The 72,089-nt window shown below is 43.4% G+C and overlaps 1 protein-coding gene across 1 annotated transcript; it reads left to right on the top strand.

Moving 5' to 3' along the window:
* Positions 1–13,272: 13,272 nt before the first annotated feature.
* On the top strand, positions 13,273–64,349 carry LOC142184493 (BTB/POZ domain-containing protein KCTD12-like). The gene is made up of 4 exons (XM_075259384.1): positions 13,273–13,388; positions 24,465–25,333; positions 58,211–58,270; positions 63,846–64,349. The coding sequence occupies exons 2-4, from the start codon at positions 24,481–24,483 to the stop codon at positions 64,304–64,306; spliced, it is 1,374 nt and encodes a 457-aa protein (XP_075115485.1). The 5' UTR covers positions 13,273–13,388; positions 24,465–24,480; the 3' UTR covers positions 64,307–64,349.
* The last annotated feature ends 7,740 nt before the right edge of the window (positions 64,350–72,089 follow it).

The raw sequence follows: 72,089 nt of genomic DNA, 5'->3' as shown, positions 1-72,089 counted from the left end.
GGCGCTCCATCAATGGAAATCTTCAAGCGGAATCTGGATAAACATATAGCTGGGATGATTTAGGAAAACCTGCACTCGCAGGGGGTTGGACCCGATGGCCCTTGAGGTCCCTTCCAACTCTACCAAAAAGTAAAAGTAAAAGTAAAAGTAAAGATATACTAGGAGTCCAAGCATCTTAGGAACAGAAGAAAGAAAGAAGGAAGACTTCATATCATACTCATTTAGTTTTTTGTGCGGAGTGATCTTCGCTTGGTCTGATGTAGATTATGTACAGGGCCGCCGATAGGCCAGTACTACTGGTACTGGCGTCAGGGGCCCGGCCAAATTGAAAAATGGGGGGACCCGGTTTTGGCCCGCTACCATGTGCCGGCCCCCTGGCACCCGTAGCAGTCATTGTGTATGTCCTATTTCAACTCAGATCTGCATCCAGAGGACGCAGATCTGAGTTGAAGACATACGCGGCTGAAGCAAGGAGCTGACACAGGTCAGCTCCTCGCTTCGCCGCCGCCACTGCTACTGGCTTCTAGACGCGATGTGATCACATCGCGTCTAAAAACCAGTAGCCGGCGGCAGCAGCAGGTCAGCTCCTCGCTTCAGCCATCGCGTCTACAAGCCAGTAGCCGGCGGCGAAGCGAGGAGATGACACAGGTGAGCTCCTCGCTTCGCCGCTGTGCGCCTCTCTCGCTGTCACATATGCGGCTGAAGCGAGGAGCTGACCTGTGTCAGCTCCTCGCTTCGCCACCTCCGCTACTGGCTTGTAGACGCGATGTGATGAAGTCACATCGCGTCTATAACTGTGCGCCAGTGAGAGAGAGGCGCGCAGAGAGCTGCGAGGGAACGAAGGAGAAGGTAAGTCAGTCAGTGTAATGTGGAACGTGAAACTGGGGGAAGAGAGAGGACGGCATGACACTGGGGGCAGAGATGGAGAGGACGGCATGACAATGGGGGCAGAGATGGAGGGACATGAATATGGGAGCAGAGATGGAGAGGACGGCATGACAATGGGGGCAGAGATGGAGGGACATGAATATGGGGGCCGAGATGGAGGGGACATGAATATGGGGGCAGAGATGGAGAGGACGGCATGACAATGGGGGCAGAGATGGAGGGACATGAATATGGGAGCAGAGATGGAGGGGACATGAATATGGGGGCAGAGATGGAGGGGACATGAATCTGGGGGCAGAGATGGAGGGGACATGAATCTGGGGGCAGAGATGGAGGGGATATGAATATGGGGGCAGAGATGGAGGGGACATGAATCTGGGGTCACAGATGGGGGGACATGAATCTGGGGGCAGAGATGGAGGGACATGAACCTGGGGCAGAGATGGGGGACATGAATCTGGGGGCAGAGATAGAGGGGACATGAATATGGGGGCAGAGATGGAGGGGACATGAATATGGGGGCAGAGATGGAGGGGACATGAATATGGGGGCAGAGATGGAGGGGACATGAATATGGGGCAGAGATGGAGGGGACATGAATATGGGGGCAGAGATGGAGGGGACATGAATATGGGGGCAGAGATGGAGGGGACATGAATATGGGGGCAGAGATGGAGGGGACATGAATCTGGGGTCAGAGATGGGGGGACATGAATCTGGGGGCAGAGATGGGGGGCATGAATCTGGAGGCAGAGATGGAGGGACATGAACCTGGGGCAGAGATGGGGGACATGAATCTGGGGGCAGAGATAGAGGGGACATGAATCTGGGGGCAGAGATGGAGGGGACATGAATATGGGGGCAGAGATGGAGGGGACATGAATATGGGGGCAGAGATGGAGGGGACATGAATATGGGGGCAGAGATGGAGGGGACATGAATATGGGGCAGAGATGGAGGGGACATGAATATGGGGGCAGAGATGGAGGGGACATGAATATGGGGGAAGAGATGGAGGGGACATGAATATGGGGGCAAAGATGGAGGGGACATGAATATGGGGGCAGAGATAGAGGGGACATGAATCTGGGGGGCAGAGATGGAGGGCATGAATCTGGGGGCAGAGATGGGGGACATGAAACAGGACAGAGATGGAGGGGACATGAAACTGGGGGCAGAGATGGAGGGGGGGACATGAAACTGGTGGCAGAAATGGATGGGCGGACATGAATCTGGGGGCAGAGATTGCGTGGGAGACATGAAACTGGGGGCAGATGAAGGGTGTATATGAAGCTGGGGGAGAGATAGAGGGGGGGACATATAATGTGCGGGTGACTGTAGGAGGATTATACTGTGTGCGGGCACATGAAAAATTAATGAGAATGGGTGGAGTCAACATAACAGTGGGTGGGGCTCACTGTCCCTCTTTTGGTTCTTCAAAAGTTGGGAGGTATAGGTACAGGGGGCAGTGGAAAGATGTTAGAAGGTGGACGAGGGGGAAAGGGGATTGTTGGGGCATCGGGTGTGCGGCACTGCGGAGAGGGAACGTCTGGGGCAATAATATATAGTATATAAGTTTTTAGCTGGAGAACTACAAAGCACACAATAGCTCCAAAGGTATGTGTGCTTTGTATTAATAATGATGTAGGCTGCTATGTTACTAGCATAGCAGCCTGTTTGGGGGTGGGACTTTCACTTTAAAGGAGTGTTCACATTGTGTTTTTGGCCTCCCTTGCCGGGATACGTTGGTAACCAGTCACAATCAGCTCCCCACTTATCCCTGCACAGAGAACTGCAGGCCCCCCTTTTTTTTAATGGCCAGTTCTTCGTGAAGGGATAAGTTGACAGCTGATTCTGACTGGTTACCAACGTATACCGGCAAGGGAGGCCAAAAACGCAATGTGAATAAGCCCTGAGGATTTATTAAGAGAGCTCTTATAGATGGTGTTGGCTCTCTATAGGCGCTGTCACACGTAGCAGATTGTACCTGCAAATAGAATCTGATTAAGCCTTGTAATGCTGCTAAATAAAGGGAAATGTAATACATAATGGGTATGTCGCAAATTAAAGTAGTTTTAAAATGGGGGGGGGGGGGGCCCAGACACTTAGGCTGTATGGGGCCCCAAAATTCCTGATGGCGGCCCTGATTATGTAGCCTGATCGCAGTTGGAAGAGAGGACTTGCGATAGCGCTGCTTCTCACACTTGGGGTGAAGCAGACGGTCACTTACAGTGCTGCCAAGTCCCATCAGGGTCCCATACATGGGGTGGGATTTGTTCTCCTGCATGGAGCTCACCACGGACAGTATCCTTCTGTCACCCACCCAGGAAAGAGCTGGCCCTTCTGATCAACCCGTCAAGTCTATTTCTCTCCCTGGTTGATATACTGCTCCCCCAGCAGGTCACACCGAAAAAGATGGCTGAAATAACCACAGAGTTAAAAAAGTCCCTAAGAAGTGGCCCCTGGACTCCGAAGGCCCTTCTGAGTAGGTAGAGTCTGCCGTGACCCTTTCTGTGCAGTGCCTCCAGGTGATCAGCCCAGTCCAGTTAATTATTGAGGAGCACACCCAGGTTTTTATAGGTACTTATACATTATATATATATATATATATATATATATATATATATATATATATATATATATACATATACAGGGTGCCCCAAAAAAATGTATACACATTTTAGCAGCTGATAACTGAATTATTTATTCTTTCTTTACAGACTGAACCCATTAAACCGAGTGATGGCATACAGACTTGACTTTGAAGAAAGGAAATTTATTCTAAAATTCTACAGGAAGTATGAAAACGCAGTAGAAGTGCAAAGACAATTTAGGAGGGAGTTTAACAAAGAACCACCTACACGAGTTACCATCACTCGAAATAGAGATAAGTTTGAAGCTGATGGAACTGTTCAGGACGTCCATAAGAAGCGTTCCGGAAGACCACGTACACTCGACAAGCCCCATAAAAAAAGAAAGATTACTGGAAGCGTTTCAACGAAGTCCAAGAAAGACTTTGCAGCAAGCTAGTCGTGAGGTAGGGATTTCAAAATCATCAGTCCATCGCATCATGAAACGTTGTCAGTGGAGAAGTTACATTCCAAGATTAGTCCATGCACTTAATGACAATGATCCAGACTGAAGAGTACAGTATTGCGAGTGGTACTTGGAACGATGTAACGAAGATGCACACTTTCCCACAAAGATTGTGTGGAGTGATGAGGCCACATTGAAATTAAATGGTTTGATTAACAGACACAATTGCACCTACTGGGGACCTGAGAATAACACATGGTAGTGTGGAGGTGCCCCATCTTTCTTCTTTTATGGGGCTTGTCGAGGTACGTGGTCTTCCGGAATGCTTCTTCTGGATGTCCTGAACAGTTCCATCAGCTTCAAACTTGTCTCTAATTCAAGTGATGGTAACTCGTGTAGGTGGTTCTTTGTTAAACTCCCCCCTAAATTGTCTTTGCACTTCTACTGCGTTTTCATACTTCCAGTAGCCTTTTAGAATAAATTTCCTTTCTTCAAAGTCAAGTCTGTATGCCATCACTCGGTTTAATGGGTTCATTCTGTAAAGAAAGAATAAATAATTGAGTTATCAGCTGCTAAAATGTGTATACATTTTTTTGGGACACCCTGTATATATACACTCACTGGCCACTTTATTAGGTAAACCTGTCCAACTGCTCGTTAACACTTAATTTCTAATCAGCCAATCACATGGCGGCAACTCAGTGCATTTAGGCATGTAGACATGGTCAAGACAATCTCCTACAGTTCAAACCGAGCATCAGTATGGGGAAGAAAGGTGATTTGAGTGCCTTTGAACGTGGCATGGTTGTTGGTGCCAGAAGGGCTGGTCTGAGTATTTCAGAAACTGCTGATCTACTGGGATTTTCACGCACAACCATCTCTAGGGTTTACAGAGAATGGTCCGAAAAAGAAAAAACATCCAGTGAGCGGCAGTTCTGTGGGCGGAAATGCGTTGTTGATGCCAGAGGTCAGAGGAGAATGGCCAGACTGGTTCGAGCTGATAGAAAGGCAACAGTGACTCAAATAGCCACCCGTTACAACCAAGGTAGCCAGAAGAGCATCTCTGAACGCACAGTACGTCGAACTTTGAGGCAGATGGGCTACAGCAGCAGAAGACCACACCGGGTGCCACTCCTTTCAGCTAAGAACAGGAAACTGAGGCTACAATTTGCACAAGCTCATCGAAATTGGACAATTGAAGATTGGAAAAACGTTGCCTGGTCTGATGAGTCTCGATTTCTGCTGCGACATTCGGATGGTAGGGTCAGAATTTGGCGTCAACAACATGAAAGCATGGATCCATCCTGCCTTGTATCAACGGTTCAGGCTGGTGGTGGTGGTGTCATGGTGTGGGGAATATTTTCTTGGCACTCTTTGGGCCCCTTGGTACCAATTGAGCATCGTTGCAACGCCAAAGCCTACCTGAGTATTGTTGCTGACCATGTCCATCCCTTTATGACCACAATGTACCCAACATCTGATGGCTACTTTCAGCAGGATAATGCGCCATGTCATAAAGCTGGAATCATCTCAGACTGGTTTCTTGAACATGACAATGAGTTCACTGTACTCCAATGGCCTCCACAGTCACCAGATCTCAATCCAATAGAGCATCTTTGGGATGTGGTGGAACGGGAGATTTCGCATCATGGATGTGCAGCCAACAAATCTGCGGCAACTGTGTGATGCCATCATGTCAATATGGACCAAAATCTCTGAGGAATGCTTCCAGCACCTTGTTGAATCTATGCCACGAAGAATTGAGGCAGTTCTGAAGGCAAAAGGGGGTCCAACCCGTTACTAGCATGGTGTACCTAATAAAGTGGCCGGTGAGTATATATATATATATATATATATATATATATATATATATATATATATATATATATATATGTGTGCAGGTGAAGCTACAGAAAATCGATGAGACATTTTGTAACAACATCGATTTCTTTATAATGCCAGTGGTGTATTATAGCCCTTCTCAATCCAGGACTCGTTCATTTTTATAAAACTCAGGCGATCGACATTGACAGCAGAGAGTCTTGTCCAAAGCTCTGTGACAACATCACCTGCAGTGCTGAACAGTCGTTCAGAAAAGACACTAGCTGCTGGACAGGAATGTAACCCCAGGGCATACTGGGTAAGTTCAGGCCACAGTTCCATCTTTGACACCCAGTAGTCTAGCAGGAAAGACTCTTGTGGTAAGATGTCTTGGTATAGTCTTGCACCTGCAACAAAAAATGCTGTCTCCGGTCTGATACCTCTACATTTAATGTTGCTGTAGTAGGCCTCAACAAAGACAGCCAAAAATTGTTTATACTTTCCCAGATATAAATTTAAAAAAAAAAAAAAAAAAACATGTAAAAAGAAAAACAAGTCCTATGTATCACCGAAAAACTGTAGAAAGTAGTTGAATAACCCAAATGACAAAATTGTTATAGGCCTTAAAACAGCAGATACAAAAAACCCGAAAATGTGCCCACATTATGCCCACACTTCCCTTGCAACAGGCTGTGCTTCTGTCTCTGGGACCACCACGGCGTTGTGAAAGATGTGCAGGAGTTGGAGATGATCTTGACTCACTGTTTTCTTTAGGAAATGTGTCCATTAAGTCGTCCAACAGTTTTTGATGGTACATATCGATGTCGCTATAAGCCTGTGGTGTGATGGAAATGAAGCCAGGAACTATATCCCTGAAGCGAGGATCAAGTAGGGTTGCCACCCAGTATTCAGGATCTGCCAGGATGTTTTTCACACGCTTATCTTCCAGAAAACAATTAAGCATGAAATGACACATGTACCTGGTGGCGATTCATGACTGTCCAACTCATCTAAGCTGACTGTAGTCTATTCTGCATCCCCCCATCCACGCACAATGCCTGTTGACTGGGACTGCTGGAATTGACAGTGACATCAATCTCCTCATCCAAATCATCTTCATCATCCTCCTCCTCCTCCTCCTCTGAATATGTACCCACAGAGGCTATTCGAGTCTGTGACCCAGTCTCCAACCAATGCCTGATCCGTCCAGCCCCGGAGTCATGGTGGCCATGTTGGTCTTCCAAGTCCTGGCTGTCATCCAAGAAAATCTCCTCTTCCTCCTCTGTTGGACATACCTGATCCCTCAAAGTTATGAAGCTGTCCTTTAATGTGCACAAAAGTGGCACAGTCATGCTGACGCTGGTGTTGTTTGCGCTGACCACTTTTGTGCAGTATTCCAGACACTGAAGAACCAAACAGACGTCATGCAGCTGTGCCCACTCCACAGCCATAAGATGGAGGTTTACTGTGGCATCAAAAGATCAATTACTGCTAGGGGGCCACACGGTGGCTCAGTGGTTAGCACTGCAGCCTTGCAGCTGCTGGGGTCCTGGTGTTCAAATCCCGCCAAGGACATAAAACCATCTGCAAGGAGTTTGTATGTTCTCCCTGTGTTTGCATGGATTTCTATCCCATATTCCAAAAAAGATAGGGAAAAATGTACATTGCGAGCTCCATGTGGGGCTCACAATCTACATTTAAAAAAAAAAAAAAAAAAAAAAAAGATCAATTACTGCTGGCTTCTGTTCGACAAACCTCTGCAACATATGCAATGTCGAATTCTACCTGGTGAGCAAATCACATATGAGCCTGTGAACGGGCAAGCGGTGTTTGCGCTGAAACTGAGCCATGAGAGATGAAGCTACCTTGGACCGCAGTATATGGGCACACAATGTTCATACTTTGTCAATCAGGGGTGCAAGATCGGGATAGTGTTTCAAGAACGCTTGCACCACCAAATTGAATACATGCGCAAGGCAAGGTATATGTATCCTAGGAAACAATTTCAGGGCCGCCACCAAATTTCTACCATTGTCGCAGACCACGTTGCCTATTTTGAGGTCTAGCGGACCAAACCATAACTCAGATTCAGCAAGTATAGCATCTTTGATGTTTTCGGCAGTGTGACTCAGTTCCCCCAAGCTAATTAATTTCAGTACTGCTTGCTGCCTTCGCCCGCTAGCATGCCGATACAAATGAGGTACATTTCCAGCCCCATGATGTGGTGGAGGTTCTGGTGTGGAAGTCATTCTGTCCCCGGAACTCTCAGGAAATGAAGTTTCTGAATTAGTTGAAGGGGAAGTTGGAACCCCCAATGAATTCGGAAGGACCCTCCTTCGGGTTGGAAGAACAGATGACAAACTGCCGTCAACATTTTGACAAGGGTCAAACATGTTGACCCAATGTGCAGTCAGAGATAGGTAGTGGCCCTGCCCATGCTGGCTAGACCATGTGTCTGTTGTCAAATGCACACATGCCCTTAACAGATTGCTTTAGGGCACGCTTTATCTGTTGCTTGACATGCTCCTGCAAGTCAGGGACCGCCTTTTGTGAAAAGTAATGACGGCTGGGTACAACATATTGGGGCACAGCATGGACCATCAGGGAGCGAAAAGCCTTTGATTCCACAAAGCGGAAAGGGACCATTTCCAAGGCCGGTAGTTTTGAAATTCTGGAGGTAAGCAGCTTAGCACGCTCACGTGTGGCTGGATAATTTTTTTTCCCTTTCCATTACTTGTTGGAGGGTGGGTAAAAAATATGCAAATCTATTCTCCTGGATGAAATTAGGAGAACAGAGTGCACTCTGTACACCACCCTATAGAGGGCAGCATCCCTAACATCATGAACGAGTCAGTTATAAAGTCTTTTAATCATGATGTGGATTTAATTGCCAAATCAGTATTTCTGTCCCAAAAGGAACAGATTCCCAGCTACGGACAGCGCTGTTTTGGCCTATTGGGCAATCCTCAGCATAGCGTAGGGATACTGATTTGGCAGTATGAGAGACTATAGACCAAGGTCGGGGGACACTCGTCCACATCAGGGAGAGTGTGTGCCTACATAGGCAGTACGGAGACTTACAAGTCATTCCTGCTCCGCTAGGGATTATGGGTAAAAAAATATGCAAATCTATTCTCCTGGATGGAATTAGGAGAACAGAGTGCACTCTGTACACCACCCTATAGAAGGCAGCATCCTTAACATCATGAACGACTCAGTTATAAAGTCTTTTAATCATGATGTGGATTTAATTGCCAAATCAGTATTTCTGTCCCAAAAGGAACAGATTCCCAGCTATGGACAGCGCTGTTTCGGCCTATTGGGCCATCCTCAGCATAGTGTAGGGATACTGATTTGGCAGAGTGAGAGACTATAGACCAGGGTCGGGGGACACTTGTCCACATCAGGGAGAGTGTGTGCCTACATAGGCAGTACGGAGACTTACAAGTGTTGGAGGGTGGGCTGAATATTAGAGCCAGAAAGAGAGGAAAATGTTGGAGCAATTGGCATACGAAATTCAGAGGTGGCTCTTTGGCCAGTGGTTCCTGTAATTCTTTTATGCAAAATCCTCAACTGTTGTCTATCACTGCTGCCTGGCACACATGAAGTTGGTGTGTATGTGGCACTGGCATTGGACAAGTATGTGGTAAAACTAGCCAAAGCTTGTGGTGGGCCAACGTTCACAGGCACATCCCTCTCTTCACTTTCTTGTTGATTAAATATTTTAAAAAGTGATGGGTGCACAGACTTCAAATGTTTAGGCATAGCATTTGTAGTGAGGTGCCTAGCCTTTCCTCGGCTAAGTGACTGCTTGCAAGTCTTGCACATCACCCTGGTTGGGTCATTTTCATCTTTGGGGAAATATAACCACACAGTTTGTTTGGAGCCTTTCTTTTTCAGGTTAGCACGTTTAGGCACTTTGGGTCGCACAATGCCAGCAGGACTAGCATTTACTGGTGTGCGTGTTATAACTGGGATTTGTGCATTAATTGGAGGACATTTTGGTGGCACTGGCAAACGAACTTGAACCTCATCATCAGAAGTAGTTCCCTGATCCTCTTCACGTGGAGACCAAGTTTTGTCAACATAGTCATCATCCACTGGTTCTTCTGAACAATCTTCCACACTAAAGCATGGACTGGCCTTGATGATGATGAAGGCAGCTGCATCTGGAATTTGTGTATCATCATCGTCAGATGACAGCAGTATGTCTGTGAACTTGGACATTGAATGATCAAATAATGCAGCAGATCCCTCAGCTTCTTCCAAATTAGTTGGACAGGTTAATTTAGAAGGGGGTGAACTGGATCCCCATTGAACATTTGGCACAGCAGATGACCCAAAGCTTCGTTCAGTGGAATATGTGGAGGAAGTCCTTCCAGAAGAAGATGCTTCAATATATGAAGTACTAAGTTCTCTGTGGACTAGCTTATCAGCATTCAGAATACCAGATTCACCACAAACACGCTATGCTGACGTCTGTTTTTTTCCCTTTCACGGCAGGTGGTTGAGCACTGGCCAGAGTACCACTGTTGGGTCCTTTTAGTTTTTGGGGGCATGTTTTTGAAAAAAAAAAAGTATACTTTTTTGGCAAAGGTATGTATATCTCTGAGGACAGAACTGCCTATTGGATTATAACAGCCACTGGTTGTCAGGAATAAACGTATACCTTCTTGTCTAAGGTCCGTGGCGTAACTACTGCCATAGCAGCGGAGGCAGCTGCCACAGGGCCCGGGACATTAGGGGCCTGGTGACAGCCGCTACCGCTGCTATCATTATACTCGGGGGTCTTTTCGGACCCCCGAGTATAATGATTGGCAGACCGGGAGAGGTAAGGGAACATAAAAAACATGTTACTTACCGCTCTACAATCCTGCCAGGCCTCCTTCCTGACGTCCTTTCTGACGTCTCTAACGTCACATGAACCCGACCTGAGTCCCGGGTCATGTGACATCCGACGTCATAGCAGAAGGACGGCAGCAGAGAAGGCAGCGGACCGCGTAGGAGCCGGGGGACAGGTAAGTAACAGTGTTTTTTTATGTTTTTTATTCCCCCAGGACTCCGATTATTATACTCTGGGGTCTGAAAAGACCCCAGAGTATAATAATTGTTTATGGGTGTCCACTATGGGGGATAATACTGTGTGCAGGGGCCACTATGGGGTACAATACTGTGTGCAGGGGCCATTATTGGGGTACAATACTGTGTGCAGGGGCCACTATTGGGGCATAATACTGTGTGCAGGGGCCACTATGGGGGATAATACTATGTGCAGGGGCCACTATGGGGGATAATACTGTGTGCAGGGGCCACTATGGGGCATAATAGAACGCGCAGGAATGCGTAGGAGGGGGTCGGTCGAGGTCGTCGGTGTCGGTCGGGGGATGGGGGGGCATGTCAAAAGTTCACCACGGGGCCCCGCCGTTCCTACGCCACTGGCTAAGGTGTATATATATATATATATATATATATATATATATATATATATATATCTGAGGACAGGAGTGCCTATTGGATTATAGACAGCCACTGGTTGTCAGGAATAAACGTATACCTTTATGGCTAAGGTATATATATCTCTCTCTGAGCACCGGACTGCCTATTGGATTATAGACAGCCACTAGTTGTCAGGAATAGACGTATACCTCTTTGGCTAAGGTATATATACCGTATTTTTCGGACTATAAGACGCACTTTTTTCCCCCAAATTTCAGAGGAAAATGAGGGTGTGTCTTATAGTCTGAATGTGGGGAGCCGCGCTCCTGCCACCGCTGGTTTTCTGCAGCGGCAGGAGTGTGACAATACTGCAGGCCCTGTGCCAGTGGATCGCAGGCCCGAGCTCCGACAACTCCGCTGTAAAAATTACAGTGGAGATTCCCACTGGAGTTGTCCTCTCCACCCCCCAAAAAAGTTTAAAGTTAGCCTTGGGGTCGGTGGCGATGCAGCAGGCCCGGCACCCGCCCCGGTGTCTGTATGCCAGCTCCAGATGCCGGGTCTGTAAGTGTAATGGCACCGCTCTGCAGAGTGGTCGCCATAGCAATGGCACCTTTGCTGTAACACTTACAGCAGTAATACCGAAGCACGAGCTTCAGCATCTCCGTTGTTAGAGTTAACAGCAGAGATGCCCTCAGGAGATGTGGGCCCCCCCCCCCCAAAAAAAAAAAAGTTTAAATTTAGCCCCAGGGCCGGTCCCCACCAGCCCCATACCTTTAAAGTTGAAGGCCAGCTCCTGCGCAGCAAGCTTGCAGGAGCCAACCTGTTCCGGTGACAGCCGGGAGCCTACTGAAGGCTCCCAGGCCTGTCATCGCTATATTACTATTGCGGCTTGTCTATGAACCTCTGCAATAGTAATGTATAGAATCTCCCATAGACGGCAATACACTTGCAATCAAATGATTGCAGGTTCAAGCCCCCTATGGGGCATTAATAAAAAAGTAAAAAAAACTTTAAAAAAATAAAATAAAACATAAAATAAAAAAAAGTGCACCTCCTTTCCCTAGAATACATATAAAAGTATAACATTACTGTGAAACACATACACATTAGGTATCCCTGTGTCTGAAAATGCCCGGTCTACTAATATTTTTCTTGTACAGTGAACGTCAAAATCAAAAGTGCTAAACCGCCGGGTTTTTCTCACCGTATTGCCTCTGATTTAAATAAAAGGTGATCTAAGCAATAGACATTTCCCAAAATGGTATAACTAAAAAGTACATCTGGCCCCACAAAAAAAATGCCTGTCAAGTGGCCTTGCAGCCGTTGCAAAACTACAACTGCCATACATTAAATATTTTACCATTTTTTGCTTGAAACATTTTTCCCCTATTTTTCTCCTCTATAACCTAGGTGCGTCTTATAGCCCGAAAAATACGGTATCTCTCTGAGGACAGGACTGCCTATTGGATTATAGACAGTCACTGGTTGTCAGGAATAAACGGATGCCTTTTGTGAAAGGTATTTACAGTCTGAGCACTATAACACCCTCACTAGCACAGCTAAATACCTGCCTACACTGACCCTAGCTACCACTGAGATCCTCTCCCTAGCTAGTATGTGCAGCAAAATGGTGGTGTCTGCATCATCACTGCCCTTATATAGAGGGGTGTGATGCTGCTGCCGACAACCAATGAGCTTTCTTCCCACAGCTAACATGGTGCCTGAGTTTCAGGCATCATGTTAGCTGTTCCCACAATGATTGGCCAGTAGCCAAGCATTGTGGGAACATAACCTCCGACCTCAATCCCGCCGGAAAAGATCGTGTTCGGAATTCCGATCCCGATCGTGAATTTTTCTCGATCGCCAATCGGAATCCGATCTTTTCCGATCCCGATCGCTCAACCCTACTGACTGCCCTTTGCATAAACCAATTGTGAAAATCAGAGAAAAATATAATTTGCATAATGTCTTGGAAAATAGTGTATTTCACTAATAAAAGATTTCTGTAATAAGGCAGCCATGCATTTACAATGATATCCTCAGAGGGGCACCAAACACAGACACACATAAGGGGGAGTGACACACTGCTCAGCAACATCAAAGCTCCATTACTACTGACAGCAGAAGAAAGAAAAGACAGAGGAAAAGAGATTAAAATATTAAGCACAAAATCGTGTGTTTTTGGCTTCAAAACAAAGCTAATACAGGTATATCTGCTTATATGATCTTTTAGAAATGACAAAGGTTTTATATATATTATATCTTTGTTACTTATTCATGTTTTAAAGCATCATAACAATAATAGCAATGCAGGTTTCATGTAAATAGATTGTATTTTATGTTTGAGTCTTTTGTTACACAATGTTTGATGGATAAAGTGATTCTGTTGAAAGTTCATGATGATAGACAATGTTTAGCTTATGTATTTTGCCCTATATGATGGTGAGAAGTTTTGTTAAAATAAGAGATACTTTCTGTAGTCACAATGTTTTTGGGCCATAAATGATAAGATTTATAAGGAATAATAACTATGTGAAAACTGAAAATATGGCAATATGAATGAGATAAAAGTTCTCACTAGAATATCTGTAGTCTGTTGTTATTGTCTTTAAAACACAAGGTTTGGTATTATGAATAGCTCCCTGGATTACTGGATTATGAGATGAAGATTGTGTTTTCTCTTTTTCTACATGCTATTTAATGTATTTACATACACACATATAGATAGATAGATAGATAGATAGATAGATAGATAGATAGATAGATAGATAGATAGATATCTTCACATACAATAGTCACCACATTTTTATATGCCAGCAATTTTTTATATTCTTGTTAGAATTAAATCGTGTCGGCATAATGTGTAATTTATAGGATACATTTTCTAAAGTGTACAGTATTTTAGTTGTATTTGTTCCCTGAACCTCCATTGTGTTCCTGATCCTCTTCTATGTCTTTAACTATTTATAGTGTTTGTAGAAGAGATTAAAAGAGAAGCAATTCTGCTAATCTCTGCACTTGACAGTTTAAGCCACAGCTACTAATTCCCTCCCTTATATTCCTGTGTGGTATAAAATATTACAAAACATTTCTGAAGCTGATAAAATAATGAAAATTTAACTCACCGAAATTTTTATTTCCTGTAGTCCGAGGCAGGGTTATGGTTCCTTAGGTATAACCACACAGAGACAGGTTAATTAAGCAGTAGTCAAACAATTAACCAATCAGACACCAGGCATAAATGGGACATAAAGAGTAAGACACAAGACATAACAATAGTAAGACAAAAAAAATATTAAAGGGAGGTATACTTGTAATAAAAATAAACATTTTGGGAGTTAAATTTTCATTTTCCTGGTTGTCCTCGGCAGTACAATACATATGGGACTTGTGAAGCCGTACTTTTTTAAGTGGGAGGGTTAGAAGACACCATCTCTTGAGACCCTTATTGAGACCCTCTTGAAGAATTTGAAGCACCGGGAGCACCAAATTGATCATATCCTGTTATAGACTTTCACCATGGATGGCCTTCTGGCAAGCAGGAACGTGTTAACAACCTCCAATGAGAGTCCAATGTACGTCAGATTTTCCCGGTCAGCCTCCTGACAGTACTGTATCTAGCTCTATACTGTCAGAAGGGGCGTTCCTTACCGCCCAGTCATGACAACATGACTGGGCGGTAAGGAACGCCCTCTCTGACAGCATAGAGCTACGGACAGTATTGTCAGTATAGGCATTCCCAGCTAGACTGTCAGGAACGCCCTTCTGATGGTGAAGCGCTATCGGTAATTGCACTGGTAGCTCTAGCCCCATGGGCACATAAAAGGAAAGCTGACAGTGTGCTGAATTCAGCGCACTGTTGGCTTTCTACCAGTATATAAAACCACATGTACCCAAGGACATGAAAGGTTCTCTTTAAAGGTGGCTCAGTCTTTTTGTGTGTCCCTGATTCCACTAGAAAATCGGAAATAGACTTACCGGTAACTTTGTTTCCATGTAGTCCACCATGATGGCTACACAAGGAGGTTGACCTCTGACCCTCTTTAGGGACAGGAACTGAGAGACTCATTAAATACACCACTCGCGTCACCATTCACCAGTGTTTACCAAATTACAAAGGAAAGGTGCGAAATATAAACTACAGTATGCTGTCTTACATATACATATTTAACTAGGGAGGGTAATTAGACGCCGTCATGGTGGACTACAAAGTTACCGGTAAGTCTAACTCCAGTTTCCCATTACGTCCACCATGACGTCTACACAAGGAGATATACCAGATTACAAACTCTACAGCGGGATTACTGCCGAAAGGACCTTATGTCCAAAGGCTAAAACACTTACCAAACCCAAATCTAACCTCTAGCGTTTAGCACAGGTCCGTGAACCAACCCAAGTGGCAGCCTCTGGGAAGCTTGCCATCTCTCAGCCCAAGAGGAGGAAGTTACCCTAGTTGAGTGAGCTTTGATGTTCTCTGGCTCTGGTGGATTCCTTAAAAGGAAAGACTGTGAGATTGTCACCTTAATCCACCTTGCAATGGTGACCCTTATTTTCTGCCTCCAAATTTTAATTAATAAATTGACGTTCAAGTAGGCCCTTCTGACGTCCATAGCCTGCACCTCACTCTCTTTTGGAGAAGAGGGATTTGAGCGAAAGGAGGGAGGACTATAACCTGCACTCTGAGGAACTCTGACACTGCTTTTGGCATAAAATTTGGATCAAGCCTTAAAGAATCCTGTCACTCTTGATTCTAAGATAAGGTTCCCTAATAGAGGGGCCTGAATCTCCCCTAAGTGCCTAGCAGTGGAGAAAGCGATCCAAAAAAGCTACTTCTTCAATGCTCTCTTTGAACTGATAACCCTTTGCTCAGAATCCAGGAAGGACAGAATGAGAACCTTCTCTCCCTAGAAAAGATCTGGACACTGTCCCAGCTGCAGAGTAGGCAGAATGTGTATATACTTTTATCAGAACAGGCAAAATGGGTGATAACACTATTATCAGAACAGGTAGACTGAATAATAACATACCCCTTTATCAGAACAGGCATAAAGTGTAATAACATACACTATTGTCAGAACAGGCCATCTGTGTAATAACTTACACCTTTATCAGAACAGGTGGAATGTGTAATAACATACACCCTTATCAGAACGGGCCGCCTGTGTAATAACTTACACGGTTATCGGAACAGGCAGATCTATTATAAACCGCAGAAGACTGTGGCCGTTGCACTGTTGTCAGAAAAGGGTTTTATTTTTCAACCACTAGATATCTGACCCGATATAAGTATAATCATGTAATGAATATTAAGTCTTTAAGATGTCATTCCAAAATGGCACACCTTATATACCACCTTCAGTATATATTGTTCCAAAAGGAGCCCTATCGAACAGTGATGGTGTTATGCATGCTATCAGTATATATAACCCCACAATGGGGTTAACCCACACAGCAAAAACGTTATGCATGCTATATATATATTCATCAGTATATATACATCAATAAGCAATGGCATTATCCATATATATCATAAAGCAATGGTATTATCAGTATATACCATAAACAATGGTGTTCTGCCTGCTATGTATCTCTTAGTCTATATCATTCTGCACTGATATAATGCATCCATTATATATCATTCGCCCATGGCATTATGCATGCTATATACATATATCTATAGCCATCACTATACACCATTCAATAAAGGCATTATGCATTCTATATCTATACGTATATACCATTCAGTATTGGGGCAATACATCCCCCATATACCATTCAGCAATGGTGTTATGCCTATTATATATATTCACACGCATCGATCAATATCTACCATTCCACAATGGCATTATGCATGCCATATACACACTAATTACATACATATACATACACATCCATCATTATATACTCTATTATTCCGTACTGGCGTACTGTATCCATTATACCATTCAACAATGGTGTTATGATTGCTATATACATCTATCTATATCCAACATTATATAGCGTTATATAACGGCATTATACATGCTATATCATTATTTACAATTCAACCACAGTGTTAAGCATGCTATACCTCTATGCGCATATACGATTAAGTACTGGCACAATGCGTACATTATATACCATTCAACAATGGTGTTATGCAAGCTATATACACACACACACACACACACACACACACACACACACACACACATATATATATATATATATATATATATATATATATATATATATTATCATTATTAGAGATGAGCGAACAGTGAAATGTTCGAAGTTCGATTCGAGTAGTCGCTTAATACTCGACTGTTCGATCAAACATCGAACCCCATTATAGTCTATGGGGAATAAATACTCGTTTAGGGGGAAACCACTATTCGACTCAGGAGGGTCACCAAGTCCAATAGGACACCCCAGGAGATGATGCCAGCACACTGGAATGCAACTGGGACAGCAGGGGAAGCATGTCTGGGGGCATCTAACATGCCCAAGTCACTGTATTACATCAGGATCCCTGTCAGCTTGCAATATGCGTGAGCTGACTTTTTCCCATAAAAATGCATTGACCAGCGTTGATTGGCCGAATGCCATACAGAGTACAGCATTCGGCCAATCAACGCTGGTTCTGCCGGAGGTTCGTCTGTGAGGAGGCGGAGTCTAATATCAGACCAGAATGGAGACTGCTGTGGACCGATCTTAGACTCCGTCTCCTCCGGCAGAACCAGCGTTGATTGGACGAATGCTGTACTCTGTATGGCATTCGGCCAATCAACGCTGGTCAATGCATTCCTATGCTGAGATGTAGCAGTGCTGGCCGTGTGCTCAGCTCGGCTACTCCGGAGATGAGCCGATCTGAGCGCACGGCCAGCACTGCTACACCGGAGATGTAGCAGTGCTGGCCGTGTGCTAAGCTCAGCTACTCTGGCGATGAGCCGATCTGAGCGCACGGCCAGCACAGCTACACCGGAGATGTAAAAGGTTTAATCCCAGACAGGTCAGTTGGGTGTTGTTTTTTACTAGATTAAACTTTATTGTTACCTGTAGGCCAGGGTCCAAAAACGTTAGAGCAGATGTTTTATCCAGAAGCTTTTGTCCCCTGCAATCTGATTGTTCTCAGCCCGACTGTATTCTCCCTGAAGGTATTGTAGTCTCTGCCTTCTCTGTGGGTTTAGCTTCCGAGATCAGGGAAACCAGCAGTTGGCCCCTCCTGACAAACCTAAGGGTTTTGCAGGAACTTCATGCATGAGACCGAGACAGCACTGGGCAGTATTATCAGTGACTGACTGCTTCACCCCAAGTGTGAGAAGGAGCGTTATCGACGATCCTTCCTCCCAACCACAGTTAGGCTGTATAATCGACATCAGGCTAAGTGAAGATCACTCTGCACAGAGAACTAATTTATGCTGAGTCTTTTTCTTTTTAGGTGTTGTGACTCCTGGTATCTTTTTCTATCTGCTATGAGCTTGTATGTGTTCTTTCTTGTAATATATTACTGTATTATCCATGCTGCTGTAACACACTGAATTTCCCCATGGTGGGACTATTAAAGGATTATCTTATCTTCTTCGGTTTTGTGTGGCCATCCAAGTATCTCGCCACTACTGGTGGCCTTCTAAGTCTTGGGATATTGCGGCCTACGTCTCTGCTTTGTACGGTGTTTTCTAGAGCCAAGGTTCCGAGAACTATACCCTCAGGGGAATTACTCCCATTACCAGTGCCCGAGAGACCATTGTCTCATGTGTCTAAGTATTTTATTAAGGATTTGCGTGTATCCGGGGGAAGACTGCTTTGTGGGTAGTGGTGGACAGATTCAACAAAATGTGCCCTTTTGTTCCTCTTGCTAAATTGCCTGATGCCAAGATCTGGTCCCATTGATTTCTGGACCATATAATACATATAGTCCATTGTACTCCGGACAACATTGTATCTGACAGGGGCATTCAGTTTGTCTCTAAGTTTTGGAGGGCCTTTTGGAGTCTTCTGGGCGTTCAGCATTCTTTGTACCACCCTGAAACCAACAGACAAACTGAACGCTTCAACCAGTCTCTGGAGCAGTATTTGAGATGCTATATGCTAACCAGTCGGATTGAGTTAGTTATCTGTCTGTGGCAGAATTTGCCATCAACCACCACCATGCTGCCTTAAATTCTTCATCTTTTATCTGTAATTATGCTTTCCATTCCCGCTTTTCTTCTCTTTCTCCTTCTACCACCTGTCCAAATGTTAATATGGAGGCTGGGCGGTTACATACTGTCTGGCGTCTGGTCCAATGTAACCTGAGGAACACTCAGGTAGCTGCTAGGAATGTAGCTGCTAGAGCCCATTTAGCAGGTCCTGCATTTTTCCTGGTAGAGAAGGTTTGGCTCTCTTTCTTGAATCTTTGGCTAAAGGTTCCTTCACATAAACTGGGGCTTAAGTTTGTTTGTCCCATGAAATCATTGAAGTTATAAACCCAGAGTCTTTTCGTTTGGCTCTCCGTCCTTCTGTAACAGATTCCTTCCACAAATCCCTGCTGAAAAAGTATCTTCCTCCTGACCTTCCTTCTGGCAAACCTCCTCCATCTGTCCTCATTCAAAGGAGCATCAGCGCGCGGTGTGGGCTGTGCGCGTGCGCGCTGATGTCCCGACTCAGACGGACGTATTGCTTCAGTGCGGGGCCGGTGCCTCGGGCGCGAATGCGCAGACAGTAAAACTGCTCAGAAGAGAGATCCGGACGCCGAATAGCCGCACGTGGACCGCCGACAGTGCGGGAAAATTCTCTTCCACTTACCGAAGAACTCAAAAGCCGCCTGTTGCTGTGGGTTGGTAAGCATCTTGCTATCCACAGCAGGTAAGCAATCTTAATCATTATCTGAAATGCCTCTGAATTATGAATGAGAAGTTTCTTTTAAAAGGATCCCAAGTCATGTTAACTTCAACTTTGGTGACAATTAGTTGAATTTAGTTGAATTTTATTCATGTGACTTATAATTCAAAGTATCTACTCCTCAGGGGATCTTGACCATTATTACCCTACACCAGGGGTGCCCAATACGTCGATCACGATCTACCGGTCGATCGCAATGGACGTATGGGTCGATCGCGGGATGCAGCCAGGCATCCCCGCTGTCTGCTTCTTCACAGCGCAGGCTGAGAGTTATCTCTGGACACTGGCAGGCTGGGGCTGTGGCAGCCCCGCCTGCCAGTGTCCGTAGATGACTCTCAGCCTGCGCTGTGAATAAGCACTTGCAGGCCGCTCTTAGGGATGGAGGGGGCTGGGGTGCTGCTTCTTCACAGCGCAGGCTGAGAGTTATCTCTGGACACTGGCAGGAGGGGCTGCCGCAGCCTTGATCATTTGTCAATTGGAACAGACATAGAATCAGTCTGTGACTTCTTCAGAAACCACTGAGGCGATTTACATACTAAAGGTAGGTGTGGAATAGCCTTTCTAAAGCCTAATGCAAGGATGTGTTTAGTTAAAAATGACTTTTCCCAATGATAGAGCCCCTTTAAACTGGTACAGAGAACAGTCACAGACTGATTCTATGTCTGTTCCAATTGACAATGTAAACAATATGACGATAGCTTCTGTCATGTTTGTTTACTTTTTTAACAGAAGATAAAGTTGTACATACAGGACTTTATTTTCTGTTACAAAAGTAAACAAACATGTGAACTCCCCATAATCATAAGAGAACAGCAATTGTCTTTAACAAATAACAAACAGGAAATATAAGGCTGTGTTCACACGGAGGAATTTGCTGCGGATTTGGGGGTGGAATTCCAAATCAGAATGTGTAAAAGAAGCTTGTAGGGAATATATTAAAGATAGGGATGGAGTACATGTCAGAAGGGTTTCCAACCGTACTAAATAAAAGTTTTTAGAAAAAACATGGCAAAGGTTCCAGTAGCTACAGTAATGAGAAAACAATGAAGTGATTCCCATTTGAATTCTATGGATTTATATGGAATTGTGGATCAGGACACAATAAAAAAAACTTAGGTAAATACAACCTCAGATGAATAACAACATACAAGACATTATACCACTTCATTATTTATTTACCAAAAACAAAGCCAAAATGGAAAAGCAATGTATGAAAAGCTAAATACCTTCTATGAATCAATAACTTGTAGAACTAATTCATCAGCAATAACTTATAGGGTTTGTCCTATCTGAAGGATTCTATTTCTACTGGTAGCTTATGTAAATTGGAGACTTTTCCTAAATATATTGCTTTAGAAATGCTGCTTTGGTTGCCTTCTTATGCAAACTTATAAATTCCATTGTTTACACAGTTTTGCTGTAACCACGGACCTGTGAATAGGACAAGTGATATCATTTAGTCAGGGCAATCAGCTTAGCTAATTGCAGTTTGCTGATAAAGCAGAGTCTGTTATCTCACAGATAACGCTGTACAAGCATGTGCATATTATCTGATCTGCATAAGTACTGAGATAATTCATTGTCCAAGGAGAGAAAGGGGGGGTATGGAATCCAGGAAGTGAGAAGGAGACATAGCATGCAAACTGCTGAGATAGGAAAACCCTTTTAAAGGGAACCTGTCAAGATGATTTGGGACACCAGACCACCTATAGGACCTTGTGTTCATATGAGGTAGTATTTACCTAAATTTAAGATTAGGACATACTTTGATTTTTGTATGACTGTATGTTGCAGTGCAATACAGGAATTTGGATAGATTATGCACAGATGATTTGGGTTTATATACCAATGAAATTATAGTTTCCTCAAGGCTTATAAGTGTTTTATGGATTTAGACAGTTTGCTTAATAAAGTAAATGCGATGTTCGATATAGAAGAGTCAACTACTATCTCTAATTATCTTTGCCAATTATAACAGAAAATTCAAATGCGAAACAGATGATAGAACTAAAATATCAAAGTCTTAGAGACCCCTTTTGCCATTTTTTTGATAGTTATGATCTTTCCTATATTCTTATATCTCAAAGTGGTTTTGGATCAGGAGGGTCTAGTGGAATGGTCGGTTGTGAATTGTCTTCTGCTAAGATATTTATAAAAATCCACCTTTTGATTTTTTGCTTTTCATTTGAAATTTCAGTTAAATGAAGTGAATCTTACTGCAACATGCAGACCCGAATGACTGAGACCCGAGCGCTTGTGTGAACCTATACAAGCTGGAATTAACTTTATATTCCAAATTGTTAGGTTTTTTTTTAGATGAAATACCTTGCGATTTATCTTGGGTGAACTAAAATGGCTACCTCAACATACACTGCACAGTGAAAATACAGAGGAGACAAGTGTGTCGTGGTATCACCTGACGGTCTGATCATCAGCCGATAATAAGTGGTAGACACCTTGCAGTGCTGATGTCACATACAGAATATAAGATGCTGTGGGCAAGAAGAAAAGACATTTGAGTGATAGTTAATCTAGGGGATAGATGTGTTATTCATCAATTTAATTTTTCCAAATGAGCTTATTTTTGGCATTTGACCAGTGGTATAACTAGCAAAAGAATGGGCCTCCCATGACTTGCAGGGGCCCCCACGGCATAGCTCATCCTTTCCTGGCCACCACACAGTATAACACCCCATTTACACACACTATAATATCCCAAAGTGACCTCCAGACAGTATAATGTCCGATAGCAGCCCCTATCACACAGTATAATGTCCCATCGTGGTACCTGCACACACTATTATGCCCCACTGTGGCCCCTGCACATACACACTATTATGCCCCATAGTGGCCCCTGCACACACCATTATGCCCTATAGTGCTCCATAGTGGGCTCTATACACAGTATTATACCCCATAGTGGACCAACCATGAACAATTATTATACTCTGGGGTCTTTTTAGACCCCAGAGTATAATCATAGGAGACCAAGGGGAGGACACAAGCATAAAAAACACCTTTTATGCATTGTTCACACTTGTACCCGGTGCTGGGTGTGTATTCTGCCGGGTTTCCATTTGCAGACCCGGTGAAACTGGACATGGGACAGAATCCCAGCAGTCAGCTTTACACATAGTCCTGCATGTCCAACAGTTTCGCCGGGGCTGAAGACGGAAACCCAACGGAATGCACACACCGGACACTGAGCAAAAGCCCCTTATTTACCTCTCCCTGGCTCTGGCACACTCCCTTCTGCTTTCAACCATCTTCAATATTGGTGTAGACGTCAGAAGAGCCAGGCCAACGTCGCTATGCATAATCTGGGATGTCACCAAAGAACCCTCGAGACTGCCCAGCACAGGAGAGGTAAGTACCACTGTTTTTTTATGTTTGATCACCTCCCCTGGTCTCTGATGATTATACTCTGGGGTCTGGAAAGACCCTGGAGCATAATGATAGCAGTGTCTGTTGGAGTCCATGGACCTCTGTTCTCACTTACCGATCCCCGCTCCTGATCACAGCTGCCTCTGCATCCCATTAGCAGGAGCAGGAATCAGTAAGTAAATAGGACCCGTTACCTATTGGGGCTACACAGCCCAAATCTGATTTTCATACAGTTCTCATGATTTTTGTCTACAAATGGCCACAGTGATCAGGTGACATAATACTAGCATCACAGCACAATGTTAAGCTGCATTAGCAGTATTATATAACAAGTATTGCATATGATTGCCTGCAGTATTCTGAAGGAATGAAGGACTGTTGAAATATTAGCTCTAGGTTGCCAGGGAAAAATTAGAGGAGTATTGTTTTAAATGTATTTTTAGAAATAGGATAAGCCCTTTTAAATCTATGTTATGCCAGGGACCCACGAGTCGGAAATGCCACGATTTGCTTGTGGCGGAAAACGCTAAGCAAAAATAGCGGCGTATTGCAGTAAGTGCAAAGTGGATGGGATTCTAGCTAATCCCATGCCCACTTTGTGGTAGAACCACTTTGCGGACATGCTGCGATTTCCAAAACTGGTGCAGTTTTGGAAATCGCAGCATGTCAATCATATCTATGGAAATTCCCCATAGATATAATTCTTCACAAAAACACATATAAATTAATGCAAACCAATAAACAGGTCTTTGTTTTTCTTAGCTGGATCCTACAAAAAATGGATTGTTTGCCTAAATCTACAAATGCAATATAGCCTTATATTTACAAACCAACCAAAAAACACTTTAGGTCCCTGCACAACCCCTTTAATAGCCAGCAAGAAGAGAGATCTTATGCCTTTGCTCATTGTTTTACTAGTGGATGAAAATGTTTAATACAAATTCATAATGTTAAATTAAGGTTTTCTAAATATTTTTGCAAATGTATACGAATTATTAACTTTTGTTTTATTTTATCATTTATGTTTCCCAACATAGGTTGCATAAACGATACATGGCTTTTCCAGAACACACAAGCTGTATAAAACAAACAGATGAAAATCAGTCATTTCCAGAAATAATAGAATTAAATGTTGGTGGGCAAGTCTATATAACACGTTACTTAACTTTGGTTAACATTCCTGGATCACGCCTATGGGAGATGTTTTCACAGAAGACTCTCCAGTCGTTGGCCAGGGATAGCAAAGGTCGCTTCTTCTTAGATCGTGATGGATTTCTTTTCCGATACGTGTTAGACTATTTGAGAGACCAACAATTGGTTCTTCCGGATCATTTTCCTGAAAGAAGAAGACTTCAACGAGAGGCTGAGTACTTTAAACTTCCAGATTTAGTAAAAATCCTAATGACAGAAGTTAATAAGCAGAATTCTATTGGGGAAGACACATTTCAAGGTGATTCTGAAGAGCAGTTACCTAATATTGAAGTTGCCAGGAATCTGACGTTTGTTAAAGTACTTGCTGCAAATGCTGGGAATCAATCAACACTCCCAGACCAGCAGAATTCCGGTTTTATCACCATTGGTTATCGTGGCTCTTACACATTGGGTAGAGACAGTCTAGCAGATTCCAAATTCAGAAAGGTAGCAAGAATTATGGTTTGTGGTAAAACATCACTGGCTAAAGAAGTTTTTGGTGAAGCACTCAATGACAGTAGGGATCCAGATCGGCCTCTTGAAAGATATTCCTCAAGATACTACCTGAAATTTACATTTTTGGAACAAGCATTTGATAGGCTGGCAGATACTGGGTTTCAAATGGTGGCCTGTAATTCTAATGGAACATGCACCTTTGCTCATGATCAAACAGATGACAAGATCTGGACATCTTACACAGAATACATTTTCTACCGTAAGTGATCCAAGCAAATAAAAAAAAGACCTTACCTTCTCTATTTCCCTTCCTCTTTCCTGCTGATCCTCTAGTAGAAGTAGACTTTACTAACCTCTACCATTGCCATTGTTTAATCTTTAAAGTCTTTGTTCTCTTGTAGATGTGTATGTTGCACACTGTTTTTACAAAATAATTTTACCCTCATCTCGAAAAAGACAAATCATCTTGCCAAACTTCTTTTGCCTACTTTTTACCTTTCCCTATATAGTATGTGTACATAATAAATGTTTATTTATAACTTTGGTTTAAAAGTAAAACAGCAAGTGATGTAATTGTCTTTTTTATATAATTTCCACCTCTATCCGTTTTTGTCCATTGTTCTAGAGGTTTGATAACTGGCAAGTAAATAAATAGGCGATTTTCGTTTACCTCTTCCTGTCTCCACCATACTGATACAGGCGCTAAGCCGCAGCCATAGCCACTAGGTCTCCTCTGTGATCAGTGCCCACGCTGTTCTTGGGCATTAAATCTTCTGATTCCTTGGTCAAAGATGACTAAAGAACCATGTTCCAGACATTTTGCCATGTATTTATTGTCTTCAATCCAGGGATGGCAATCCGTTACCATGACAGCCAGCTCCCAGATTTTACAATGCATTGAAGTGCATCAGCATTGCAGTGCATTGTTTAGTGATCAGACCCCGTGTGGTTAAAGATCGCTAAGGGTTTGAAAATAAGTTAAAAAAAGTTTCAAAAAAAAAATTAAAAAAATTAAAAGTATCAAATCACCCCCCTACACACACACCTTTGATCTGAAAAAAAGAAAAGAAAAAGCAAACAATGTAAAACACAAATACCGTATATACTCGAGTATAGGCTGAGTTTTTCAGTACAGTTTCTGTACTGAAAAAGTCCGCCTCGGCTTATACTCGAGTCGTTACGGTAATTCAGCAATATTTATAATTACAGACCCTGCATCCAGACCGGCATACAGACGCCGGGGCGGGTGCCGGGCCGCTCCTGCTATGAGCGTGGCGATGCTGCTCATTTCAAACTGCAGAAGTACTTAGGGTACTTCTGCTAGCAGGCCCGGAACACAGACCACGCCCCTGCACTCCATCCGACGCCGGGGTAACGTGGCCACGTAACCTCAGGCCTGGACCCGGCGTCTATCTACGTTCCGGGCCTGCTAGCAGAAGTACCGTAAGTACTTCTGCAGTTTGAGCGTGGCGATGCTGCGGCCCGGCACCCGCCCCGGTGTCTGTATGACGGGTCCGGATGCTGGATCAGTAACTATAATGGTGCCGCTCTACTCCAGATCGGTCGCCATACCAACCGGCACCTCCGATGTAACTTTTACAGCGATAATGCCGGAGCTCCCTGCAATCAAACATTGCAGGCATGAATTCTCAGATGATGTCCCGGTCCAAGGGGAAACTGCAGGCGCCGCCATGCAGCTGGAGAGAGGAGGGAGTGGGTGCAACAGCTCTCTCAAGGCCGATCCTGAAGATAGGAATTGCGGCCAGCTGCAGTTCCCCTTCAGGTCCGGCCGGCTGAGGTTCTCATTTAGGTCTGCCTCTCAGCACTCTTGCTGGGGATTCCCCTCAGCACTTCTGTAAAGGCTCCTTGGCCGGCAGTGCTGTTCTTTTGCAGGCTGCTCTATGCAGCCTGCAAAAGAAATGACAATTTTTGCAGTGCATTAGTATTGCAATGCATTGCATTCGTGATCAGACCCCCTGGGGTTCAAGACCCCCTAGGGGGTCTAATAAATGCAAAAAAAAAAAAAAAGTAAAAATAAAAATAAGAATTAAGAATTCAAATCCTCCTCCTTTCCCTAGAACACATATAAAACTCTGGCCATTTTAATTTTTGAAATTTTCCATTAGCTGCTGCATTTCCCCTCTAGGCTATACTCGAGTCAATACGTTTTCCCAGTTTTTTGTGGTAAAATTAGGGGTCTCAGCTTATATTCGGGTCGGCTTATACTGGAGTATATATGGTACATTATTTATCCTTGCATCCTAAATCCCCGATCTACAATTTTTTATCCACAGAGTGAATGCCATAGTGGGGAGGAAAAAATGCAAAAAGAACCAAACCAATTTTTTATCAGCTTTTTTCCTCACATAAAAAAATTATCAACACATTCCCCCATAAAAAAAACCTTATTTAGGCTAAGGCCCAACGTTGCAGAAAAGCAGCTTTTTTGTTGCAGATTTTATGGCGGTTTTTTGAGCCAAATCCAGGAGTGTATTGAGCAGAATAGAGAAGTATAAGAACTTCCTATATATTTCCCATTCCTTTTGTTGCCATTCTTGGATTTTGCTCAAAAACTGCAACAAAAAAAGCTGCATTTCCACAACGTGGGGCCTTAGCCTTAGGCTGATCACACATACCCACAGCATACAGGTATCATATCATTTTGGCTGCACAGTGAACACCCTAAAAACAAAGCACATAAGAAGGCTGTTCAAATTAAGTTTTTCTCTCATTCCGTCCAATTCTGAATCATTAAGAATAGAGATGAGCGAACAGTAAAATATTCGATATTCATTTCGAATAGCCCCTCAATATTCGACCATTCGAACGAATATCCAATCCCATTATATCTATGGGGAAAAAAATGCTAATTTCAGGAGAAACCACTATTCGACTCAGGAGGGTCACCAAGTCCACTATGACACCTCAGCAAATGATGACAACACCTCTGGAATGCAACTGGGACAGCAGGGGAAGCATGTCTGGGGCATCTAACACGCCCAAGTCACAGTTTTACCCAACTATCACAGACCATCAACTAGACACTTTCCACACTCAAAAAAACTTCTATGAGGCTAAGGCCCCACATTGTGGAAATGCAGTGCTTTTTGTTGCAGATGTTGCTGTGTTTTTTTGAGCCAAAGCCAGAAGTGGATTGAACAGAAGGGAGAAGTATAAGAGCTTGCTTTATTTTTCCCATTCCTTCTGTAGCCATTCTTGGCTTTGGCTCAAAAAACTGCAGCAAAATCTAAAACAAAAAAGCTGCATTTCTTCAACGTGTGGCCTAAGGGTCCATTCACACGGAGTAAACGCGCATGTTTTTTGGCAAAATACACATGTAAAAATAAGACTCCCATTGAATTCAAAGACATTTTACAAGTGTATTTTGATGTGTATTTTGACGTGGTTTTTTTTACATTTTTTTTTTTTTACATTTTTTTACATTTTTTTACGTTAAAAAAATGTTATTGAAGTCAATGGGAGTCTTATTTTTACACATGTATTTTTTACACATGTATTTTGCCAAAATACGCGCACGTTTACTCCGTGTGAACGGGCCCTAAGCTTAAAAGTTGAAAAATACTTGGAAACCTTCTTTTCTCCCCAATTGTATGTACAGAAACCCACATTTTAAGCTAGAGAAACATTAGCATGCGCTCATTAAAATGCCTGACTTAATAGCTGCGTTAAGCAGGGCACCACACTGAACAGGACCGAGCACCATGAACAGGTGTTATAATGGCTAGCAGATAATGCTTACAGCTCCTTATCCACCAGCCAGTCAGCCTCAAGTCCTCTTCCTTGCCAAGAGTCTGGTCCTCCTTTCTCCCAACATGCCCAATCTTCCGAGCACAGTCATCCCACATTTCCCCCCTCCTAGGAGATGTTTTTCAGGTCCTTTAACTGTTCAACCACTTCACCAATCCCAGGAGCTACCAGACGACTTTGTGTCCTGATGCACAAACACTGGAGCATCCGCCATCTCCGGGTGATTTAGTTGTTGTTGACCAGCAACCCGTCCTCAGTGACACCAGTGCTGGCGCTGCAGTCCAGACCGCCAGCCAGGTGACCTCCATATCTGCCTCTGACACTTTGGGGAGTTCACCCTCATCCTCCCCTTTTCCTGCCACTGCTCCTTTTGCCTGCGCCTCTTCCCAGCAACTCCCTATCTCCCAGGCCTTTCATCGCTGGCAGAAGTACAGCGCAATCCACCCACATGCCCAAGCCTTCAACGGCCTCATCTTAAAACTGCTGGACTATGAGATGTTGCAGTCCCGGTTTGTGGAGACTTGGGCCTTCTGTGACCTGCTGGCAACTGCGGCACCTCGCTACAGCGTCCCTAATTCTCCCAGTGTGCAGTCTACGCCTTGCACCAGCACATGTCCCATAACATCAGGCAGGCCCTAAGTTCCGCGCTTTGCACAAAGTTCCACTTGACCACCGACACATGGACAAGCACTTGTGGTCAGGGACACTGCTTCTTTGTAATGACAGGCCGGGTGAATGTAGTTGAGGATGGGCCCGGGGTGCAAACTGGGGTGGCCTATCTTCTCTCCCAGCCCAAAATTCCTTGCAGGGCCTCTCTGAAAGCCTACTCCTCCGCTGCAACCTCAACTACACCAGCACTGGGGTGTGGAGACGTCAGCAGGTCGTGCTGAAGCTCATCAGCTTGGCCGACAGAAAACACACTTCCCCTGAGGTTAGGGATGGCATCCTCGATGTGATGGCAATGTGGTTTTCCCCACTGCACCTGGGCCCAGGCATGTTTGCGTATGTGATAATGGCCGGAACCTGGTAGCAGATCTGGAGTTTGCCAGACTCAAACACTGTCCAAAAATGGCCCACGTTTTCAACTTGTTGGTGCAAAGGTTCTTTGAAACCTACACCATTGTGCCTGATATGCTGGTGAAAGTGTGGCCATTTTTGTAAGTGAAAAGTAGCCTCTGCTAGGCTGAAAACATTCAGAGCACACTCCTGTCACCTTCGCACCCTTGGCTGATGGAGGAAGACGAGGGGGGATGAAGTGGAATTTCATGTCACTGTCCCACACGAGGCTTGAGGGGAAGTTCAGTGCATCCCATTGCTTCAGCATGGATGTTGTGAAGGGGAGTAGGAAATGGAGAGTGACCCTTACAGTTGGGGGCAGCGAAGTCATGCCAACTAACACTCTGGCACACATGGCTGACTTCATGTTGGGTTGCTTTTTAAGAGACAAATGCATAGTTCACATCATTGAGAGCAAACAATACTGGATTTTTGCAGTCCTCAACCTCTGGTATAAGAAAAAATTCTCATCCTTCATTCTGGTAGGGGTAAAAAAAAAAAAAAATCTCATAAATGTTTACGTAAATCCTCGCTGGCGTTAGAGAGGAGATTTCCTCCAAGAGGCTAACAACTGCCATCTGGTCCACAACCACCAGGGGAACACTTTCTAAGGTCTAGAACACATTAATGCCCCCCCCCCCTGGCCAAACTACCGCCACTGAGGTACCTAGTGTCATCAGGAGGGAAAAGTATAGGCGCATGTTGCATGAGTACCTGGCCAACCACAGCCCTGTCCTCTCCGATAACTCTGCGCCCTACACATATTGGGTGTAGAAGTTGGACCTGTGGCTTGGACCTGTGGCACCTGTGGGTGAGTGGAGGCTTCCCCCAGGTTTGGGTGAGTTTAGTGAGGGAGTGCAAGTACGCCCCGAAGTTAGCCTTTTTGGTTACATAGTAGATGAGGTTGGATAAAGACATTAGTCCATCAAGTCCAACCTATAACCCTACAATCCTTACAGTATTGATCCAGGGGAAGTAAAAAAAAAAAACATGAGGTTTATGCCAATTTCTCTATTTCAGGGGAAAAAAATCCTTCCCGACTCCAAATCTGGCAGTCAGTATAAAAACCCTGGCTCAACGTCTCCCTAAAATCATGGTGGCATAGAGTGTACAAAATGAGCCCCAATAGAGGTGAGTGAACACTAATCGAAACTCCCATTTCGAATAGCACGCTCCCATTGAAATGAATGGTTGTAGCTGGCATGCAGGGGGTTAAACGGCCGGCTGCCGGCAAAGTCTATGCAGCCTGCAACAGAAATGATGATTTTTTTGCAATGCATTAGCGTTGTAATGCATTGCATTAGTGATCAGACCCCCTGGGGTTCAAGACCCCTAAGGAGTCTAATAAATGCAAAAAAAAAAAAAAAGTTAAAAAAATATAAATTTTTTAAAAAAGTATTAAAAATTAAAATCACCCCCCTTTCCCTAGAACACATATAAAAGTAGTTAAATACTGTGAAACACATACATGTTAGGTATCCCTGTGTCCGAAATCGCCCGCTCTACAAATCTATAAAAATATTTTTCCTGTACGGTAAACGCCATAGCAGTAAAAATAGTCAAAAGTGCCAAACCGCCATTTTTTCACTGTTTTGATTCTGATAAAAATTTGAATAAAAAGTGATCAAAGCAATAGCATTTCCCGAAAATGGTAGAACTAACACTAATGGTAGAACTAATGGAAGTACACCTGGCCCATCAAAAAAAGACGCCCTATGCATCTCCGTACACGAACGTATAAAAAGTTACGGCTGTCAGAATATGGCAACTTTTAGAAAAAAAAAAAAGTTTAACACAGTTTTTGATTTTTTTAATGTAAATAAAACCATATAAATGTGGTATCCTCGAAATTGTAACAAAATACAGAATACAGGGGACATGTCATTTTGGCTGCACAGTGAACACCGTAAAGCCGAAGCCCGTAAGAATGTCGCAGAAATGCATTTTTTCTTCAAATCCACCCCATTCTGAATTTTTTTCCTGCTTTCCAGTACATTATATAGAATAATTAATGGTGGCATCATGAAGAAAAAATTGTCCCGCAAAAATTAAGACCTCATATGACTCTGGGAGCGCAGAAATAAAAAAGTTATGGGGTTTAGAAGGAGGGGAGTCAAAAACGAAAAACGAAAATCAAAAAATGCCATCGGCGGGAAGGGGTTAAGCACGCATCTCCAGTGTATGTTCTTGTCTGATAAACTGACACCTGGCACCCAGCTGCCTTGACGTAAAGCCTGCTGTTCATTGCATTTTAATACCTTAAAATGGAATTTGCCCTTTTCTAGTAAGAAGAGGATAATCAATTTATGAAATTATTTTGGCTTGAAGGGAAGAAGGAATAAAAATAGATAAATGTACCCATGATCCTTAAACCCTCATTAATCCCTCAAAGGGAAAATCCTTTATTTTAAACAAATGAAATGAATGAAACATTGATGAGTATCATAGTTCACCTACATTCTCTTTATGCTTTCATGACTGTAGTATAAAAATTGATGGAAATATAGCAATCAACATGCATTTAAAAAAATAAAAAAATAAAAATAAATAAAAACACTTTTTTGGCTATGGTTTAGTTTAGGGGTTAATTTGTAATTCTTACTGGACATCACCCTTAATAGGAGATGAAGAAGTGCAGAGAAAATCACAGCACAATCTCAATAAAATGCACTGCAGCAAAATCACAATGCGTTTTCACTGCATTAATGGCAAACCGTTTTTACCTGTTTTGCTACATGGGGCCTTAGTCTAAGGGAGCATTCACACGATGTTACGCTCCGCTCATTCTGAACGTAAAATTCGTAAGAGAAATGTTAAGAAGAAAACTCTGTGAACTTTTTCTTAAAAGTGCTGCGGAAAGAACCGCAATGCGTTCACGCAGCGGTTCTTTCCGCAGCGCTTTAGTGCTGCTGCGATTACAGCCTATGGGGCTGTAGCCTTACACTGGGTTCTCACAGAGCGTTTTGTTTCAGCTTATATGGCATTTTGCAAATACGATTGAAAAGTGCACTTGAATACCTCCATGCGTATTCTAGAAAACCTATATATTTTTAATTAAAAAGCACAAACAAAGCAGGAACAACGCACTGTAGAAAATATAGGGGCACATTCATCAAGCTACTTGTTCATTTTTTTTGTCTTCTTGTCTCTCTTTCTGTTTTTGTATGGGGGGTGTTATCTATATATTATTCAGTCAGCAAAAATTTATTGCAGAAATTTTATCGAGAAATGTTGGAGTGAATTATTACTTACAGTATGCCCCTATTTTGAGCAATTTATAAGTAAGACTAGATTCAGATGGCCAAGTTACAAAACAGCCGTGAAAAATGTTAATTATTTTATTGCCATCTTGTACCTGAGGGGCACCCTATACATTCATGTATGGAGGGATCCGTATAAAATGGGCAAAATACGACATGACCTTTATTTTGACAATCCATTACAATGAACCATCTAACAGTCATTTTAATTGGCTGGCCCCATTTATAGACATTGAAATTAATGCTGCCGTGTGACATCCATTATAAAAAGCTAATTTTATCATTGTATGCAGCTGCTGCTTTGTTTATAAATTTTTTAATTTAACCATTTCATAACTAGGCCATTTTCTCTGGTTTACACATTTTCAGGTTGTTTTTTTTGTTATGGTGTTTTGAAGGCATTTTTTTTAAAATTTTGGTGATATAGAGGGCTTTAGCTATTTATTTTTAATGGCAGTAGGAGTGTAACAATTGTAGTTGCATGGAATGCAAATGCATCCAGGCCCATTCATGAAAAATGTTATGAAAAATTTAAATAATTAAGAGCTGATTTTCATAAGGTTAGAGGCTGTGTTGATGGCCAATAATCCTGGATAACTGGCATTGTCCTTTTTTTAATGTAGATTGTGACCCCCATATAGGGCTATCAATGTACATTTATTCCTATCAGTGTGTCTTTGAAGTATGGGAGGAAATCCAGGCAAACACGGGGAGAACATACAAACTCCTTGTCACTGTTGTCCTTGGCAGGATTCGAGCCCAAGACTCCAGCTCTGCAAAGCTGCAGTGCTAGTGTTACCCCATCATTGCCCTAATTGATATGAGCTAAGGGCTAGTGAACAGACGCAAAATGTTGGTATTAACTCCTCTCTAAACAGTGAAGAAAGTGCACTGATGTGCTTTATTAAAGCAACACGAGGTTAATATAGCAGCCAGCACAGGAAAAAGAAAAATAGTAACATTAGTCCTCATGTGTTGTAGTATATCATGATTATGTAAAAGAGAAGCATAAGCAGTTCCATATATAGCCAACTATGCCCGGTCTTGCACTGTATCTTCTCGGGAACTGTCTTTTGGCATTTAGCCAAGCACATAACTTCTTACACCCATCCTGGATACAGGCACCATCTTGTCATATAGCCTCACAGCATGTTTCTTAAAGAGGACCTTTCACCATTTTGCCCACAGGCAGTTCTATATACTGCTGGAAAGCTGACAGTACGCTGAGTCAGAAGGGCGTTTCTGACAGCCAGAGATGTCCTTCTTCATAGCCCAGCCAATCGCGCTGTACTATGGAACTCCCCCCTCCGAGTACTGCGAGCAGAGGGAGGGGGGCATTCCTCCCGGCTCTCACAGTACAGCGCGATTGGCTGTGCTGTGAAGAAGGACGTCTCTGGCTAACTGTCAGAAACGCCCTTCTGACCATAGAAGAGCTACGGTACCGGACCGTAAGCTCTTCACACCGGGCCCACATCGGGAAACCGACAGTGCGCTGAACTCAGCGCACTGTCAGCTTTCCGGCAGTATATAGAACTGCCTGTGGGCAAAATGGTGAAAGGTCCTCTTTAAGCAGCATGTATACATCTTATCAAAGATTATAAAGTTTTTGCATTATGACTACAAACAGAAGAAATATATAAAAACCACAAAAAAAAAAGAATCGATCCAGCACCACTTGTATATTGAAAAAGTTGCTAAAACATAGCTTTTAATAAAGATGAATGAATAAAAAACATTCACAAAAACACCAGTGTGCAGAAGTATTATAAAAAATTAGATGACATATCAAACAAAAAACGACATAAAAAGACGAGACCTACATTTCGGATAGAAGCCGCTGATGCGTTTCGAGATGCTACCACCTCTTAGTCATAGCGATAATGAATGAATGAACGGTAGACGCCGGATAAATACCCCATCACACCGTTCATGATTGAAAACAGGTGAACCACACCTGCTCTCTATACATAGTTGCAAATAAGACATAACATAACAAATACAATATTTGACATGCAATACTACAATAAAACATATAAACAATTTTGATATGCATAGTTTACATGAATGAAAGGACCTGTTTTATAACAATACTGAGAGATTAATAAGAAGAGAAACTTTCTAATGACCACATGTGTGTGATGACATAACACAGAAAGGTAAGTAAGTATTTTGATATACCGCTTTGCAAAAAAAAAACAAAAAAAAAAACAAAGAAACAAAAAAAAACAACATAATAATTATATCAATGTAGACATTTGACTCCAGATACCCGAAGACTTATAGCTCAAAGATGAACAAATATAACTCTCAAGTGGGGCATACTAGTCTAATGTGATGCTTAAGAGGTAAGTATTGATATCAAAACACAGACAAAACACAGGCTGAGGGTCTTCGGAGTCCAGGGGCCACTTCTTAGGGCCTTCTTCAACTCTGTGGTTGCTTCAGCCATCTTTTTCGGTGTGGCCTGCTGGGGGAGCAGTATATCAACCAAGGACAAAAATAGACTTGACAGGCTGATCAGAAGGGCCAGCTCTGTCCTGGGGAGCCTCCTGGACCCAGTACAGGTGGTGGGTGACAGAAGGATACTAGGAGTCCATGGTGACCTCCATGCGGGAGAACAAATCCCACCCCATGTATGGGACCTTGATGGGACTTGGCAGCACTGTAAGTGACCGTCTGCTTCACCCCAAGTCCAACCGCGACCAGGCTGTATAATCTACATCAGACCAAGCGAAGATCACTCTGCACAGAGAACTAATGATTATGACTATGAAGTCTTCCTTCTTTCTCTTCTGTTCCTTAGCTGCTATGGACTCCTAGTATATTTTCTCTTCTCAGCATATATCTGTCTACGTCTGTATTATATTACTGTGTATTATCCTGTATCTGTATTACTATGCTGCTGTAACATACTGAAATTTCCCCACTGTGGGACTATTAAAGGATTATCTTATCTTATCTTATATCCTCTGACAAGATAAACTAACCTGATACAATATAAACACTAAATATTTAAGCCTGTCATTCCTCCTATAAAAATGAGAAGATTTACATTCCCATAACACCAGTCTCGCTATTGAAAACGCATGATCAAGACCAAATAAACAGGTGACTTACCACAACTGCTTCATCCATCAATCGACCAGTATCTCTATGACAAATAGTCATGTGACCGCAAAATCACATGATCAGGTCATAAGAATGTAATGGAGATTTAGCCAGTAAAATAAATAATGGTTTGATGAAAACCACATATTACTTACAAAGCATGACATAGGTAATACCATGGTATAATTACTAAATGTGACATGCTCAGTTGTAATAAAGACAATATTCAGAACCTAATAAAAGGCACAAAAAATATCTATGCCGATAAAAATATATCTACTACATCAGTGTCGGACTGGCGCATCGGGGAATCCCTCGGTGGGCCCCGAGTCCTGACTGTTAGTACTCATTTTGTTAATGCAGATGCATTGGTTAGGGGCCCGATCGGGATGGCCAGGGACCCCGACTGGGCACCTAATCAATGCACTTGCATTGACAAAATGAGGGCTAATAGTGTCAGGGGCCGGATTGGTAACCTCGGGGGCCCCAGGCTGCAGGCAACAATGTAATGATTAAACATGGCTGCCAGCAATTGCCCAGGTCCTCAGCACACAGGGGCCCCCTTAAGTCCTTAAGGAGTAAAAGCTGTGGATAGACCAGGACAGTATCTACAGTATAGGCATTAGGTATCTAAGACTGAGTGTAATTTATATGCAACAAATATGCTGCAATGTGATGAAAATTGCGATATATACTTCTTTAGCATACTAAGACATTTTAGATAATTGAATGCTTTCTACTTTGTGGGAATAGTTTGAGGCAAGGTTCATAATGGCACGGTTGCGTTAGTTTGGTGTGGAAAAACTTGACTAGACTGCACAGAACAGCTTTGATATAAATTAGAATGGATGTTTTAAGCCAAGCCTTCTCATCCAACATCAATATCTGATCCTGTAGTGGAATGACTACTAAAGAATTTATTGAGTACTAGCTTCTGCTCGCGACTTCGTCTGCATCTTGCTGGCGTTGATGATCCACCTGCCCCAGCGTTTCAGCAGCTCTCAAGCTGGCCTACCACGGAACTTGTTTCTTGCACCGTGCCTGTGATTGTTCCAGCATCTCAGCAGCACACTGGGACACCATATAATGAGCGTGTTGTTAGCATTGATGATCTGCCTGATTCGGCATTCTGGCAGCTCTCAAGCTGGACTGCTGCTGAACTTGTTCCTCGCGCCATGCCTGTGATTGTTCCGGTATCTCAGCAGCTCGCTTTGACACCATATAATGAGTGTGTTGTTGACGTCGATGATCCCCCTGCTCCAGCGTTATTGCAGCTTTCAAGCTGGCCTGCTGCTGAACTTGTTCCTCGCGCCATGCCTGTGATTTTTCCGGCATCTCAGCAGCTTGCTGGGACGTCATATAATGAGCGTGTTGTTGTCATCGATGATCCACCTGCTCTAGCGTTTCGGCATCTCTCAAGCTGGCCCGCTGCTGAACTTGATCCTTGTGCTGTGCCTGTGATTGTTCTGGCATCTCAGCATCTCACTGGGACACCATATAATGAGCGTGTTGATGTTGATGATACGCCTGCTTCGACATTTTGGCTGCTCTAAGAGGAGATTTCTGTAGACTTCTGGCTACATCATAGCTCTCCTTTTTAGAATTTTGCAACAAATTAGATTTCTGTTTTCCATTTAAAATTGAAAACTGCCATTTGGATTAAAGGAGTGTTCCCATCTCAGTGTCTCAGCATGCTGCCTGGAGTGGCTGCTTCTCACTTCCTGTATTTGTCTCGCCCCTCCTCCTACTGGCTGAACAGGACACAGAACACTTATGCAGATCAGATAATATGCAGATGCATGTACAGAATGGACTCAGGGTTATCTGTGTGTTTATATAGAGAGCAAACTGCAATTAGGTGAATTGTCCTGCTGGCAAGAGTAGTTTAATATAGTATATTAACATAAATTCATTACAGTCGTGAAAGCATGTCATTTACCGGGATAAAAAATATCCTATGTGTTAATCGAATTTACAATTTATCTATGTGCCAAATTTTATCCAAATCCGTTTAGCCATTTTTGCATGATTGAGTAACAAACATACAAACATACAAACTTTCATATTTATAATATTAGTAGGGTTTAATTGCATTCTTGCACATTAATATGCTTTAAAGAGAACCTTTTACCACCTTCACCAATTCAAGTTCTTAGCACCTGTTAATAGGCGCTGCTCCAATGATTATAGTGCAGCTGGAATTTTCTCTCTAGGCCTCACTGTTACTGAACAACAAGTCTAGGTACCTGATGTGCTATTAAAGCTCTATAATATCAGAAGGGCAGTATCAGAACTCATTGAGAAGCAGTCAGTGTCATACCCTGTTCACATTAGCGTATGTATTCCATCTGGGGAGAGTCTGCATGGAGACCACCCCGACAGAATACAAACACAATTGTAAGCGCTGTGCTGTAAAAGCACACAGACCCCATAGACTATAATCGGGTCCATGTGCTTGCTGCACATTGCCCGCACGAATCATTCATGTAGGCAATTGCGATTGTATTCCGTCCGGTGGGTATCCATGCGGACTCTCACCGGACGTAATACATATGCTATTGTGAACCAGGGGTCAGAGCTCAGAATCACACCTCTTGTCTGCTCCTGCCTGCCGCCAACCATCTGACATTACTAATTGCTTGGGAATGGAGTAAGCTAGAGAAAAATATTCCAGAATCATTGGAGCAACACTAATCGAATGAAGTAGAGCTGGACTTGTTAGAGGTGTCAAAAGGTTCTCTTTAAAGGGAGTCTGACACCAGAAAAATTGTTATCAAACAGTACCTTGTAGGTATACTTCTACATTTTCCAAATATGCCTTTTTTTATTTGCATTGCATCTCCATTTTCATGAAAATCCAGATGTTACTCTTTTCAAATTAGTTAAAAATTAAGATAATTACCTAAAATTCTAGATAAGTGCCCCTAATTACCGTCCAACTAAGCCATCTATAGCTTGAGTGATATCTAATTTGCATAAGAAAAAAATCCAGATTTTCCTGAAAATGTAGCAGCAATGTTGTTATTAGGTTAAACCATTGGGACTGAAGTGAGATTGATGGAGAGATCCCTCAACCTTAGATCTTTCTGGTCTGGAGGAGGCTTTCCTATTTGGACATCAATACTTAATTCCCGCCTTTCCCATCTAGGGAGTAGGAGTATGTGCCCGTGCGTTTTTGATTAGACTGACTCATCTTTTCAGCTATGTCAGAGTTAGTTTCAGTATCGCAGTCAAGACAGAAATCAGACATTTTTTGTTCTACTGACTTTCTAGAAGTAGATCCATGAGCCTCAGGCCTGTCTTAGCAACATTTACAAACCTGCATCCTACAGCTTATACACTTGAAGGTACATGAGTTTTTTGTAGAAGCACACTTTAAGGGAGAATCTCTGAACTAGAGAAACAGTATCCGACCCCAGGGAAAACTATGTCCAAACTACAGCTTCAGCCAGCAGTAATCTAAGATTGTGCCCTCATGATATGGAAGATTGCTATGTTGTTCATCACTCTTATTGAAAAGCTTCAGTAAAACTGTAAATCTTTGTGCTATTTCTCATTGTCTCTTGAGCCCTGAGCTATCAAGGAAACCTCAATTCCCTCTTCACTGTTGCAGTAGCCGCTGTGGAGGGCCAGAGGTCTAGTGGAACAGCCACTGCGAGCTAAATGTGACAGACTCCAAACCTGCCTTCTTTCCCCCAATTGATTGATGCATCCTCGCTGTCAGGACTTATACAAGATATATCTGACTCACTGTATACCAATTTTGTCAGGTATCCGTTCACCATACTCCCCACACATGCTCGTTTTACCCTGAATGCAATCATAAAAAGGGGAACTCTGCTTCCATACTCCCTTTTAACTAACCTATCACACCAGGCTACACAGTGATCTTCTACAATCATACATCCACACAAACAGCTGCCCACCTGCCACTCTATGGTAGGCGAGACACCAATATAAGATAAGATAAGATAAGATAAGATAAGATAAGATAATTCTTTAAGGCTGTATTCACACAGAGTAACGCCAGGCGTTTTTTGTGTGTTTTTTGCACATAGCGCCGCGTTTACGCCGCGTAGCGCCGCGTTTACGCCGCGTATACGCCGCGTTAACGCCGGGCAACGCCACCGCTAAATAGCGCGGCGTTAACGCGGCGTATACGCGGCGTTAACGCGACGCTACGCGGCGTAAACGCGGCGCTATGTGCAAAAAACACACAAAAAACGCCTGGCGTTACTCTGTGTGAATACAGCCTAACAGTGCAAGCATGAGAAAATTCAGTGTGTTACAGCAGCATGGATAATACAGTAATATATTACAAGAAAGAACACATCCAAGCTCAGAATAGCAGATAGAAAAGATTCTAGGAATCATAGCAACTAAAAAATAATAAAATACTTCAGGATCATTTAGTTCTCCTTGCAGAGTGATCTTCGCTTAGCATGTTGTTGATTATACAGCCTGACCACGGTTGGGAGGAAGGATCTTTGATGACGCTCCTTTTTACGCTTGGGGTGAAGCAGTCGATCACTGAAACAACTGCCCAGTGCTGTCACTGTCTCATACATGGGATAGGAGTTGTTCTCCAGCATGGAACTCACCACTGACAGTATCCATCTGTCACCCACCACCTGTACTAGGTCCAGGGGGCTCCCTAGCACACAGTTGTCTCTTCTAACCAGCCTAAGTCTATTTCTGTCCCTGGCTGGTATGCCACTCTCAAGAAGATGCTACAACAGAGTTGTAAAAGGCTCTAAGAAGTGCCCCCTGGACTCCAAAGGCCCTCAGCCTCCTGAGCAGGTAGAGACTTCTATGCATGATTAGGAAAAAGGGAAAAGGAAAATGATACTCAGCCCACTTGCAGTTGTAACTTTCAATCTCAATTTCCACTTCTATGTCTTTGTTTTGGCTTTTCCCGGATGTAATGCTCCTTCGGCTCAGAATGAAACGGTAGACCCACAAGTAAATGGTAAATCCAGTACAGCCGTAGTGGAAATAAAACTCCTTCTTTATTGTTTGTAACTAAATGCTAAAACCTCCCTTCTATTTGTAGTAATTTCACATGTTGAAGATTACAAAAAAAGCATACCTTTTTTTAATGGCTAACTCATAATGATGACAGAATATAACGTCTCGAAGCTTCTAGGCTTCTTCTTCAGATATATCTAAAAACACTTTCTGAAGGCTGCATATTTATGTACAACTGGACACATAGAGATAGGATTTCAGGAGGGAGGGGGGAAGAGGCTTATTACTATATACATATAAAAACAAATAAACAAGTCACAGTTCCCAGGTGTTAATATTGGGTCCCGCAGGTTGCTATCATAGCGCACAGCGCCACCTGCGGGTCAGTCTAACCATCCAGCTTTCACCTTATTGAGCATGCTCAGACGTATCAGAGCTGCTCACAGGCTAGTGCCATTTCTCCCCCATTGAGGTCATCACCACCGCCACTATTGGGCGGGACTTCCCTGTAAATAGTGTGAGCCGACACCTGCCGAGTGCTCACACTTTGTCTAAAATTTCCTCAAAGTCCACGGAGTGAATCACAGTAGTCAGGGATAGGCTCCAGTATTCAGGCAGGATGTCAGACTAGGCCTCTGTATGGGGTTTTTCTGCTTCAAGCTGGGTGCTGTTAGTTAGGACCTGTAAGCCCTGAACTATCAGCTCTACACCAGGAGTAGGAGCGTTAGACGCCGTTCCAGCTTGTGGAGCTGCAGCAGGCTTGGTCTCTGAGATAGCCTATGTGTTACTGTCTGACTTCATGTATGGCTCCCAGCTGTGTGCGGGAGCATGGGTGTTTTATGGCTCCAAGCTGTGTGCAGGAGCATGCAAACTCCTCTGGTAACTCCAAGCTGTGTGCAGGAGAATGTTCTAAACTTCCATGGTGGCCTCTAGCTGTCGCAGGGGTAAGTGTGTGTGTTTGCTGGCCTGGAGTGAGTGTTAACCCTTGGCAGCCGTGTGTGTTTCACTTTTACTGGTGCACCTGGCCAGTGAGCTAAACTGGCAGGATTTTAGTTGCGCCTTGTTCACATGGAGTGTCGCACAGTACACACTGTTCACATTGAGTCCAGGCTGCAGTGTCTTGCAGTAGTTCAGATTGAGTCCAGGCCGCAGTGTCTTGCAGTAGTTCACATTGAGTCCAGGCTGCAGTGTCTTGCAGTAGTTCACATTGAGTCCACACTGCAGTGTCTTTGCAGTAGTTCACATTGAGTTCAGACATACAGCCACCCACTATTGGGCCTGTGGACCACACTCTAGTGTTCTACAGCTAAGATGTTCTGTAGTTTAAAAAAAAATATTTATATATATACACAGAACCGTAACACCAGGTTCTTTAGCTTTATGGCTGTCTTAGTTCAGTGATTTGTATAGAATGACATGGACCCATGTGATGCATTCATTCCATTATCCAGAGTGTTAAGTAGGGTCATGCACTTGTATTCATGAATCAGTCGCTGTTTCTCTCTTACAATCAAAATTTTCATGTCATTGGTGATATTATGATCTTCCTGGCAGAAATGTTTTGGCACGGGAAGATCCATTCTTAGTTGTTTAATTGTATGGCGATGTGAATTAATTCTCATTCTGAGTTTCTGGCCGGTCTCTCCAACATACAGATTTTTAGTGGAACATTTTGTGCACATTATCAAATACACTACATTAGGTCTGTTACAGGTGAACGTACCTGGGATTTTGTATTCCCTGTTAGAGTTTGGTATCTCTATCCTGTCAGTGGTCAGTATGTGAGGGCATGTTTTGCACCTTTTACGTCTGCATGGAAATGTTCCTGTGTTAGATGGAGGTGTCAGTGAGCTGCTCACAACCATATTCCTGAGGTTTGGTGGCTGTCTGTAGCACAGGAGAGGGGGGTCTGGAAATATGGATTTTAGACAGTGGTCTTTTTGCAGTAGTGGATGTAATTTGCGTGTGATTCCTGTCAGCATCTCCAGGTGTGGGTTATATGTGACGACCAGGGGCACCCAATTGTTTTCCTGTTTGGAAATTGTTTGGTATTTTTTCCTGTTTGGTATTTTAACCCCTTAGAGACACAGCCCAAAAGTGACTTAAGGACCAGGCCTCTTTTTTCAAATCTGACATGTGTCACTTTAAATGGCGATAACTTTGAGACGCTTTAACTTACACAAGTGATTCTGAGATTATTTTTTCGTAACACATTGTACTTCATGTCAGTAGTAAATTTTCGTTGATATGTTTTGTCTTTAATTATAAAAAAATAGGAAATTTGGTGAAAATTTTGAAAAAAATGCAGTTTTCAAACTTTGAAATTGCAAGCCTTTCAAATAGAAAGTCATACTACCCGAATTTTTTCATAAATATAATTAACCATGTCTCTGATTTATGTAGCAATCAAATTTTAAGCACCCTTTCATTTTTTTCAGATATTATAAGGCTTACAAGTCAAGCAGTAATTTTCCAAATTTTCAAGAAAATTTCCAAAACACATTTTTCAAGGGACCAGTTCAGTTCTGAAGGGAACTTGAAAGGCCTCTCTAATAAAACCCCCCAAAAGTCACCCCATTCTAAAAACTGCACTCCTGAAAGAATCTAAAACAGCAGTTAGAAAGTTTCTCAACCCTTTCAGCATTTCACAACAATTAAAACAAAATGGAGGTCAAATTTACATTTTTCAATTTCTGTCACTAATATATTCATTTAGCCCTAGAATTTACACATTTACTAAGGTTTAAAGGAGAAACTGCACCCCACATTTTGTTACACAATTTCTCCCGAACACGACAATACCCCATATGTGCTGGTACCCTAATGTACGGGCACACGGTCGCTCTCAGAGCGGATGGAGCACTAATTGGATTTTGTAGGCCAGATTTTGCTAGAATATTTTTCAGGCGCCATGCCCCGATTGCAAAGCCCCCAAGGTGCCAAAACAGTGGAAAACCCCAAAATGTCACCCCATTTTGGAAACTAGACCCCTCAAGGAATTTATCAAGGGGTATAGTGAGCACTTGGACCCTACAGGTGTTTCACAGATTTTTTTACCATTGAGATGTGAAAATTAAAAATTACTTTTTTTTATAATAAAATGTCACTGTAGCCCCAAATTTTTCATCTTCACAAAGGGTTAAAGGAGAAACTGCACCCCACATTTTGTTACACAATTTCTCCTGAACACGACAATACCCCGTATGTGCTGGTACCCTAATGTACGGGCACACGGTCGCTCTCAGAACGGATGGAGCGCTAATTGGATTTTGTAGGCCAGATTTTACTAGAATACTTTTCAGGCACCATGTCCCTTTTGCAGAGCCCCCAATGTGCCAAAACAGTGGAAACCCCCAAAATGTCACCCCATTTTGGAAACTATACCCCTCAAGGAATTTACCAAGGGGTTTAGTGAGCCCTTTGACCCTACAGGAGTGTAACAGAATTGGCCCAACAAAAGGAAAAGTGACATTTTTTGCTATAAAATGTAGCTTTAACCCCAAATTATGCATTTCCACAAGGGGTTAAAAAAGAAAATGCACCCCACAAATTGTCAAGCACTTTGCCCCAACTACAGAAATGCCCCACATGTGGATGTAAAGTGATGTATGGGCACACTGTAAAGTCCAGAGCTGAAGGATCGCTATTGGGATTTTGGAGGGCAAATTTAGCTGAAATCTGTTTCAGGCACCATGTTGCATTTGGAGAGCCCCTGAAGTGCTAGAACAGTGGAAACCCCCCCCCCCAAACGACCCCATTTTGAAAACTAGACCCCTCAAGGAATTTATCAAGGGGTTTAGTGAGCACTTGGACCCTACAGGTGTTTCACAGATTTTTTTACCATTGAGATGTGAAAATGAAAAATTACTTTTTTTCCAATAAATCGTCCATTTAGCGCCATATTTTTAATTTTTGCAAGTAGTTAGAGAATTAAGAGCCCCCCACAGTTTGTTACACAATTTCCCCTGAACACGGCAATACCCCATATGGGATCATAATCTGCTGTATGGGTACATGTTGGGGCTCAGAATGGAAAGAGCGCTATTTGGATTTTGGAGGGCATATATTGCTGGAATAGTTTTGAGGTGCCATGTCGCATTTGCTGAGCCCCTAAAGTATCAATACAATAGAAACCCCTCAAAAGTGACCCCATTTTAGAAACTACACCCGTCAAGGAATGTATCAAGTGGTATTATGATTTTGAGACTAAAAATGCTTCCCAAAAATTGAAATTTTTAAAGAAATATGCCATTTTGGTATCCAATGCATTGCACCCACTTTGTGTTGTCAGAGACCTGCACTCCTAAAACTATTAAGTGGGCCTTCCCGAGGGGCAAAAAAATTATATATGTGGGTATAAACTGCTGCTTGGGCGCACAGCAGGGCTCAGAAGGGAAGGAGCACTGCGCTTTTTAGCTTTTGGGGTACAGATTTAGAGGGACTTCCTGGGCGCCATGTTGTTTTTGCAGAGCCCTGGAGGTGCCAGTAAACTGGAATTCCCCAAGAAGTGACCCCATTTTGTAGGGGAAATTTTAGAGTCTCTGCAAAAGTGCCATGGCATCCAAAAACCAAACCGTCTAAGTCTGTGCTCCAAAAACCAAATAACCTTCTTCCCTTCTGTGTCTGGCTGGGCCCTAATATCAGTTTATACCCACATATGACATTACGTACGTTATCCGGGGTACACCAGTGTCATATATGTGCCCTAATATCAGTTTATACTCACATATGACATTACCCCGGTTACACCAGTGTCATACATGTGGCATAAACTGCAGTTTGGGCACACAGCAGGGGGCAGAAGGGAAGGAGCGCGATGCGGCTTTTGGAGTACAGATTCAGATGTTTGGTATCTAGACGCCATGTCATGTTTGTAGAGCCTGTAAGGTACCAGAAAAGTGGATTCCCCAAAGGAGTGACCGCAGTTTGAAAACTGCACCCCTAAAAGAATTTATCAGGGGGTGTAGTGTAGTATTAGTATCCCGGACGTGACTGCACAGCGGATGGCGAAGAGGGAATATATAAGCGGTGCGGAGGACATTGCAGACACTAAATTCCCTACTGTACCCCCAGTAGCTCCTATGATTGGGGGAGTCACACTGGGGTCACTTTGGGGGTCACTTCTGGTATATTTTCCCTCATAAGCTGTAAATATAGGGTGTCCCCTGATATTCGCTTGCACAGCTTATACATTCCCTGCCTGCCGCACCCAGTTGTGTTCTAATGATTTGGCGATTTTGCGTGATTTTGTCTTCACATTGGTAGAGGCTATATTTTCTTTATTTTTCTGCTGACGTGGCCATATAAGGGCTTGTTGTTTGCGGGATGCGATGTATTTTGTAATGACACCATCTTGGGGTGCCTAAAACTTACTGATTACATTTTATTAACTCTTTTTTTGCTGGATTTAAAAGAGAAAAAATCAATTCTGGTATTGAGTTTTACCTTTTACATTTTTCGCCATGCAGCGTACAGTATAAGTAACATGTGACCTTTATTCTGCGGGTTGGTACGGTTATGGCGATACCTCATTTATGTTATTTTTTTATGCGATACTAAGTCTGCAGAACAAAAACACATTTGGGGACATAAATCAGTGATTTTTGCATCGCCATCTTCTGAGAGGCGTAACATTTTTATTTTTCGCTTGACAGTGTTGGTTGAGGGCTTATTTTTTGCGGGACAACCTGTTCATTTTATTGGTACTATTTTGGGGTGCATATGACTTTTTGATCACTTTTTATAGCACATTTTGTAAGGTGAGATGGCGAAAAATCACTACTTCCGGCGATTTTTTTCCGTTATTTTTTACCGCCGTTCACTGTGTACATTAAATATTGTTTCAGTTTTGTTGTACAGGTTGTTACGGACGCGACAATACCAAATATGTATTGTTTTTATTAATTTTTTGTGTTTTTTTTTACATAATTCATTTTTTATAGAAAAAAGGGATTTTTGGGACTTTATAACTTTATTAATTGTTTTCAAATACTTTATTTTTTTTTTTACACTTTTTTTTTTACTTGTTCTTGTGTCCCTATGGGACACATGGATCAGTGAAGATTGCATCACTGATTCTCTACTCTAGACTGAGACACAGGCTGCAGTGACAGCCTGCACGTGTCTCACTCTAGACACAGGAAGTGAGCTGTGCGGACGGGACAGCTCACTTCCAGAAGACGCCGGGAGCATCACCAGGTAAGTGAGTGCTCAGGGCTGTCTGGGGTCACTAACCAGACCCCAGACTACGTATTACAGATACCGGCACCCCCCCATCTCGGTCCGGGGGGTGCCGGCGGGGGGGGGGGAGAGATCGCGGCACCCTTTGTTTGCGGTGGTCATGTTTGACCATCGCAATCAAAGGGTTAAAACCTCCGATCGGTAAAAGTACCGACCGGAGGTTATGGAAAAGGGTGATAGCTGTCAGTAACAGCTATCACTCAGTTCCGATTCCGCCCGCTCAGCTAGTGAGCGGGCGGAATCACCATGACGTAATATTACTTCATGGTGCGCGAAGTACCTCGCGTCCATGACGTAATAGTACGTCAAAGGTCGCTAAGGGGTTAATAAATCCGATCTTGGTATTCTGGTGGCCCTGGTGATTTGGTTATCAACTGTTCTTGGATGGTAACCCTGCCTCAAGAATGTGTTTTGAGGCCTCCAAGGTGTTCATCTCTGTCTGCAGGGTTTGAACATATGCGATGATATCTGATGATATCTGATGGCCTGGCTGTAGACAATGGAGTTCTTTATGTGTTTCAGATGAAAGCTATCCCATCTTAGGTAAGTAGGGCGGTCAATTGGTTTCTGATACAGTGATGTCTCAATTTTGTTGTCCTGTATCTTGATGACTGCATATAGGAAGTTTATTTCAGAGAAGGAGTGATTGAGCATCAGGTTGATGGTGGGATGGAACTGGTTAAATTGTTCATGGAACATTTTCAGCTGTTGTTCAGACCCAGTCCAAATGATTAGGATATCATCAATGAAACGGTAGTAGGCCAGAGGTCTGGTGGTGCAGGTGGATAGAAAGTCACTCTCAAGCTTGGCCATGAAGAGATTAGTGTACTATGGCACCATTTTGCTCCCCATTGCGGTGCCGGTCTGCTGTAGATAGTTGCAGGCACCAAAAGAAAAGTAATTGTGGGTGAGGATGAATTTTGTCAGTTTCACCACCGATTCAGCATTCATACCTTGCTTTTCCATGAAAAACTGGCAGGCGTTTACATCATCCTGGTGTGGGATGTTGGAGTACAATGATTCTACATCCATGGTGGCTAGGATAGTTCCATCTGGAAGGAGACCTATAATGGATAGTTTATTTAATAGGTCTGTGGTGTCCTGAAGGTAGCTGGAAGTATCCTTCACTAAGGGTTTAAGAGTACCCTCCACTCATCCAGAGACCTGTTCAGTGAGAGTCCCAACACATGAAATGATTGGTCTCCCTGGGTTCCCAGGTTTGTGCAGTTTTGGAAGCATATAAAAGGTTCCCGTCCTTGGACTTGCTGGTATGAGGTCGCTTAGGCTTGCTGCTCCATTAGATAAGCCGGAGATAACGTTTTTCAGTTTTTTGGAATACTCATCTGTGGGGTCTGAATCCAATTTGGAGTAGTAGTGTGTGTCAGTCAGTTGTCTGTGTGCTTCCTGTATGTAGTCTGATGTGTTCATCATGATGTACCACCCTTGTCCGCTGGTTTAATGATGATGTCTTTGTTATTTCTCAGGGATTGTATGGCCCTTCTTTCCTGATGTTAGACGGCAGTCTTTTGTTTGTATCCAGTATAGTTGAAGATGTTGAAGATTGTAATCATGTGTTTCATTTGCAAAATCCAAATACGCAAGAGAATCCACAAATAGGATGGAGGTTTAATCTACATCACACTAACCACAAAACTGAAACAAAAAAACTAAAGCTAAGTCATAAATATTAGAGATGAGCGAGTACTGTACTGTCCATTCATTTCAATGCGTGCGTGCTGTTCGGATCGGCTGATCCGAACAGTACTCGCTCATCTCTAATAAATATTAATATAAAAACAATATATATAACATCTAATGAGACTTCACTGAAAAAAAGTCAACAATTCATATTCCAAAAAATTATTATTAAGAATGTTTGGATGTTTGTTCCTCAATCACGCTAAAACGGCTGGAAGGATTTCCCTAAAATTTTCCAGAAACATAGTTATTCCTTGCGATTGAAACCTAGGCTACTTTTCGTGCCACTAAACAACATGGCTCCTTAGCAGGACAGTCCCAAAAGTAGGACTCCTAGCCCCACACACACACTTCCTTGCATTTCCGGCCCCAAAATACCTCCACACTCCATATTGTTGCCTCTACGGTAGCCCTAACCCCACTCCATCACATTTACATGTATTTCCACACCTTACACACTCACATAACCCCAAAAACAAAGGTCCCGCTCTGCCACCGCCATCTTCTCTCATCAGCCGCGTGCCACCGCCATCTTCTCTTATCAGCCGCGCGCCACCACTTGGCCACTCACACCAACTACACTTCACTGATTCACTGATGACGCCACATGCACAGTTCCCGCGCAGAGCCCTCACACAGTCTGGCCCGCACGGCACACATCAGACCGCAGAGCGCACACACAGTCTGGCCCGCACCGCCACTCAGCCCCAACCCGGCAACTTTCCTTCACTGTCTGCACACTCATCGGTAAGTTTGCAGCACACACATAAGCTGCCCTGCTCTTCCTCCTCTGTCCTTCACCACAGTCGTCCGGCCATCCGGCACATCACATCACCTCCGGCCTACAACACCACTTCCCCCCCTCAAAAATAAAAAAAAAAACACCTCACAAGCTCTTCCACAGTGCCCCACGGAGTACGGGACGACCATCTCAACCATCACGGCCCACCGCCACATCCCCCGCCACGCTCCACCTCACGGCGGCCACTTTCCTGCATTCCTAACCTGAGGTGACCATAGCAACCAGGTCTCCGCCACACACGGAGCCCCGCTGCTCATGGCTGCCATTAACCCACCCTTTCATTCGCAGGCCGGCTCCTGCCTGCCGGCCTGTTAAGCTTCCAGCCGCCAGCATATTCCTGCCTCTGAGCACGCTCATCCACATCTTACCATCGCGGCTGCCCTAACACCAGCCGCGATAGTAGGACACATACAATCTCCTTTGCTTGCCGGGTATACCTCATGTCTGCAATCAAAATGTACTTTGATTGCAGGCATGCACACTTAACCCCCCCCCCATACCTTCAATAGTAACATGCCTGAAATCAAAATGCTGTTTGACTGCAGGCATGAACAGTTAACCCCCCCCCCCCCTCACCCCCCACCTCCCGGAACACCCCCCCCCCCCTCATACCTTCTACGTTGCAGACCGGCTCCTGTCTGCGAACTCGCAGGAGCTGACCTGTTCCGCGCCCAGCTGGGAGCCTACTGAAGGCTCCCGCAGTGCTAACACACTCTATATCCCATACACAGCAATACACTTGGATTGCCGTCTATGGGACTTGCAATCACATGATTGCAGGTTCAAACCCAAACAGTACAGTAAAACTAAAAGTCACACAAAACACTTCCTATAAATAAAATACGCCACTACACCACATACACAAGTAAAAAACACTCTCACGGTGAGTTCACAAGTAGTCAACGCGCCACGCAATTTGCCGTGCTTACGGAGCGTGTCCGCCGCGTTTTTTTAACAGTGCGCGTAACGCCGTCTACGCGGCGTTAAAGCGGCGCATATTCGCACCATAAAAAAGCGTGGCGTACACGCTCCGTAAGCGCGCCAAATTGCGTGGTGCGTTTACTCCGTGTGAACTCACCCTCATACATCACGGTATAATGCTTCCAGTCACATATCCACTTCAAAGAATCAACTGAAAGAGCACGGCTACGCCTTTCCACCACATGTCCCTTCCTCATGACATCGCCAATGGACATGTTCCCGAAAACCGTAGCCCTGTTTTTTAAGCTAATTCTTTTTAATCCATAGGTCCCTTTTTTATTGAAGAATGTAATACAAACAAGATTCCGGTCCATTCACACGCAGTAATGCGGCACTCCATTTAGGCTTACTTTTACGCGGAGCGCGACGTTAGGGTAGCAGTTCCGCCGCGTTTTCCCCGGTATGTGTTTTCCATCACCTTTACACTGCCTACATGCAACCGCAAAGGCACACCATATCAAACGCGGTGAAAACGCTTCCGTAACACAGCGCACAGCGGAAATTTTTTTTTTATAAAACACGCATTACTCCATGTCAATGGACCCTTATAATACAAAGATTTCTATAGCAAGATTTCTCAAATGCTCTGACAGTTTCACACGTCTGTCTCCACCCAATTCTCCAAACACCGCAGACGAAGTCGCGGGTAAAAGCTAGTAATACATAATCATGACCATCATTAACTAGAAGAAAACTCCAAAGTCCACATCAGGAAATTCTTAAGACAAGAAGAGAATATCCAATCTTCAGAAAGATGTCCAGTTCTCAGAAGAAAGATAACTTGGATGCGGAACATAAATATGTTATCCTGTTTCATCCCACACATTCTCTTGCTAGTAGTATAATCATAGTACATTGCCCACATCAAAGATGGCCGTGGTGAATTGTCCAGATAGTCCAGAATAAAATCACGTGATTCTAATACCCACCCGCCATTGGATGAGATGATCCGATTGATGAAAAATATAGAACTACTGAAAAACGTAAGTATAGAAAAATTTATCGTTCAAAAATACTTAAAATAGATAAAATATTAATAGAAAATATGAAACAGAATAAAGGGAGGAAGAAGAAATATATAAGACAATGCATATAGAAAATAAACTTTCCATGCAATCCACCCATGGTGTTAAAATCCATTTTATCTCCCTATATTATAAAAATGAATTTTTGTCTGTCTGTCTGTCTGTGCTCTAATGCGAACCAAACGACTGGACCGATCTTCACCAAACTTGGTACAGAGATACTTCAGGTATCCGGGAAGGTTTAAGACGAGACTCCAACTCACTCGGACGTACCGTTGCTGAGATACAGTATTCCAAACACAGTGCCCCCCCCCCCCTTAGCCAATACAAACCTGCAAGTCTTTCACTCATATTCCAACTGCAATACACATGGTCACTCCACATGCACAATACAACACTGATATCCAAACTGAGATACACGCATCAGAGGATTAGATACACAGATCAGCACACAGTGTCACACTCCAGAAGATTAGATACACGCGTCTGCACACAGTCCCACACACCAGAGGATTACATACACGCTTCTGCACACAGTTCCACACACTGAAGGATTTGATACGTGCGTCTGCACACAGTTCCACATGCCGAAGGATTAGATACACGCGTCTGCACAAAGTACCACACCTCGGGGGATTGGATACATGCGTCTGCACACAGTACCACATGCCAAAGGATTGGATACACGCATCTGCACACAGTTCCACACACCAGAGCATAAGATATGCACGTCTGCACACAGTACCACATGTCGTCGGATTAGATACGCGCGTCTGCAGAGAGTTGTACACGCCATAGGATTAAATACACGTGTCTACACACAGTTCCACACACCAGAGCATAAGATATGCACATCTGCACACAGTACCACATGCCGCAGGATTAGATATGTGTGTCTACACACAGTTCCCCACGCCGTAGGATTAGATACGCGCCTCTTCACACAATACCACACAGAGGAGGATTAGATACGTGTGTCTGCACACAGTACCACACTTTGGAGGATTAGATACATGCCTCTGCACACAGTACCACAAGTCAGAGAATTAGATGTGCGTCTCAGCACACAGTACCTGACGGGGGAGAATTACATACGCTCATGTGCACATAGTACCACATGCCAGAGGATTAGATACGCGCATCTGCACACAGTACCACACAGGAGAGGATTATATACGCACATCTGCACACAGTACCACATGCCAGAGGATTAGATACACACATCTGCACACAGTACCACACGCCAGAGGATTAGATGCACGTGTCTGCACACAGTTCCACACGCAATAGGATTAGATACACGCCTCTTCACACAATACCACACAGGGGAGGATTAGATACGTGTGCCTGAATACAGTACCACACTTTGGAGGATTAGATACATGCCTCTGCACACAGTACCACAAGCCAGAGAATTAGATACGCGTCTCAGCACACAGTACCACACAGGGAGGATTAGATACGTGTGTCTGCACACAGTACCCCGCGCCAGAGGATTAGATATACGCGTCTGCACACAGTAACACATGCCGTAGGATTAGATATACGCGTCTACACACAGTTCCACACGCCGCAGGATTAGATACGTGCCTCTTAACACAATACCACACAGGTGAGGATTAGATACGTGTGTCTGCACACAGTACCACAAGCCAGAGAATTAGATACGTGTCTAAGCACACAGTACAACATGGGGAGGATTAGATACGCGCGTCTGCACAAAGTACCACATGCCTCAGGATTAGATATGTGCCTCTTCACACAATACCACACAGGGCAGGATTAGATACGTGTGTCTGCACACAGTACCACACTTTGGAGGATTAGATATATGCCTCTGCACACAGTACCACAAGCCAGAGAATTAGATACGCGTCTCAGCACTCAGTACCACACGCCAGAGGATTAGATACGCGCATCTGCACACAGTACCACATGCCATAGGATTAGATACACGCATCTACACACAGTTACACACGCCATAGGATTAGATACGCGCCTTTTCACACAATACCACACAAGGGAGGATTAGATACGCACATCTGCACACAGTTCCACACCCCATAGGATTAGATAAGCACGTCTGCACACAGTACCACATGCCGTAGGATTAGATACACGCGTCTGCTTACAGTTCCACATGCCAGACGATGAGATACGCACGTCTTCACACAGTTGTACACGCTATAGGATTAGATACATGCGTCTGCATACAGTACCACATGCTGTAGGATTAGATACGCGTGTCTACACACAGTTCCACACGCCATAGGATTAGATACGCGCCTCTTCACACAGTACCACACTTTGGAGGATTAGATACGTGTATCTGAACACAGTACCACATGCCAGATAATTAGATACGCATCTCAGCACACAGTGCCACACGGGGGAGGATTAGATACACGCATCTGCACACAGTACCTCACGCCAGAGGATTAGATACACCTGTCTGCACACGGTACCACAACGCCAGAAGATTAGATACGCGCATCTGCACATAGTACCACATGCCGTAAGATTAGATACGCACGTCTGCACACAGTTTCACTTACCGGAGGATTAGATACGCGCCTCTTCACACAATGCCACACAGGGGAGGATTAGATACACACATCTGCACACAGTACCACACGCCGGAGGATTAGATACGCACATCTGCACACAGTACCACACCAACAAGGATTAGATACTTGAGTCTAAACACAGTACTACACGGGGAAGGATTAGATACAGCTTTACTCCAGGTATCCATAACAACTGATCACAGGGTTTTCACTGATATCCAAAATGAGATACACATAATCACATGACGCTTATGGACATACACACAAACCACATACACAATACATCAGTGCAAAACTGGACAATTCTTATGGGGCCACTACACAAACATAAGATGTAATATACCCGTGCGAAGCCGGGTCCTCCCTCTAGTATGTGATAAATGTATGAGACATCGTTTCTGCAATTCATACCATTTGGGAAACGAGTTCTGAGTTTTAAAATCCAATATACTTCTCGGACCCGCAGCTGGTGCTCCCAGTTGTCCCCCTTATAGGACGTTTAACCTGTTCGATGCCTTTAAATCTTAAACTGGAAATGTTTCCAGCATGATTCTCCTTAAAATGTCTCAACACCCCAGTGTTTTTTAAACTGTCCTCTTTTAGGGCTCTAATTAGTGGCGTAACTAGGAATGGTGGGGCCCCGTGGCGAACTTTTGACATGGCCCCCCCCTCCAACCGACACCGACGCCGAAGACCTCAACCGACCCCCTCCTCCGCACTCTATTATGTCCCTTAGTAAGCACTGCACACAGTATTATGTCCATTAGTGGCCCCTGCACACAGTATTATACCCAATAGTGGCCCCTGCACACAGTATTATGTCCCCATAGTAGCCCCTGCACACAGTATTATGTTCCCATAGTGGCCCCTGCACACAGTATTATACCCAATAGTGGCCCCTGCACACAGTATTATGTCCCCATAGTAGCTCCTGCACACAGTATTATGTCCCCATAGTGGCCCCTGCACACAGTATTATGTCCAGGATCGGCAAGTAAATAAAAAAACAAAACGCAGCAGTAGCGGCTGTCACCGGGCCCCCTAATTGCCCGGGCCCTGTGGCAGCTGCCTCCGCTGCCTCTATGGTAGTTACGCCCCTGGCTCTAATCGTACTACCAATGTAGTGTATTTTACATTGTTCACATGAAATCATATATACAACATGATTGCTAGTACAGTTGATAAAGCTTTTTATTTTATAATGTTGTTTCAAATCTGTGCTAGTAAAATCAGACGTTTTCATTGCTATTTTACAAACTCTGCAGCGATTATAGCCGCATTTAAAAAAAAAAAACAACTGTGTGCAACCATGTTTCTGAACTTGTCCTTTCACTTTCCATCAGTAGACTAGGTGATATATAATTACCGAGGGTTTTACCTCTATTACAGATAAAATTACATCCTTTCATTATTATATCCTTCAATATTGGATCCTGACTCAGGATAGGTAAATTGCTTTTTATTATCTTGACTATATCTTCATATTCTAAACTGTATCTAGTTGAAAAATGTACAATTGTTCTTTCACTATCCTGTTTCATTCCTCGTGAATTATATAACAAATCTTTCCTGTCTTTATTGATAGCGATATTGTAAGCCCTCTTAATAGCCCATGGGGGAATAATTTCTCTGCTTTAATCTGTTCTTTGTAATTACAGCTTCATTATCAAATGCCTCTTGAGTGGTTCAGTTTCTTTTAATCCTCAAAAACTCCCCTACATGTAACGATTTTTTCGTATGATTGGGATGCATGCTTTGGGCATGCAGTAAGGTGTTTCCTGATGACGGTTTTCTATAATTTTCAGATAAAACTTTACCACTAACTTTATCCCCCCTTAAGACAACATCTAAGAAATTAATGGATTGTCCACCAACATTAAAAGTAAATTTTAAATTGTAAGGATTGTTGTTTATATAATCCACAAATTTCTGTATAGTTCCTACTTCCCCAATCCAAATCAAGAGGCAGTCATCTATGTAACGACCATACCAATAAATCTGGTTCCTAAATGGGTTGCTTTTATTGTACAAATGCTTCTCCTCCCACCACGCCATTACAATATTGGCCAACGAGGGGGAGAAGCATGCACCCATAGGCGCCCCTTTTATTGCAAATAATATTTGCAAACACAGACTTCTATGGCCCTTTCTGTGCAGTGCATCCAGGTGATCAGCCCAGTCCAGCTTATTATTGAGGAGCACACCCAGGTACTTATAGGTCTTGACTATCTCAATGGTTGTCCCCTGAATGTCCTCCAGATTTAGGACACTCCTCCACTTACTAAAGTCCATCACTATCTCCTTGGTCTTCCCAGCACTAATCCTGAGGTGGTTCTGCTGACATCATTCCACAAAGATCCGAATTAAGTTTCTGTACTCCCTGTTGTCTCCGTCTGTGATGAGGCCTACTATTGTAGAGTCATAGGAGTACTTTTGCAAGTAACAGCTAGATGAGTTGCACCTAAACTCAGCAGTGTATAATGTGAAGAGGAAAGGGGCAAGAACTGTACCTTGTGGTGCTCCTGTACTACAGATCAGAGTGTACCATACTGTGGTCGGTTTGTGAGGTAGTTGAGTATCTAGGAGTAGCCCTGGCTGAAAGCACTGCAGAAGTCAAAGAACATTATTCTCACAGTGCTCTCTGGTTTCTCTAGGTGAGAAAGAACTCTGTGAAGAAGGTACTTTGGAATTGGTACCGCACAATATGTTTTCCACAATTGTGGTACCACTCCCAGCTTCAGGCTCATAATGTACATTTGTGTATGTAGTATAGTAGTAGATAGACATCTATACCCAGCGGACCCCATTATGACCTATGGGATCTGCGGGTTTCTGCAGGTAACCACTTTTTTAAGCGGATTACATTTCCGATCGTGGGATTCCCAAGCGGACCCCATGAACGTACGTCCGAACGTAGGTGTGAATCTCGTGTAACCCTGCTGTGTATTGAACATCTCCAATGCTGAACAGTGAGGAATTTATGTCTGTGATGTGTGCTGCATTTCCCCAATAGTTATTAGAAAAGAGAACTAGGTCCTAGGAGTCACTCCAGATCGCCACAGTGGAAAAGGTTAGAGGACTAATGAAGGGTCAAAGAGTATAGCCTCTACTGTGTTATGTGTATAGTACCAAATGTGTAATACCTGCTGCTGTAAATGAACTGTACTTCTATGTTACTTTGTAAATGAATGATTCTTGTTAAGTAAACTGAATCACAACCTATGGATGTCTCAACTGTGCCTTCATTTGCACCTAAAATCAAGAACACCCTGAAATACCATTGCACAGGAAACCAGTAGCAGGGAGTGCTCTAAGGGACTCAACACCCTTATCTCAGAGCTATCCCCTTATCACTGTGACAACCTATGGTCTGTTAGAGTATTTGACACCGAAAGCTTATCTTGACCAGCGAGACCACCACCTTGGACCTACTCTTGACTGTGCCATATTGCTAGCCCCAGGTCATTGCTCAACTGTCCACATAGACTGAGTTTCAAGATGTTAAATGCCCCATTTCTCAAGGGATGAGGAGGAGATACGGACTCAGGACAGGATATCCCTTGTGGGAGCATTTACTCTGCATAATTAATTTCTAGTATTAAGTGATTGGGCTACTTAAGGTCACATGTATCATTTGTATGAATGTTAATATTTCTTTTTCAGGAGCTGCAGCTACTGTAATGGATGTTGACCAGAGAATACAGGCAGCCACGCATGAGCCAGGTAAAACAATAGAGGCATACATTACAGAAAATAATCAGCAGCATAAATCATAATCACAGCATGTTTATCTATATCTGACACTAGGTTCACACCTGCACTCAAGTTTCTGTTCTTCTGGTCTACTTATGGATCTGAAAAAGGAAACCCAATATACTTAAAAAGCGATTACTCACAGAAACCCGCAGACCCCTTAGACTACAATAGGGTCTGCCAGATTTCCGCCCAGTTTCTACCCGAATAATGTGGAGAGAAAAGTCCTGCTTTGAGGACTTTTCTCTCCGCATTATTCAAGCGGAATAGGGGATGGAATCCCCGGATGGAAACACACTCAAGCTACAAGGTATGGAAAAGAATTTACAGGAGAGAATGTGATGAAAATAAAAAGATAAAACTATATAAAATTATAAATATAAAATAGGCAACTATGCCACAGCCAGTGCAGGATAATGAAAGTAAATGTGTTTTTAGTGTATTGATATCAGAGCACATGCGATCTGTTCAGTGAGTGCTCTTGCAGAAAATAGTCCTTGCTAGAGATGAGCGAACAATAAAATATTCGATATTCATTTCTAATAGCCCCTCAATATTCGACTATTCGAACGAATATCGAATCCCATTATAGTCTATGGGGAAAAACGCTGGTTTCAGGGGAAACCACTATTTGACTCAGGAGGGTCACCTTGTCCACCATGACACCTCAGCAAATGATGACAACACCTCTGGAATGCAACTGGGACAGCAGGGGAAGCATGCCTGGGGGCATCCAACACGCTCAAGTCACAGTTTTACCCCACTATCACAGCCTATCAACTACACACTTTCCACACTCAAAAAAACCTCTAGTGGAAACATACCTAGAAACCTTCTTTCCTTCCCAATTGTATGGACATAAACCCTAATTTTACGCTAATGAAACCTTAACAAGCACCCCTTTAAATCACGTTGCCTATGACAACCACAGATGGAATAGGCAATGGGAAATCCAATAGTACCCACCCTTAACTGTCATTGTGTATGTGTGATGTGGTAAGACCTTCAAAAATTCACTTTTCTGGCCCTTAACATGAGTCCTTCCAAATTAAGTTAGAGTCCCTTAAGCTGAGCTACCAGCAGAGATTGAGGCCCTTGAGGTGACTTCAGCCTTATACCAGCAGAGTTTTTTGCCCTTTTGGTGAGTAGAGCCTTGCACCAGCAAAGTGTTAGCCTCTTTAAAATTCTTAGCCCCTAAAACAGTGGTTCCAAAACCATCACTCTCATTGTGTGGGATTGATGCAGTGGATTGGACTGAGGACCCAGACATTTACCTTGATTTTGATTGTGAAATTGATAACATTTTGGCATCAATTCCTGGGGGTAACTTTTATTTAGAGGACCGCAAAGGTGGAGAATTGGCTGCAACCACTACTAACGGTAATAGTCCTCTAATATCGGACATATACAGCTGGGTATCCACATCCTAGCCCACGTCTACTGCTCATAATGATGAAGGACATTGCTGGCAGCCCCTCTCCAGTACCTGGGCTGTGGACTGGACACCCAGCTGGGTATGCACATCCACGTCCTCGCCCACGTCCCCTGCTGCTACTGACGAGGGACACTGCTGGCAGCCCTCTCCAGTAGCTGAACTGTGGGGTGGATATACAGCTGGGTATGCACGTCCACGTCCTTGCGCACGTACCCTGCTGCTACTGATGAGAGGCAATGCTGCCAGCCCCTCTCCAGTAGCTGGACTGCGGACTACACACCCAGCTGGGTATGCACGTCCACGTCCTCGTCCTCTGCTGCTACGCTGCATCATATATTGAGCTCTAAAAAGAACTGTTATTTCCTGCCTAACCAAAGCTAGAAAGCACTGACTGTATCTAAATGCACTTTATCGCCCTCAGAACAAGCTCTCCCTATCACTCCAAAACTGACACGAATATGGCGGTGGCCGTTCTTATGAATGGGAGGTCACATGTTTTCAGCAGCCAATGGGTTTTTTCAATTTTTTTCACTGTCTCCGTTGTCGTAGTTCCTGTCCCACCTGCCCTGCACAGTTATTGGTGCAAAAACGCGCCAGGGAAGGTGGGAGGGGACACAAATTATTACTGCCTGTGCGGCCTTGTATTCGATTGTGAACGAATACATCGAACGGCTTTCGCTCATCTCTATCCATATATATATATATATATATATATATATATATATATATATTAGTTCTTCATTATAATACCCCCCTTATATATAATAGCCCCATTATATATGATAGTTCCTCCTTATATATAATAGTTCCCTCTTATAATAGCTCATTTATAAGAACAGTTTCCCCATTATTTTAGCCTCCTTAAAAATATTAGATTGTTCCTTATATAAAATGATTTCAATTTTATAATAGCCCTTTATTTATAATAGTTTCATCTTAATAATACCCCCTTTATTTAATAATAGTTCCCCCTTATAAGGGGGCTATTATAAGGGGAGAACTATTTTTTTAATGGGGGCTAATATAATGGGGTACTCTTATTTATAAAGCAGGATATTATAATATATAAGAGGAATATTATAAGGGGGAACAATTATACAATATACATACAGTCCCTCTTATACATAATGGTTGATCTCTTATAATAGTTAATAATAATAATAATAATAATAATAATAATAACAACAATAATAATAATAATAATTTCCTCTCATATATAGAATGCTCTTATATATAATAGTTCACACTTACAGTAACCCCGCCTTATATTTTATAATTCCTCAACTATACATATTAGCCCTCCTTATAACCCCATGCAACAACAAAAAAAAAAACGTTTTGTCTGCTACTGGGCAAAAAACATTTGTCCTATATTAATTCGAGTGTGCAGATTCCAAATCCAAAGTTAGAATTATTGTAACACGTCAATCCAAAGTTAGAATTATTGTAACACGTCAGGAAATTTTGCTATGCATAAGTATGCCTAAATGAATTAAGTACTTGGAATAATTTCCTGATCTACGTCAAAGTTTTCCTAGTAAACAGTGTATGAAAATAGAATGGAATAATAAATTTTCAAAAAGTTTCGTTTTTCAGTTTAAAAGTCTTACTTGAGCAAGGCCCCGACTGTTAAAAGTTCTTCAGGCATCTGCTTCTGCGTTTGTGAATGGTCATATTTCCCCGTTGGGATTCCAGCAGCCTTGATATCTTTTCTCCATTGTAGAAATAGCTTTATGGCACCGCTCTCCATGTTCATCACTTACATTTCCCAAATTGGGTGGGAAGTCAAGATGGGAATGTATTCGAGATGAGCGAGTAGTGTTCGATTGAGTAGGTGTTCCATCGAATACTACGGTATTCAAAATATTTGTACTCGATCGAACACTACTAGCTGTTTGAAGTTTAAGGTTCGATGCAGAACCAGCGTTGATTGGCAGAATGCTATACATTCTGCCAATCAACGCTGGTTCTTCTCTTACCTTTAGAAGTCTTCTCCATGCAGCGTCCCCGCGGCGTCTTCCGGCTGGAATTCACTCTGCCTAGGCATCCGGCCTAGGCAGAGCCGACTGCGCATGCATGGCAGAGTGAATTCCAGCCGGAAGACGCCGCGGGGGCGCTGCGCCGGGAGAAGACTTCCAGGGGAATCCAGCCCGACCGTCACTCATGGACTTGGTAAGTATAATTTCATCGAATTTTGCGTTCCCCTGAAACGAGCATTTCCCCCCATAGACTATAATGGGGTTCGAAATCCGTTCGAACAGCCGAACAGTGTGCGGCTGTTCGAATCGGATTTCGAACCTCGGACATTTTAGTGTTCGCTCATCTCTAGAATGTATGAAATGTATTTTCAATGACATTTGGCAGCCAAGTTGCTCATATGCTGTAAGTGTGTTGTCTACTAATTCAGCATAGTCTTCAGCTCGTCTGTTCCCAAGGTAATTCTGCGCTACTAGCATAAATGCAGCCCAAGCTGTGAGGTCCAGAGGGATGAGTTTTGTCCTGAAGGTGTCATCGCATTAGTTTGTTGATTTCAGGGCCAATAAAAATTCCAGGATTTATTTTAGCCTCAGTTTTCAGTGTGCTAAACTTCTTCAAATACTGGAAACCATTTCCATCACGATCAAGTGCAACTACAACATTTTTCACTAAACCAAGTTTAATGTGAAGTGGTGGAAGATAAACTTGAAGTGGATGGACTAGTGATTTGTGTTGTAAATTGTACTGACCAACTGTGTGCTCGACTCTAAGAGGCCACTGTCTCATTTTGTAAAGATTATTGTCATTGTGACTGTTCTACGCACATAAGAAACACACATGCTTTGTGTACCCTAACTGTAGGCCAAGCAGCAGTGCTACCACTTTCAGGTCAGCACAAATTTTACATTTCTGTTCTGAGTATTTGATCATTTCCAATTAGGAACATTTGTACCATCTAACTCCATCATAAGACCATTTACATCAGTACAGAAACCGACATCGCTTTTCATTGCATAGTATGCAGCTAACTTGGTGTGTAGATGACAAATGTGTGAAGTTTTGGTGTCGGACAGGTCTGGGTATGTCAATTGGAATATTTCCAATAACTGAATAGGCTTTACATGTATAACTTAAAATTCAGACGTGTGAGGCAAATTCCAAGTTCATATTTGGAATCAGCGCGCTCATTTTATTATAAATCACATGTTTTTCTCTCAGTAGCAAAATCATTGTTGCGCAGTGAATTAATAGTTTTCCCTATCATAACAGACATATCATAAATAACAGTTTCTCCCCTTTACAAATAATAGTTTGCCCCCTTTATAATAGCCCCCTCATCAGATCCTCTTTCCCGTTGCAGAAAACGATACATTTTTTACTCCCCTTACTGTGATCCCATGGTACAGGTGGCATGATGCAGAGATGCAGTGCTCTAGTCTATAGCAGAGCAGACTTTTGGTCAATAGACCTGTAGAGCGCCCTGGATTCAACTTATCAGACTAAAAGCGTTTCCATAAGTATAATTGACATGCTGCTATTTGCAAAAACACAAGTATGTTTCAAATTGCAGTATTTTTGCTGCAGATTTTTTTTTTTTTTTTATGATGTGTGGCTTGGATTACCCAGAATCAGAATAGTGCAAAAAAATAGAAAAAAATCAGGGCACTCACCAGCCAGTAGTAAAATTCACCAAACTTTAATAATCTTCCATAAAAATAGGCACTTGAACAGCATTTACAGACGGAGGTATGGTAGATGGAATGTAGAAGAAATGAAGCGACGACCGTTTCGTGCTAAATGCACTTCATCAGGCTTCCCACACTTACCCAGAATCAGAATCCCATCCAATTTACAGGTACTGAGGCCTCTCGTTGCGGATTTTGTTGCAGATTTTGCTGGATTTTTTTGGAGCCAAAGCCAAGAACGGCTACAAAAGGAATGGGAAATATATAGGAGGTACTTATACTTCTACAATCTGCTCAATCAACTTCTGGATTTAGCTAAAGAAAAATTGCAACAAAATCTGCAACAAAAAAAAGCAGCGATTGTGCAAAGTTGAGCTCTAATTATAAATAAAAAATGTAAATATTGTAAAAAAATAATGTTTTCTCAGTTTTTTTTTTTCTCCAACAGAAATAGAAGAGAAGATAGACATAATACCACCCCTACTGAGAGCAAAAAAGCAAGAACCTGATAGTGGAAATGAGCTTTCCAGCTCTAGCCTCGACAGCCATGATTCAGCAACGGTTTCCACTGATCTTTCAAGTGAAAAAAATCTTTCAAAGACAGGGGATTTTTCTCTGCCTCATGATGAAAATCCATCACCCCTCATCACACTAGACTTGTCTTATTCTCTACAAGAGCATGACAAGAGCAAGACACCAGGGTCAAGAAGAAACAGTATGCAAGAAGTGGCAAAGGAAAATGGTATAGAAAGTTGTGAAGATCCACCTACACAGAGTGAGGAAAGAAAATCTCTGGAAGTAGAATTAGTTAAGTGTATTGAAGAATATCGAAAAATAAGAATTCCAGTGGTGTTCCCCAACAAGAAAAGGCATTGGCAGAATGAACTCCTCAAGAAATATAAGCTGTAGGAAGCATAAATAGCTATTGAAAAAATCTCTGTACAAGATTCACCACAAATGAATTGAATTTGAACTATGTAACCTTATCATTAGAGATGAGTGAACAGTGAAATATTCGAGATTCGTTTCGAATAGCCCCTCAATATTCGACTATTCGAACGAATATCAAACCCCATTATAGTCTATGGGGAAAAATGCTTTGTTTCAGAGGAAGCCACACTTCGACTCAGGAGATTCACCAAGTCCACTATAACACCCCAGGAAATGATGCCAAAACCCTGGAATGCAACTGGGACAGCAGGGGAAGCATGTCTGGGGGCATCTAACATGCCCAAGTACCTGTATTATGCCACTATCTCGTCAGGATCTCTGTCAGCTTGCGATATGCAGGAGCTGACTTTTTCCCTTAGGAATGCATTGACCAGCATTGATTGGCCGAATGCCATACAGAGTACAGCATTCGGCCAATCAACGCTGGTTCTGCCGGAGGAGGCGGAGTCTAAGATCGGTCCACAGCAGTCTCCATTGTGGTCCGATCTTAGATTTAGCAGTGTTGAGCACACAGGTGTGACAGAGCTGGCTGTGCGCTGAGCTCTGCTACACCCAAGATGTAGCAGAGCTAAGTGTGTGTGCTGAACTCTACTACACCCGAGATGTAGCAGAGCTGAATGTGTGCTGAGTACTGCTACAACCGAGATGTAGCAGAGCTGGCCGTGGGCTGATCTCTGCTACACAAGAGATGTAGCAGAGCTCAGCGCACACTCAGCTCTGCTACATCTCAGGTGTAGCAGTGCTCAGCGCACACTCAGCTCTGCTACATCTCTGGTGTAGCAGAGTTCAGCGCACATTCAGCTCTGCTACATTTCTGGTGTGGCAGAGCTCAGCGCACACTCAGCTCTGCTACATCTTGGGTGTAGCAGAGCTCAGCGCATGGCCAGCTCTGCTACATCTCAGGTGTATCAGAGCTGTGCGCTCAACACTGCTACATCTGAGATCGGACTGTGGACCGATCTTAGACTCCACCTCCTCCGGCAGAACCAGCGTTGATTGGCCGAATGCTGTACTCTGTATGGCATTCGGTCAATCAACGCTGGTCAATGCATTCCTAAGGGAAAAAGTCAGCTGAGAGGGATCCCGACGAGATAGAGCCCCAAAGACCTGTTTGAGTAACATTGCCACTTAAATAAAGGTAATCCATAGCTAACCCTGCCAGTAACATTTTCACCTATCCCTGTCTCACAGTCATATAGTTCACAGTCTCATATGACCCAAATCTGAAATCGACTATTCGTATAAAGTGGAGGTCACCTGATTTAGCCAGTCAATTACTTTTTCCGATTTTTTTTCGATGCCTCCGTTATCGTAGTTCCTGTCCCACCTCCCCTGCACAGTTATTTGTGCAAGCGCCAGGGAAGGTGGGAGGGGATACAAATTTTTAGTGCGTTTGCCTCGTGGTATTCGATTGTAATCGAACGCCTTGAACGGCCTGATATTCGATCGAATATCAATTCGATCGAACCCCGTTCGCTCGTCTCTACTTATCATCTAAGAATGAAATTTACAGTTTACAAGTTTTAGGATTCATCTATACAGCATATAAAACATTTTATATGGTTTCTGTTTAGATTAAATGCAGCTTAAATGGGTTGTCCAAGATATTTTATTATTGCGGTAGGAGGCCAGAGAAGGTGATAAATTAATTAAAAAAAAAAAAAAATACACACCTGTCCCCGGTACTCCGATGTGACTGGGATTGGACAGTGGCCTTGGACACTGGAGCACCGGCACAGGTGAAAATGTTTTTTTTGTTTTTTTTTCACCTACCCCAGCTTCATACCACAATAATAAAACATCCCGGACAACACCTTTCACTAAGACAGTGTCATAAGTCTGAAATGAAGAATGTTCAGCTGAAACTACATTTTAAATTACTTTCAAAACTGTCACAATGAAAATGACATTCGTTCTAGAAGCAGTATAGTATACATCAGAAAGAGGTGAAGAGATTGGTGTATAGCTTTGTGGGAATAGAGTCAGTATAACTTGCATTTTATTCATTTTAATGTCTGCTTTTTTTTTTTTACTTATAGTGAGAAGTCAAGGGGGCGGTTCTTAGTGACTGAAACTATCTTTGCAGTCATACATGGTAACCCCCCCTTGAATTTAAAAAATTCATGGCATCACTTGAAATCCAACAAATCTTCATATAATGTAGCGTATAAATTCAACCTTATATCCACATAGTGGTACCACATGCTAAAGTATATAAGTAGAAAAGCATTGTTTTGTCAATAGCAGCATTACTTTTCTGTGCCAGCATATTTATATTTATTTCATTGATATTACAAAATACAACTCCACGTAACTTTGTAATGATTACAATACAGCGACAGTTGATTATTTCTCTGATTTCATAATATGAGTTACGCTAGTTTCACACCTGCGTTCAGGGTCTCCGTTCTGTGGTTTACGTCTTCTGCGTGCCAGAAGACGGAAACCACAGACCGGGTCCGGCCGTGAGCGGCGGTGAGTGTATTATGCTCTCCGCCGCGAAACCGTTTTTTTTAATCTGGACACAGAGTACTGCATGTCCGACTCTGTGTCCGGATTATAAAACCTGGTTTCGCGGCGGAGAGCATAAAACGCTCACCGCCGCTCACGGCCGGACATCTTTCTCACCCATTCAAATGAATGGGTATGAAAGAGTCCTGCAGGTTTCCGTATCCTGCTCTGTTTTATGCAGGAAACGGAAACCTGCAGTACGGAGACCGGGCACAGATGTGAACGAGCCCTAAGTCACTAGCAAAGGACTAGGTATATTAAAGTATGGATATACTTGAATGCTATGCACCAATTAAAGCAAAAACAACCACGCATTTGTGGCTTTTAGGTTTTGTCTTTATAACAAAGTGCATTCACGGGGTGCCTGAGCAAAACTGCTCCTCTCTCTTGTATACATGATTGACTCTGTTACCAAGTGAACAGGAAAGTCGATTGATAATGGCAAGTAATTTCAATATAGTTGTATATTCTGTACTTGATAAATGAAAGAGGGGACAAGCCTGTTGGAGACACTTATGTCTAACAAGGAGGGATAAAACCACATGAATAAGATAACAAATCTCTTCAGGGATAAGTGAACTACAGTGGCTTGCAAAATTATTCATACCCTTGAACTTTTTCAACTTGAAATTTTGTTACCTTACAACCACAAACTTAAATGTATTTCATTGAGATTTAAGTAAAAGACCAACACAAAGTAGCAGATAATTGTGAAGTGGAATGAAAATGATACATGGTTTTCAAAATTTAAATCAAATAAAATCTGAAAAGTGTTACGTGTAAAAGTCTTCAGCCCTCTATACTCTGATACTAAATAAAATCTTATGCTCACAATTGCCTTCAGAAGTCACTTAATTAGTTAATAGAGTCTGGCTGTGTGCAACTTAGTCTCAGTATAAATCCACCTGTTCTGTGAAGGCCTCATGAAGATCAAGGAACTCACCAGACAGGTCACAGATTAAGTTTCGGAGAAGTTTAAAGCAGGCTTAGGAAGGTTTCACACGATGTATTTTGGCTTATAATGTGGCACGTAGACGGTGCAGGAGCTTTTGCGGGCTGTATACGCTCCCATTTATTTCAATGGGAGTGTGGATCGTATACGCGGCGCTAATTTGCGGCCGTGATTTTGCAGCTGCAAAATCACGGCCGCAAAATAGCGCCACGTATATGATCCACGCTCCCATTGAAATCAATGGGAGCGTATATGGCCTGCAAAAGCTCCCGTGCCGTCTACATGCCACATTACGAGCCAAAATACATTGTGTGAACCCTCCCTTAGGTTATAAAACATATCCCAAGCTTTGAGCATCCCAAGACGCACTGTTCAATTCATTATCCAAAAATGGAAAAAGTGTTCTATACCTGCAAACCTACCAAGACTTGGCCGTCCACCTAAAATAACAGATTGGGCAGTATAGGACTGGTCAGAGTAGCAGCTAAGAGGCCCATGGACTCACTTTGGCCTTTATGGAAGAGTGGCAAGATTCTATCATAAACCATTGTTGAAGGAAAGACATAAGAAGTTTCATTTGCATTTTTTCACAAGCCACATAGGAGACACAGCAAACATGTGGAAGAAGGTTCTCTAGTCAGATGAGACCAAAGTTGAACTTTTTGGCTTAAATACAAAATGCTATGTGTTATTGAAAAGTAAACCTGCTGATCACCCCGAAAACATCATTTACACTGTGAAACATGGTCATAGCAGCATCATGACGGGGGGAGGTTTTTCGTTTCAATAATTTTTATTGGGAAATTTTTCAATTTTAAATCAACAAGCAAAGTGCGTTCAAAATAACATAAGTCAAATTCAAATTTTTAGATACAAAATACACAAAAAAGACAAACACACGTAGGGTTTTTTTGCCAACTATTTTAAGGGGTCAGGTACGGCTTTAAAGAAGGCAACTCTGAATGCTTTACTAATTTTATTATAAGAAGAATCAGTGATTACATAACAATAAAAGAAGATAGTGTAATATTGCGTACACTTTTGTATAATACAAATTACAAAGATTAACCACTTCAGTACCGGGCCAATTTGTGGTCCAGGACCAGACACATTTTAGGTTTATTTTGTATGTGCAGTTTTGAGGGCTGTAACATTTTTCCCGTATGTCTCAGTCAACTAATTTTTGCGTCTTTTTTTGGGGACACATAGGACTTTATTTTTATGTTGTTTTTATTTTTGAATGTGTTTTAAAGAGGAGGAGCCATCAGCGGAATTGGAAGAGGAGGTGGTGGACGACAAGAACACTGACCTGACCTGGACAGGGCGGATGTCAAGCGGGGAGAACAGTGTACATGTGGAAGGAAGTACAGCACCAAAGAGGGTGGTTAGAGGTAGGGGCATGTTCAGAGGCAGAGGACAGCTGCTTCACTGAAGCCAGGCCACAGTCAGCAGGGCCCAATATGTTCCCTCTTGTACCCAGCCTAGAAAAACTCCCACATCGAGGCCACGGTATTCGGTGGTGTGGAATTTTTTTAATGTATGTGCGGCGGACAAATATACAGCACACTCTGCAACTCGAAACTGAGTAGGAGCTCTGAAAAGAGCAACCTTACAATCACTGGCATGCGCCGTCATTTGGAATGCAAGCACTGGGTTCAGTGGCAGAGAGCAAGCTGGCGCTGCAGTCCTGACCAGCAGCCAGGAAACCTCCACATGTGCCTCCACCACTTTGGAGACTTCTCCCTCATCCTCCCCTTTTCCTGCCTCAGCTCCTTCTCCTGCCTTAGCTCCTTCTTCTCCTGTACCATCATGCGCCTCTTCACAGCAACCCACCATCTCACAGACTTTTGAGCGCAGGCAAAAATTCAGCGCTACCCACCCCCATGCACAAGCCTTAAACGTGCACATCTCCAAACTCCTAGCCCAGGGGATGATGCCGTTCCGGCTTGTGGAAACTCAGGCCTTCCGTGACCTGATGGCAAGTGTGGCACCTCGCTATGCCGTCCCTAGCCGTCACTACTTCTCCCGCTGTGCCGTCCCCGCCTTGCATCAGCACGTGTCACACAACATCAGGCAGGCCCTAAGTTCATCAATTTGCACAAAGGTCCACTTGACCACCGACATATGGACAAGTGCATGCGGACAGGGATGCTACATTTCACTGACGGCATACTGGGTGAATGTAGTTGAGGCTGGGAACGGGTCACAATCTGGGGCGGTCTACCTCATTTACCCGCCCAACATTCCTGGCAGGAGCTCTGAACCACCACCCTCCTCCTCCTCCTCTGCCATCACATCGACCCCAGCTACCTGCTGGAAACGCTGCAGCACTGGCATTACATGGGAGACATAGGACTTTATTTTTATGTTGTTTTTATTTTCAAATGTGTTTTCAGCAAGCCGTGCTGAAGCTCATCAACTTGGGGGACAGACAGCACACTGCCTCCGAGGTGAGGGATGCCCTCCTCAATGAGACGGAAACATGGTTTTCGCCGTTGCACCTGGGCCCAGGCATAGTCGTGTGTGATAATGGCTGCAACCTGGTAGTGACTCTGGAGCTTGCCAACCTCAGACACGTTCCATGCCTGGCCCACGTGTTCAATTTAGTGGTGCAACATTTTTTAAAAACGTACCCAAATATACCCGAGCTACTGGTAAAAGTGCAGTGCTTGTTCGCCCACTTTCACAAGTTCCCAGTAGCCGCTGCTAGCCTCCAAAGCCTCCAGCAACACCAATATCTGCCAGAACACCGACTGATGTGCGACGTCCCCACACGCTGGAACTCGACGTACCACATGTTGAGCAGAGTGTGTGAGCAGCAGAGACCCTTGATGGAGTACTATCTCCAAAACCCAAGGGTTCCTTAGAGTCAGCTCCCGCAGTTTCTGCACCATGAGTGGCCATGGATGAGAAACTTATGCAAGATCTTGCGTGTCTTTGAGGAGTCAACCATGAAGGTCAGCTGTGACGATGCACTTGTGAGTGTCACAATCCCACTCCTGTGTGTGATGCGAGAATCCCAAATCGCCATCAGGGATAACGCATTGGACGCTGAGAAGTCAGGCATCGGAGCAGAAACATCCCAGGAGGACAGTCAGGGCACACTCCTGTCCGCTTCACAGCGTATATTGAGGGAGGAGGAGGAGGAAGTGGCAGATCTCATTGTCACACAGGAGGCTAGCAGGGAAGTTCATTTTGTCCCATTGCTGCAGTGCGGTTAGGGTAAAATGGAGGAGGAAGAGGAGGAAATGGAGAGTGACCATTCTGGTGGGGTCAGCCAAGTGATGCCAAGTAACACCCTGGCACGCATGGCTGAATACATGTTGGAGTGCTTTGCAACTGACAATTGCATTGTCAAAATCCTGGAGAGCAACGACTACTGGATTTTTGCAATCCTCGACCCCTGGTATAAAAATAATGTTTGTAATTTTATTCCAGTAGAGGGGAGGGTCCAGTCGCATGAGTGATTGCCACAAGCAACTGGTGCAGAATATGATGGAGATGTTTCCATCAATTCTCGTTGGCGGCACACAGGACAGTTCCTCCAACTGGCGAGCAACTGTCATCTGGTCCACACCCGGCAGGGGCCAGCGTACTTTCGGAAAGGGTTTTCAGCGCAGCCAGTGGCATAATTACGGATAAGTGCAGCCGGCTGTCAGCTGAAAGTGCTGACCGGCTGATGCTGATAAAAATGAACACCCACTGGATAGACCCATCATTTTCATGTCCACCGGTGTCAAGCACCCCGACATGAAGTTTCATGTGTGCGCTCACCCTCTACAATTCTTCCTCCTCTTCATACTCCTTCACCGTCAGTGTTGCACAATTGTGCTCCTACTAGGCTAAATCCACCCTGATTCTCCCCAACTCTGCTGGTTACAGTCTCAATCCACCCTGATTCCCCCCAACTCTGCTGGTTACAGTCTCAATCCACCCTGATTCCCCCCAACTCTGCTGGTTACAGTCTCAATCCACCCTGATTCCCCCCAACTCCACTGGTTAGAGTCTCAATCCACCCTGATTCCCCCAAACTCTGCTGGTTAGAGGATCTCTAAGAGGCCCAGCAGAGTAACCAAGGGCCAAAAACATTGCTGGTGCAAGGCTCTACTCACTCCAAGGGCCAAAAGCACAGCTTTTTAAAGGCTCTACTCACTCCAAGGGCCAAAAACAATGCTTTTTAAAGGCTCTACTCACTCCAAGGGCTAAAAACTATGCCGGTGCAAGGCTCTTTTCACTCCAAGGGCCCAAAGCACTGCTTTTTATAGGCTCTACTCACTC

This window comes from Leptodactylus fuscus, chromosome 11 (assembly GCF_031893055.1).
Source record: "Leptodactylus fuscus isolate aLepFus1 chromosome 11, aLepFus1.hap2, whole genome shotgun sequence".
NCBI lineage: Eukaryota > Metazoa > Chordata > Amphibia > Anura > Leptodactylidae > Leptodactylus > Leptodactylus fuscus.
Note: the sequence above shows the minus strand (reverse complement) of the source record. Positions and strands in the feature narration are given on the sequence as shown.

Excerpts from the sequence above, each read along its gene's own strand:
- LOC142184493 (XM_075259384.1), top strand. The coding sequence starts at position 24,481 with ATGGCTTTTCCAGAACACACAAGCTGTATAAAACAAACAGATGAAAAT. Across the intron at positions 25,334-58,210 it reads CACAGAATACATTTTCTACC|GAGCTGCAGCTACTGTAATG; the intron begins GTAAGTGATCCA and ends TTTCTTTTTCAG. Across the intron at positions 58,271-63,845 it reads GGCAGCCACGCATGAGCCAG|AAATAGAAGAGAAGATAGAC; the intron begins GTAAAACAATAG and ends TTTCTCCAACAG.